Source organism: Pistacia vera, unplaced genomic scaffold, assembly GCF_008641045.1.
Source record: "Pistacia vera cultivar Batoury unplaced genomic scaffold, PisVer_v2 Contig217, whole genome shotgun sequence".
Classification (NCBI taxonomy): domain Eukaryota; kingdom Viridiplantae; phylum Streptophyta; class Magnoliopsida; order Sapindales; family Anacardiaceae; genus Pistacia; species Pistacia vera.
Window position 1 is genome coordinate 113814 of NW_022196021.1, and position 70218 is coordinate 184031.

Below are 70218 nucleotides of genomic sequence, written 5' to 3' on the forward strand. Positions count from 1 at the left end.
AGAAAATTTCCATTATCACTATAATTACAGGGAAATTTTTTATTATTTAATTGTTATTAACCTTTAAAAAGATAAAAGAAAAGAAACTTTAATAATACCTCTCTTCTCAAAATTTTAAAAAAAAAAAATGCAAAATTTTATTTGATTTTATTTTTAAAAAATGTTGAGCTAAATAATAATTTCTCAAAAACAATTTCGAAAGCAACACGACTCTTTCTCTTTGAATGAACTTCCCCAATATTTTTTTAAAGTCGTAATCTTTCATAATATTAAATTAGAGTAAACAATTTTTTCCCACCAAGGTTTGTCTTAATGACATTTTCCCAACTAAAGTTTCAAAATATCACTTTTTCATCCAAAGTTAATATTCCATTACTACCTAAAGCTGATTCTAGCGGCAAAATTTCTCTTTGTTACCACCATTTGAACCCCTAATCTCCTTTTTACAAATCCCTTCTCACTCCGACACCTGATTTCTCATTGATTGCCAATCACCACAAATCTAGGGTTTCCTGTTCTTAGTTGATTTACGGTTGATTCCAACAACGAATATTTAATCGGTCACCATCATTAGATCCACTGGCCTCCACTTACAAAACCTTTCTTATTCTAGCTCCTGGTAACTCGTCGAATACTAATGAAAAAAATGAAGTGTATTTTAGGTATTAACGAAATATAAACTTTAGTTGAGAAAATGATAATTTGAAACTTTTTGGGTGTGAAATGACGTGGCAAACCCTGGGTGGGAAAAACGTTTACTCTATTAAATTATGGTCCTCCACCACCTACCAGGTGTGGTCCGAGTCTACCCACCAAAGGACAAAGAAAAGTTTGGATTTTGATCAACATTTTATGAACAGGGAGGGTAGGTAAGCACTGCCCTTAATTTGTATAGGCGCAACTTACAAGTAACAATTCTCAACAACCATTAACACTAATCTCATACCACCAACCTCCCCTTTGAACTTCCAAAGAAATATATATAGAACACACAGATCACAACTCTTTCTTCTTCAACTTCCTTCTCGTTTTGATTTCAATGGCGGCTTCTTCCATTGCCTCAAAACAGTTCCTTGTAGCCCCCAGAACTGACGGGTCGTTGGGCTCTCGTCTGCCCTCAGGTCTTCGCCAACACCCATCTCCTACTGTCCAAATCTTATTTCGTTCTGCTACCCCAAAGAAGCTCGGTGAGTTTTTTTTTTTTTTTTTAATTTTTTTTTTCTGTATGCAATATGTGATTGATGTCTGAATCTTTAAAGTTTGTTGGTTTGTCTGGAAATTTGTTGTTTCATTTTATTTGAAGGATTCTTTGTATTAGTATGACAATAAGGAGCCCTTATATTGAGTTAGTTGGAATAGTTTGATCATGCCCATGAAGCAATTTTTAATGAAATGGAGAAAAAGTTCTGTTTTTGTAACTTCTTAAGAGTCCCACCTTGTGATTACCTTTAAGGGTCATCATTTAGGGTTCCGATACTTGATATTTCAACTGTTTTGTGTCTGTGTATTGCATATATGATGTTAGTGAAATTTATTTTTTTAAAAGATAAGCTTGTTTTAAAGTTAGTAATTGATGTTTGTGTTGTAGTTATAGAGTTGGATGGCATTTAAAAGCTTTTGAGTTCTGATATCTAGCTTTCTCTGTAACAGAAATAAAGGCGGCTGGGAGTACGTTTGGAACTTATTTTCGTGTTACCACATTTGGAGAATCACATGGAGGTGGTGTTGGTTGTACTATTGATGGATGCCCTCCCCGTATTTGTCTCTCGGAAGCTGATATGCAATTTGATCTTGACAGAAGGTAGCATTTCAGTTAACTCTACTGACACTTGTGATTTGTGTTTTTGTTGCATGTTGATCCTAAGAGCTGCGATTGGGGATTATGATATAGACAGAATAATGTTGTATTTTCTGTTAGTCATGGAGTCTGTCGTTTATTGATAATGGAGTCAATTTTTTTGTCCTGCAAAAGTTATTTAAGGGTTAACGGTTAGAGTTCCTGTGTCCAGGAGGCCAGGCCAGAGCCGAATTACTACCCCAAGAAAAGAGACCGATACATGCAAGATTCAGTCTGGTGTTTCTGAAGGTCTGATTTTTGTCTTTAAATATTATTATTCTATGTCTTTTCTTGTGTTCTCCTCAGCCAAAGAAATGGTGGTACCTTGTCATTTTTATTTTATAAATGGACTGAGTCATATCTGAATAATTGCAGGGGTAACCACTGGAACACCCATCCATGTATTTGTACCGAACACTGATCAGAGAGGACATGTGAGTATTCACTGCTAGAGGCTAACACGATATCTAGTTTGAAGTAGTTTAACTTAAATAGGTTATAACACTAAACCACTATGTTTCTTTTTATTTATTGTATTTCCTTTTTATTCTCCCCCTTTTTTTTTCCCCTTGGGGTTGAGGGGAGGTGGGGGAGTTGTCAAATACATGGGTTGTTTTTGGACTGTTTTTTTCTTTTTAGCATTTTCATTGTTGCTTATAGCTAGAAAATATCAAACAATTTCGAATGCTTGTTGATATTTCATGGAAACAACATAATTTTATTACAAAGCATTTAAAGTGATTGTGCTTAATGTTACCGTGGCATTGAGATTGGTCCACATTGTTTGCTCTGGAGGATCATTTTTAGGATTTATTTAGTTGATACCTTTTTATTGTTATGCATTTGTAAAGGTGTCTCATATATGGATGAATAATTCTAGGTTGCAAATTTGTTGATGACAAGAAATACTCTTGATGTCCTATGTTCCTTTAGAATGTACAGTTGTTCCCATAGTAGTTAAAGAGCCAACATAACTTTAAAGCAATTTAAAGGATGTGGAATTGCTTCAAATGATTGGGAGTCTGTTTGTGAATCTGATGGGTCATTTTAGTTATGGATGATATGATTTAATTGTAACATGTATAAGGATTATGAGACAAGCACCATATGCATGAGGAATATATTGCTTAGTTGACATTTTGAGCTTGTTCTGATGGTTTGTAGAAGGCTTCATTAAACATGTCTTTTATATTTCCAGGATTACAATGAAATGTCAGTGGCTTACAGGCCATCTCATGCAGATGCAACTTATGACATGAAATATGGTGTCAGATCAGTGCAGGTAATATCTTTTAGAACAATGATGAAGTGATACTGAAATTTTTGAAATTCTATTCATTGACCAGTTCATCTGATCTCAATGTATAATTCACAGGGAGGTGGTAGATCTTCAGCAAGAGAAACCATTGGAAGAGTTGCAGCTGGAGCTGTTGCAAAGAAAATTTTGAAGCAATTTGCTGGAACTGAGGTATGTTTGTTTCCTTGTGATCTGTGGTTGATTTTACTGTTTAGATGTGTGTACCCTTTTTGGTCTTGGTATATGCGTATACTTGTGGTTTGCTGCATGCATCTGACTATTGCAGAAGTTTTACAAGCTTCTGAGCTACCCAGTTATTATTGGATTTTTTTATTTTTATTTTTTTTACAAAATCTACAATGTTCCCATTGGAGAAGTTTGTATATTGGCAATGAGTTAATAAATGATTGTGGTAGTTTACCTCTCTGTTATGTTGGTATTTGAGTACTTAGATTTGGGAGTTCATATTTCTGTTTATATTATTAAATTCTGGAAGGAAAAAACCCAGAAACTGCTAGCAATTGAATTTGTCAACTATGTTTTTGGACAACAGACTAAAATAAAAAGAATGATCTCCTCTGTCATTGCTGCCTTTTTTGGACCCTTAATTTCCTGCTGAGTGTTTTCATTGTTGTTGTTGGCCACCAGATTCTTGCTTTTGTGTCTCAAGCCCACAAGGTTGTACTTCCAGAGGACTTGATTGATTATGAGGCTTTGACACTTGATCAGGTATAATTGATTTTAATTTTAAAATGTTAGTTTGGCACGTGGGAAGCTGACTTCCTTGAATGTTTATTGAATATATTTAAGTGCACGTAAACTATCATACCAGCCCAATCTCCATCTTCTTTCTATACTTGGTAGCTGGTCCCTTTGATTCTGAACTTACTGCATCTTTTTCGTTTTGTTGAATCATGCTATTGCCTTATGGTTTTTTAACATCTATAAACCTAATTATTTTCTGCATGGATATTATCAGGTAGAGAGTAACATTGCAAGGTGTCCAGATCCTGAATATGCTGAGAAGATGATTGCTGCTATTGATGCTGTTCGAGTGAGAGGGGATTCTGTTGGTGGTGTTGTCACATGCATTGTGAGAAATGCCCCTCGTGTAAGCTCTCTCTTTGATGTCTGAATCTTTAAAGTTTGTTGGTTTGTCTGGAAATTTGTTGTTTCATTTTATTTGAAGGATTCTTTGTATTAGTATGACAATAAGGAGCCCTTATATTGAGTTAGTTGGAATATTTTGATCATGCCCATGAAGCAATTTTTAATGAAATGGAGAAAAAGTTCTGTTTTTGTAACTTCTTAAGAGTCCCACCTTGTGATTACCTTTAAGGGTCATCATTTAGGGTTCCGATACTTGATATTTCAACTGCTTTGTGTCTGTGTATTGCATATATGATGTTAGTGAAATTTATTTTTTTAAAAGATAAGCTTGTTTTAAAGTTAGTAATTGATGTTTGTGTTGTAGTTATAGAGTTGGATGGCATTTAAAAGCTTTTGAGTTCTGATATCTAGCTTTCTATGTAACAGAAATAAAGGCGGCTGGGAGTACATTTGGAACTTATTTTCGTGTTACCACATTTGGAGAATCACATGGAGGTGGTGTTGGTTGTACTATTGATGGATGCCCTCCTCGTATTCGTCTCTCGGAAGCTGATATGCAATTTGATCTTGACAGAAGGTAGCATTTCAGTTAACTCTACTGACACTTGTGATTTGTGTTTTTGTTGCATGTTGATCCTAAGAGCTGCGATTGGGGATTATGATATAGACAGAATAATGTTGTATTTTCTGTTAGTCATGGAGTCTGTCATTTATTGATAATGGAGTCAATTTATTTGTCCTGCAAAAGTTATTTAAGGGTTAACGGTTAGAGTTCCTGTGTCCAGGAGGCCAGGCCAGAGCCGAATTACTACCCCAAGAAAAGAGACCGATACATGCAAGATTCAGTCTGGTGTTTCTGAAGGTCTGATTTTTGTCTTTAAATATTATTATTCCATGTCTTTTCTTGTGTTCTCCTCAGCCAAAGAAATGGTGGTACTTGTTATTTTTATTTTATAAATGGACTGAGTCATATCTGAATAATTGCAGGGGTAACCACTGGAACACCCATCCATGTATTTGTACCAAACACTGATCAGAGAGGAAATGTGAGTATTCACTGCTAGAGGCTAACATGATATCTAGTTTGAAGTAGTTTAACCTAAATAGGTTATAACACTAAACCACTATGTTTCTTTTTATTTATTGTATTTCCTTTTTATTCTCCCCCTTTTTTTTTCCCCTTGGGGTTGAGGGGAGGTGGGGGAGTTGTCAAATACATGGGTTGTTTTTGGACTGTTTTTTTCTTTTTAGCATTTTCATTGTTGCTTATAGCTAGAAAATATCAAACAATTTCGAATGCTTGTTGATATTTCATGGAAACAACATAATTTTATTACAAAGCATTTAAAGTGATTGTGCTTAATGTTACCGTGGCATTGAGATTGGTCCACATTGTTTGCTCTGGAGGATCATTTTTAGGATTTATTTAGTTGATACCTTTTTATTGTTATGCATTTGTAAAGGTGTCTCATATATGGATGAATAATTCTAGGTTGCAAATTTGTTGATGACAAGAAATACTCTTGATGTCCTATGTTCCTTTAGAATGTACAGTTGTTCCCATAGTAGTTAAAGAGCCAACATAACTTTAAAGCAATTTAAAGGATGTGGAATTGCTTCAAATGATTGGGAGTCTGTTTGTGAATCTGATGGGTCATTTTAGTTATGGATGATATGATTTAATTGTAACATGTATAAGGATTATGAGACAAGCACCATATGCATGAGGAATATATTGCTTAGTTGACATTTTGAGCTTGTTCTGATGGTTTGTAGAAGGCTTCATTAAACATGTCTTTTATATTTCCAGGATTACAATGAAATGTCAGTGGCTTACAGGCCATCTCATGCAGATGCAACTTATGACATGAAATATGGTGTCAGATCAGTGCAGGTAATATCTTTTAGAACAATGATGAAGTGATACTGAAATTTTTGAAATTCTATTCATTGACCAGTTCATCTGATCTCAATGTATAATTCACAGGGAGGTGGTAGATCTTCAGCAAGAGAAACCATTGGAAGAGTTGCAGCTGGAGCTGTTGCAAAGAAAATTTTGAAGCAATTTGCTGGAACTGAGGTATGTTTGTTTCCTTGTGATCTGTGGTTGATTTTACTGTTTAGATGTGTGTACCCTTTTTGGTCTTGGTATATGCGTATACTTGTGGTTTGCTGCATGCATCTGACTATTGCAGAAGTTTTACAAGCTTCTGAGCTACCCAGTTATTATTGGATTTTTTTATTTTTATTTTTTTTACAAAATCTACAATGTTCCCATTGGAGAAGTTTGTATATTGGCAATGAGTTAATAAATGATTGTGGTAGTTTACCTCTCTGTTATGTTGGTATTTGAGTACTTAGATTTGGGAGTTCATATTTCTGTTTATATTATTAAATTCTGGAAGGAAAAAACCCAGAAACTGCTAGCAATTGAATTTGTCAACTATGTTTTTGGACAACAGACTAAAATAAAAAGAATGATCTCCTCTGTCATTGCTGCCTTTTTTGGACCCTTAATTTCCTGCTGAGTGTTTTCATTGTTGTTGTTGGCCACCAGATTCTTGCTTTTGTGTCTCAAGCCCACAAGGTTGTACTTCCAGAGGACTTGATTGATTATGAGGCTTTGACACTTGATCAGGTATAATTGATTTTAATTTTAAAATGTTAGTTTGGCACGTGGGAAGCTGACTTCCTTGAATGTTTATTGAATATATTTAAGTGCACGTAAACTATCATACCAGCCCAATCTCCATCTTCTTTCTATACTTGGTAGCTGGTCCCTTTGATTCTGAACTTACTGCATCTTTTTCGTTTTGTTGAATCATGCTATTGCCTTATGGTTTTTTAACATCTATAAACCTAATTATTTTCTGCATGGATATTATCAGGTAGAGAGTAACATTGCAAGGTGTCCAGATCCTGAATATGCTGAGAAGATGATTGCTGCTATTGATGCTGTTCGAGTGAGAGGGGATTCTGTTGGTGGTGTTGTCACATGCATTGTGAGAAATGCCCCTCGTGTAAGCTCTCTCTCTCTCTCTCTCTCTCTCTCTCTCTCTCTCTCACACACACACACACACACACACACACACAATGCCCCACATGAGCGCTGTCTCTCAAATTTATTTATCAATGAGCAGGATAAACTTAAAAAATTCTTCATTTTATGATTTTTATGTCTTATATGAATATTTTACTATGGGCTAAAATACAAATTGTATATCAGGGGCTTGGTTCACCAGTTTTTGACAAACTTGAAGCTGAGTTGGCTAAAGCTGCAATGTCATTGCCTGCAACAAAGGGCTTTGAATTCGGCAGTGGATTTGCAGGTTGAGAAACTTGTCTCGTAGTTTGTAATTTATTTGCCTTTAATTTTAGTAGATTGAGTTGGAAAACAGGAAATTTCTTGAAATGCACTTACATGCATTGATATTTTCCTTTTTTCTTTTTCTTTTTAATTCTATGTACTGATGGATGGAAATTCTGGCAGGTACTTTTATGACTGGAAGTGAACACAATGACGAGTTCTATACAGATGAATATGGAAATATCAGGACAAGAACAAATCGCTCTGGTGGGATTCAGGTATTCATTTAATGTACCAATCAATTGCTTCTTACTGTAAGGTAGTAAATCACCAAGATGCCCTTTGTTTAGAACTAGTTGCTCACTTGGATTTCTATGTTGTCTTGTAGGGAGGAATATCTAATGGCGAAATTATAAACATGAGGGTAGCTTTCAAGCCAACATCTACAATTGGAGTATGTTTTATCTCTCTCTCTCTCTCTCAACACTGATACATATATTGGCATACAAAGAATTTGATTTTGCCTTGCCTAAGTCATGTAGATCATTTCATATCCTGATATTCAACCTTGAATGTTCTTCATTAGTGGAGATTTTCTTGGCAAGACTAGTAAAACTGTAGGTTAGGAATCTTGGCCATACCTTTTGGCTAGATTTTTGACACGAAATGAGTCAATGGTTTCTACTGCTCCTAGATTATTGGTTCAACATGTTGCATACAACCTTGTATATATTGCCATTTTTCCATTGTATCCTTGTATGTTTCGTATTCTTGTAGATTTTCTTGGTTAAAATAAAAAACAAAGGTACTGTCATTTTCTACCTTTTCCACATCTTCCTGCTATGTTGATAAATTTACCCCACAACTACTACTACTTTATAGGTTAATAAATTTTCTTTCTGAACTGGGTTTGAGATAGTTTTCTTGTTTCATTTTGGATATGCATATTTGAACAGGCTTTAGTAAATAATTGATTTTAGAATTGATACCAACTTGTGATGACTGCAGAGGAAGCAAAACACTGTGACTAGAGAGAAGAAAGAGACAGAACTTATAGCCCGTGGTCGTCATGATCCTTGTGTTGTCCCAAGAGGTATGTGTTTTGCTGATAGATCGACTCTATGTTCATCTCCTTATCCTCTCTTTCGTCCCCCAACAATTCTTGCTATTATCAATTTTAACCCACCACATCATGGTGATGACCTCTAATGCCAATGTCCTTGAGAACTTTTATGTGTGGTGGCGCTCTGCGAGATAGCAAAAATCGTTCAAATTATATGAAATTTGTGTTCTTCAACTTAATATCTTTACATAAACATATTATATACCTGATAATTTCGTTTGAAAGAAAAAAAAAAAAGTTACCTTCTAACATTTGTCTTGTTTATTTTTGGTCGTGGTGTTGATGCAGCGGTACCAATGGTTGAGGCAATGGTAGCCCTGGTACTTGTGGACCAATTGATGGCACAATACGCGCAGTGTTATCTTTTTCCCCCGAATTCAGATTTACAAGCACCCTTCAAATTGCCAAGCCTTGAGCCTGCTGAGATGCTTTGAAATGTGATGAAACACTAAAGAATCTTTCATCATTCTATCATAAGTTTCCTATTAATGTGAGGCACTTTATATTTTTGGGATTTCAAAATTTTAAGTTTAGTTTTACTTTTTTTTTTATATATATATATATTTTAATTTTTTTTTTTTTGCCCCTTTTCCTCAATCAGTTATGAGGGGCAATATGTCCTTGTAATCCATGAAAATTTAGGATTTTGTTTAAACTGTTGTTTTCCCCATGCTTTGTTGTATTGGAAAAATACGTAAACATGAATAATTATTTTGTAAAAGTTCCAAATCCTCAAACTGATTTGCTGGCAACTGTTCAGCCCTCAGCTTGAAAATAAATTGATGAGTGAAATCAGATAAGTTTACAATAAAGGTTGGTTTATAATTTAATTTTACAAATTTTCTCTCATAACGTTGACGTGATAGTTCATTATTGATTAGTTCGTAATTGAGCAAATAAGATTTATTGTTGAATAGATAAGATTTATTGTGAATTAATTAATTACAAATTGTCATATTAGAGTTATGAGATAAAATTTGTGAAATTAAATTATAAGTGTATTATCCAATAAGTTAAGAGGTAAGAATTCACAAAGCAAGAGAGAACCTCTTGGAAAAGGATATACACTCGGCTTTGGGCCGGGCTGGGCTGGGCTCAGAAAAAAGGGCTTCAGGCCTGGGTTTGATTGAAATGATAAGGGGTTTATTAGAAATCTCAATTAATAAGTGGGGTTTTGATTTATTTCTTAGGGGATTATACAATTTTACATTATTAAAGGTAGTCAGACGTTATTTGTAGGGGCTTTCTGAAACTTTTAGGGTTTTGTTTGTAATTTTTTAGTGCTTTTAATAATTTGATAAAGAGATTATTTATAAAACATCATATAATATATTCGAGGTTATTTATAATTTTGTAAACATCATATGATATATCCGGATCCCAGTGTAATTTATGCCCTGGCCGGGCCATCCCGGTTTTTAGACATCCCTAGAGAATTGCGAACCAATTAAGGCTTCAAAGAAAATGTTGGGTGGAAACCATTGCAAGATTTAGCCTACTGGGAAATATGGGCTTCGGCATAGGCTTGGACAGCTCCAATGGCAATTGGGTTAAAACTTGAAGCGTTTCAGTCCTGTAAGAATCTAAAGAAAATGTTGGGTGGAAACCATTACAAGATTTAGCCTACTGGGAAATATGGGCTTCGGCATAGGCTTGGACAGCTCCAATGGCAATTGGGTTAAAACTTGAAGCGTTTCAGTCCTGTAAGAATCTAAAGAAAATGTTGGGTGGAAACCATTACAAGATTTAGCCTACTGGGAAATATGGGCTTCGGCATAGGCTTGGACAGCTCCAATGGCAATTGGGTTAAAACTTGAAGCGTTTTCAGTCCTGTAAGAATCGGTTCTTAAATCTATGGTCCAATTTTTTTTTTTTTTTTTTTAATGATTGAAGGTGTTCAGGTCAGTTACGCGTACCATAACTAATCTTTGGACCTTAGAATTATCGATCAGGATAAACCTTCAATGGTTACCCCATTACAACCGAGAAGAGACTTAACTTAAACCTTTGAGTAATACACTAAGAGTCCATATTGACCACCGAACTCAATTAATTTAGATCCAAATTCTCATCTCTATGGTAAACAAAAGTCCTTTGTTCAAAAATAAATTAATTAAATGTACACAGGTTTGACATGTATCTAGGTTGACCAGAGCTCCAATTTGCTGATGGAATGGGGGCTGGCATCAGTTAATATCATCAATCAAGTATAGTATTTTCTCTTTAGAAATTTTCAACCCTTGAACAGTTTTGAACAAACTTTCAACACTAACTTTTCAGAATTTTCAAAACAAACAGAAACCCATCTCTGTCAATTCATTTGACTTCATTAAAACAAGAAAAACCAAAGGGTCAAATCAACTCTTCATCTTCCCTCTTTAACTCTTGACCTAATCTTAGAACACCTCAAACTATAACTCATCTAATTTTAACTTCTTGATGTTAACCCTAAATTTTGAACTAAAAAGGATTGATAACAGAAGCTTATCCTACAAGAAACATGTCATAATCCAACAGAATTATATTAACAAATAATTATCAGCCTTAAAAATCAGTTTATTGTCACCATTACCATTTTGTTTGAATAATTCAACTACTACTTTATGTTAAATTAATTATGATGTAACGTTGTTAATTAGGTGGTTTATAAGCTCAACTAACTTTAATTTAATTCATTATTTTTATATTCCTACTCAAAGATTCACTTACTTTATGTGGTTATTAATTAACTGCTCATTATGCCTTACGTGGGTGAGCCTAATTCTTTACTTCCATTTATGTTAATTCCAATAGTACCCACTTTGCTTGATTATTCTTAATTTTACCCCACATATAAGTTAAGTTCAAATTATAGGGTTTATAACAATAAGCCCCCTGAGGCATGATCAAATACAAAAATCTCCATATGGTTATAGTAATAACAGAAATAGTTTTTAATGTTAAAATAAACGGTAAAATGGGCAATATGATAAATATTTATTAACCCATTTTATTATAAATTCTAATAGTACATTAACAGCTCACTAATGATACAGGGAATTTCTGTTATTTCTGAAATTTTAAGGGGATTTTGTTTATTGATTAAACCTTTGGGGGTTGAGAAAAGTCTTATTATATATAATGTATAATTCTTTCTTGATATATATGCTTATTATTATTATTATTATTATTATTATTATTATTATTATTAAATTTTATGTTTTGGGTAACGTGATTAATACTAAAATAAGAACAAATTAATTTAAATCATAATTAATTATTAAATAAAGAAGAAAGAGAAAATAAAAATTAAGTAGAAGCTGGAGAATCAAACAAAGGGAGGAGACAGGACAGGAGTGATTATCAATAATAGTATAATGTTTATCACAAGTAGTTGTCTTGTCTACTAACTTTAAATTATCCTAATCTTAATAAGAAGAAAAGACATGTGTGGATAGGAATAGGAGAAGGAAATAATATTAAAGCCAACCCTTTTATTATTCATAAACACCAAAAGCAGATTCCAATATTATATTAGAGATCAAGTTAGGTCTTCTTCCATTGTACACAAACTATATATTTTATAATTTTAAACCTAATTTGTGGGTGCTTCATTTGCATCTTTATTTCACACACAAAAAAAATAATAATAATAATAAAAAAAAAAATCCAACAATCTCGTACTTGTTTCTCAAATATGAGTTTGAAACTATAGTCACCACCGAGCACTATAATTCACGTTTGAAACTGAATTTCCTATAAAACATTACAGTATTTGGAAACGAAAAATAATGACCTTTAGTCATGCAAGTGTTGGGAGGAGACTGCTAACCTAATTTTTTAGTTGAACGATTGTATACAACGTATAAAATGAACTATAAATTTGATAATATCATCAATTTATTTATTTATTTTTGGTTTTATAAAAATGTAATAGTTAGGGAGGTTCAAAGTTAGTGTAGTAAATAATAATAAATTAGATTACAAGGACTAGAACGGGCAAACAAACGTTATAAATGAAAAGAACAATTAATCAATTAAAATTGTAGGGTAGATGTCCCACAATTGCATATTAAAACAACAAGACAAAAAGGAACATACCTTATAATATGAGTTTTAATGTAGACTTAGCACCAGAAAAGATGACTTTTAGTAATAATAACTTAATAATAATAATATAAGCTCCTAATCTACAACAAACGGTTCATATTTGGTTCATAATTCTTATTTAATTTAATTTAAACCCTTTCTTTTTTGTTATCTTTGTTTAATGAATCTAATATTGGTTAAACAGTACTGTCATATAACCACCGGTTCTCGAATAAGGACACTTGTTTTCCATGTGGTGAGAATGATATTAGTCTAATTGGGCCCTTGGACATACTTGATGCTGGCTTCTGTCAAATTTAGTATTATTTTTTCTTTTCTTTTCTTTATTTATTTTTTATTACCTAAAATAGTTTGAAATAGACTCCTCTTCTGTGCGGAAATCCTAAAGTCTTTAACGGATCAAAGATGAGTAAAAGCTAATAACTGGTTGTTAATCACCACTGGGTAGTCTAGGATCTAATATTATCTTCCAAGTTTGAATCCCCTTGATTGTAAAAAAGCAAGACGATGATCTAACATAATATTTCAAGTTCGAGTCCCCTTGATGGTAAAAAAACAAAAGGAGGATCTAATATGGTCTTCTAAGTTCGAGTCTTCACAATTGCTAATAGGGTGACGATTGAAGCTCTTACTCGATTGATAGTTTTAAGATCTTGGAGAATTAGTTGAGGTGTGTGTAAACTGTCACATACACTCTCAGTCATTAAAAAATAAATAATAATAACGGGTGGTTTAAATTTAATTTGCATATTAAAGATTTCAGAACGTCCTCACCTGAGTATTTTCCCATATAATTCATATCAAATACGTAATTTTCACTTGGTAAATCAAATGAAGGAATATAAGTGGCCCCCAAATGGGAAAGATAAGGTAATTTTAATTTGACCATTGATTGGAGGTTAAAAGGTAATGGAAAAAAGAGATTAAAGTGGAAGGAAATTTTGGGTGCGAGAGGACAGAAAGCTAATAGGTAAAATAGGCAGCCAGTTGTGTGACACATGATTGCAATAAAAATGAAAAAGAAAGGGGCAAAATGGCTCACCAAAGTGATTCACGCTTAGGGATGGCTACACAAATTGATTGTAATGTGGTGGGTCGATAGTCAATTTATGAAAAAAGCCAATTGACACGGCGTAATTTGTCTCTAATTGAGATTCTGGTGAGGGTCTTTATTGAGTTGTTGGGGATTGGGCATGGTATTTAAGGCAAATTTAATAATTGATTGGACATCACCCGTGGGCTTTTCTTGATAATTGAGATTATAATTTTGTTAACACTAGGGATATACTATACACTATACATGTCTCGCCCTACCCACCGACTCCATTATGTTTTTCACCCGTAGACTATTTATGTGACATAAATTCTTTAATATAAAAAGTTTATTCATAAAAATATAAGTTTAATAGATTTTTTATCCTTTAAATATAAATTAAAGAGTGAGTTTGACTCTTTACTTATAGAGAATCAAATTTTACTATTTATTCTAAATTTAATTAATAAACTACAAGTTTTTATGTATTTTATTTATTAATCTTCTCTCCTATTAAGTCTATTTCTTGAAAATAAAGAGCATCTTCATTAAATTTAAAGAGTATTGAATTTGAATAAGAATTTGTTCTTTATATTTAGAAATCAATGAAGATACTTTTTATTTATATAAAAGATGCTCTTTAAAATAAAGAGCATAATTGGAGATGCTCTAACAACAGTTGGTGACACAATACATGAGTTCTTTGAGAAAAATATAGGCACCGTTAGGCAGATTATTTGAAAAATATTATTCTTAAAAACTATTTTAAATTGAGTTAAGTTAAATTAAATCGAATTGAATCATATTCTGAAAATGTGTTTGGTAAAATATCTGAAAAATACATTCAGAGTTTGATAAAATGTTAAATAATTTGAAATGACCAGATCTCTGGCCGTAGATATGGCCGTTCTATGGTGGATCTAGCTGGAAACGACAAGATCGACTTATAAACGGCCAGATTCGGTCGGTTGTGCGTTGTTTCGGCCACGGCGGTGGCCGGCGACCAGCGTTCGTTGCTGGTAGGCAATGGTGGTCTTGAGTGAATTAATTTTCAAATTGGAATGAGTGAAAAATAATTGATTTAGTTGAATTGAGTTGAAAAAATATTTTGAATTGAATAGAATAGGATAATAGAAAACAAGTCCCACCCACTTTTCATTTTGAGACCAAAAATCCTATTTGAATTATTAATTTTCTGAATGAATTGACCTAACACATATTTTGTTTTTTAATCCAAACAAGATACCAGAAAATTGTTCCAAATAGTGTAACAAACAGGGGCATAAAGTGCCTTTGGCAAAACATGTAGTTGTGGTGTTGGGAATTTCACTGTACAATCTGTAATTTTTCTTTTTTCCTCAAACCATGGTTGTCTGAATTGCGTATCATATCATATATCAAAAATCTAATTTTTTAAATCGTGTATCGCGTATCGTATCGTAATATAAAATAATAATAATAATAAAAATTTTCTAAAAATTAATATCATCTCCAAGATTAATTAACGAATTTTGTAGTATTATTCGCTTTAAATTATGGCATTATATAATCAAAATTAATCATAAAATTAAGAATCTATATTATTTTTTCTCAACCATTCATATCATTTTCAAGATTAATGTCAATATCTATATCTTCACTTGTGTTATTATTATCATACAAAATGGGCAACACATTTTCCTCTTTCACTTTCTCCATACAAAATGGGTAAATTTGGCTGGATTTTAGTGAATTGGGTTGGGTGACCCTGATCCTGCCCGATTTTTTTTTGGACATTCGACCCAAATTAATAAAGTCGTATCGATATTTTTAAGGATATGAACCGATACGTATCGTATCATAAGATACATATCAACGTATCGAAAGGTTCAAGATACGCCCTCTAATACGTATCGTTGGCGAGTCGTATCGAATCATATCGTAGAATACGTATTGCATTTCATAGGGTATTAATAACCATGTCAATGTTGTCAAATCACATATTGTATCGTGTATCGAAAACCTAATTTTTTGAATTGTGTATCGCGTATCATATCATACCGTAGAATACGTCTTTTTGAAAAAAATAATAAAATAATAAATTTTTCCTAAAAATTAATATCATCCCCAAGATTAATTAACGAATTTGTAGTATTATTGGCTTTAAATTATAACATTACATAATCAAAATTAATCACAAAATTAAAAATTGATATTTTTTTTTTCAACTATTCATATCATTTCTAAGATCAATGTCAATATCTATATCTGCACTCATGTTATTATTATTATGCAAAATGAGCAATATATTTTCCTCTTCACCTTCTCCATGCAAAATAAATAAATTTGGATGAGTTTTAGTAAACCGGGTTGAGTGACCCCGATTTGACCTGAAAACTTTTTTGAGCCTTTAACTCGAATTAATAAAGTCGTATCGATTTGTATCAATATTTTTAAGAATACGAACCGATACGTATTGTATTATAGGATACATATCGATGTATCGAAAGGTTTATGATACTTTCTGATACGTATAATTAATGATCCGTATCGAATCATATATATATATATCGCATATTGATTGATAAGAACAATCATGAACCATATCAAACACTAGTAGATTTTTATTTCTTTGTTTTTTTTATTTTTAATTGATTCTCTTGACTAGTGTGCAATTATGCACTAATTTTCAAGGTTGTGCATGTTTGTTTCACGCACCCAAAAAAAAAAAAAAAAAGGTATTGCTGCCAAATTAAGGTAAGAGCAATAAATTTGATTAAAAAGAGAGGCATTTATGCATGCGCAAAATATTGCTTTTGAAAACTCTAGCCACTGAGTCACGCCTATCATAAATTTTATTACCACAAAATCCTTTGAACTTCCACATTTTCCATAATAGTCAATAAAGACTCTGAAAAAGAAAACTCAACAGAGCCTCGTCCACCTACCACCCACTCCACTATCACTCCTTTTTAAACAAATATTCCAAAAGTTTCTGCAATTTTCTTGCTTTAAACAATCATAACATAAACAACATCATCGTCATGAAAATTTTTCAAATCATATACAGGGATTTCAACCCAATTACAAGGGGCTTCAATTTCAAGTTTCAACATACAAAATAGAATTTTTTTGTTTTTGTTTTTGTTTTTTCTACTTTTACACCACACCTCAATCTCCAATACTGGTCAGTTTGCATAAATTACTACTACATTTTCTAAATTCAAGGGAACAAAAGGAACCCTTCTTCCAAACAACTTTTGACTATATATTTTTTTCACCATCCACATGAAGAAACAGAAGACTAAATTAGGAAAGAAAAAAAAAGATAAATAAAAAAGGTAGGGAATGGGAAGTAATAGAAACAGTTTAATTTAATTATTTCCCACCACCCTAAAAATAATTCATTGTTGAAGTGAAATGATAAGAGTCACACCTGGGTGTTTGTTTGACCTTCAAAAAGCTGATTGATTAGCTTAAAAAACTTTGCTTTTGTTTCTTGTTTTCTTGCCATTGTCAAAAGGTGGAGTGGACACCACCACGCTTGTCCTATGGTAGGCAAAGTATCCCACTGAGATCTTCCACCCTTTTTACATTACTACTAGTCCTTTTCACTCAGGTTTTGGAACTCTTCTTTGTCTATCATCTCTTTCAATAGTAAAAGCCTGCTATTTTCTTCTTCATTTCTTTCTCTCTTTTTTTTTTTTTTTGACATCTTTTTTTTTTTTTACCCTGCAATTCAAAGATAGAATTTACTGTTAAACTTGTATAAAAACACTTGGGGAGATGTAAAATATTATATATATGCACAAAACTCTAAGAGAGAATATAAGTCAACAATTTATGTGAAATCTTTAGAATCTAGTCCTTGTTATCACTTTCTCTTCTTTTAGAACAAATGAACAGTAGTTATTACCTTTTGTTCTCTACTTTTTTTTCATTTAATTCTTGAGTATTTACAGTAAGTAAATGATAAATAATGAACATGAGATGAGATAATGACTTGTGAACTCAAGTGTCCTGGGTATGATTTGCAAAGAATGGTAAAACACATATTAATAAAAGATGCCATGTCAGGTGGTTTTTTTTTTATATGACAGGGAGTGTCTGAGTCAGCTTACACGTATTTCAATTAATCGTCCGAGACCTTGAAACTATCTGTCGGATAAAAACTTTAGTAGCTACTCTTACTAGCACTCGAGAAGAGATCGAACTCAGGATCTCTTGAGTACCCAAGAGTTCCTATCGAACCACTCGTCTAATGTTATCATTAATTAGGAAGCTGGGGAGAATGATTTGTACTAGCAACCAAAATATGTAATCAAACTTCATATTAAAAAATGGAAACTTAATCTTCTCTACAGATGATCTTGAACACCTTGGTCCCACTAAATAAGATCTAATGATTGGAATCTAATCTTCATAATTTGTATTTTGACATGGCAAAATATCAAGAGTTTGCTTCTCTGTATTAAAGAGAATTGAATAAAGGGGACCATTCCCTTCTAGCTTAAGCAAGAATACGGACTCTTAAGCAAGAAATGCATGGAGGAGCACAAGCGACGTGTATAAAATTAATTAATCAATCAAAATTATATAATAAATGTCTAAGGACCAAGGAAGAAACAGGAAGGGCACCTGCCAAATCATGATGGATGGATGCATTTAAGAACACAAGGACATTGAAGTAATTTGAGAAAAGAGAAATTTTCATTTGATAATTTTATTTTTGCAAAATTTACCCCATCACCTAGTGGTGTATGCAGAGCTTTGCGATTGAAAAAGGCCAAAGGGGGTCATTGGTGGAGACTTTATTCCGGACCACGGATGATTTGGTTCTATGTTGAATAACCAAAATACCCCCTTGAATGATTCTTGAAGGTTTACTATAATTTTCAGAAATGACCACAAAAGTGGTAAACCAGTGTCGGTAGGCCGACCACGATTGAAACAATGTTCCCCACATAAACTATTTCATGAATCACTTAACTTATTCTGTTAATTAAGAACAACTACTACATAGCATAAAGTTTTCTTTCTTGAATTAAAGAAGTGACATGACAAGCCCACGAGGGTTTACTATTACACAAGATGACAATTCTAATACTTGCTCGTGATAATTCATCTTCAACAGGAAATCAAACTCATGGTTTTTAACTCAAGTCTTGAAAATTCTAGTACTTATAATTTCAAAAAATCCCTTTTAGAGTTCATTTTATGTATAGACTTTAGCTGGTATATATATAGGCATCAAAATAAACAGTTAAAATTGTTATCGAAAGAAAAAAAGTTACCTTTTGCAATAAAGTCTAGGTGGGTTTGGGAGTGGCTTGCTTGAAAGCAACAGTGGGAGCTATTCTGCAACTCCTCCTCTGATGCTCAAGCACAAGTTCATTGGCGAACCAATCGAGTTTCTCGAAATTGCTTTGCTCAGCAATCCTTTTACCTCCAAACAGCACTGATTCAACGTTTTTCTGCTTCAGCATTTCCTCTGCTATTCCCACCAGCATCTTTACATTGCTGGGACTAGGGTCTGTATCAACATTAGGTCCGCACGGGGCCACACTGGACCCATTTGCCTGAGACACCAAAAATTAATAGGAAATGAGTCTTGCATACACACCAACCTATTGATTGAAAAACATTGTATCCACATTTCAAACAATTTGACTTTACAGTCTGATTGGTCCACACCAAGATTTAAGGACTCAGATTAAACATATTTTAAGTGTAATCAAAACCACATAATCTATCACTTAGGCAAAACAGTTCACGTGGACCATTGTTAGAGAAGCTGTAAAAACAGTAACAGGAGTAAATTTGCCACAAAAGGTGTGCCAATGGCAGTATTATCCACTTAGTTACAAAGAAAAGGAAAACTAGAAAAATAGCACTATCCGTTACAGCGTATTTCCAGATAGTTTTCCATATTAAGAGGCCAGAACACATCAGATTGAAGGGAAACTGCTCCTTCTTTCTTTAAATTTCAGGTTTCTAATATTAGGTGATACAAGAACGGCAAAATTAGAGATCATATTCTGGTACACTTGACAGCGCATAAAGTGTTCCATAAGCAGCTCTAACAATGAAGACTAAAGGATAATTATAGTAAGACTGTTCCCCTCAAAATATCAAGATCAATCATGGATGACATTGTATGACCACTCATCGCTTTCCCTTGTCCTAATTCCTAACAGCTCCAACCTCCAGCTATCCACCAATCCTACCCAACTTACTGCAAAGACCCCTAGCCAAAATATCTCCACAAATATTTTCTTTTAAACTAACCCTGCTAATATATTGGCACAAAAATACATTGTTGTATTTGCGTATTTTTTTTTTTTTCATACATTATCCTAACGTTGCAGCTGTAGCTGAGACTAAGGCTCTAAAATTGGAGTTTGCTAAACATTTGAGACAACAATTTTTTTCCCCCAGTCAATTATGGAAAATGAATATGGGATTAACTGTAAAGTTGGACTTTTCAAATTTGCCCGCATTGAGTGAAAATTCCTGGTCAGAAGACAAAAAGGGCGACAGAAAGAAATATTGACCAAAAATTGGAATTTAAAGGCTGAAGTGCCTTATTTACCTCTGATTAAGGCGTTAACTGACATTTTGACCAAAAGACACAGAATCCTTAAAGCGTGGAGCATGCTAAAATGCACCTGATGTTAACTTTGGTAAACTTAAACACAAAGGATCTCTCAATTCTCAAGTCTCGAGCCAACCAAGAAGAGAAAAAAAACCACAGGTTAGCAACAAAAGAAGCGCCATTAACCCCAAAAACCATTTCATGGTACCCAACACGACAGTCCACACAGACACAGGTCCCCCATTACTCTTAATGGCTTACTGTCTGCAGGGTTTTAGGTTTCTGGGTTTTGATAGTACGTGCCTGCTTAACATACGCCACAAAAAAGTGCCCACACTTGTACCAATGACCCCATTATACGAGGCCAACGTTAGGTTTTTTGTAGCATAGCTACATGCCTCATTCAATTCCATCTTGCTCAAAACCCGGGACATGTTAGCCACAACACCCCCCATCTCCTTTACATATCTTCAACCCACAAGCTAAGACAATTGCCATAAAAACCCCACCAGCCTGGCTCTTATTGTCACTTGCACAGTTGCACTAATGGTTAAACTAAAATCACTGTAACTCTATCCACTGACTGAGACCTTGTATAATATTTTCACTTCATGGGCCACAAAAATTAACCACAAAATACTCTTGAATTAAAACAACAAAAACTCAAATGGTATGATATTTGAAAAGGGAAAGAATATAAAACAATAATTTATCAAACTTCCATTATACAAAAGGAGATTTTTAGCTTTCTTTAATCAAAGTTGAAGACATTACATTTCAAAAACGTTTTCTAAATACTTATTGCTAAACATATTTTTGGTAGATTTTGGAATTCAAAAACAAAATAAATGGTTTAAAAACTGAGTATTAAAGTAGTACGAGATATTTATCGAGTACAATGTTAAAGTTAGTGAGCAATTATGCATGATTCCGATAGTAAAATATGTTTTGGTATGATAAAAATTTAAACTGTACCTGGATACGGACATAATTACTACTGCTTGTACACTGACCAAACGCCATGGCCACAGCCTGGTCCACCGAGTCCGCGGAGCCGTCACCAGAAATTCGAGCCATGGGTCGAGCCCAATCTTTGACTTTCCAATTCTTGACCTGGTCGTACTCGTAACTAACCTCAAGTAGCTGACCCGTTCCCAACGATAACACCAGCAAATCCTCAACGCCTCGCACAAATGGAAACTCTTGTTTGTTGTGTAAGACGTGCGTGATCGCCGCCGCCGTTGGGTTGCTCATGGCTAGACCGCCGTCAACCGCAACACACCTCGTCTGGCCATCAACGGACCTCATTAAAACCGGTTCGAATAAGCCCGGTTCAGCCGACGTGGCGCGACATACTTCCCAGAGTCTGAAATCAAAACTCTCAGTTTCAAGCGCGTCCGCTCTGGAAAATAAAAATGGCGCCGTACTGGAAAGATCATAACACGGGATGAGAACCGGTTTCAACGTATCCCTCAGAGTTAAGTTACGGCCGCTATCAGCGAACATCTCTTTCATGGCTTTCTCCAAACCGGCGGAAGCTGAAGCGGAACTTGAACCGTTTTTAAAAATTCGTTTGATAAAATTTCCTGAATTAGAATCAGAGGATGACCGGTAAATTCTCTTGCCCTGGTTGGCAAGAAAGTGCCACGTGTCTTCAGCTTTAAAAATCGGGCGACTGTTGTCGTTGGTGGCGAAAAGCATGGTCGTGAAGATACCGCCGACTCCGGTACCGGCCGCAACGTCGAAATAATCGGCGATTCGGGCGTTTGGATTGCCGGACTTGGACTTGAGCGCGTGTTCAAGATAAGCTAAAGCTTTACCGGGAAGAATGCCACGCATGCCGCCGCCGTCAATGCTGAGTATACAAATTTTGCCTCGCTGGTTCTTGATAGAAGACACGCCGTTTAATTCAGAACTTTGTTGCGCGTTTAAGCTCTCGGTTTTGGCTTCCAACGGCGCCGGAGAGATCTGTTTGGGAATCCAAAGCTTTTGATCGTCGTAACCAAACAGAAACTTGCTTTCCAAGATTGAAAATATCTCGTAGCTCAACTTATCCGTATCGATGCTCGGTTCTTGCATTTCTGATGATGGATTACTAGCCATTTCTCAAGATATTTCTCTGCAACTTTTATCGATAAAAAACCACCTCCTTCTCTGATTTCTTTTTCATACAAAATTACAGGCTCATTTCCAACAATACAAATTCAAGAACAGAGAGTTGTCCATCCATTTGAGAAACTAGAGGCTCAGGGGATTCAGTTGAGTTGAAGCAATAAAAAGCGAAAGATTATATACAAGAAAAGAAGCGAAAAACACTTGTTTTAACACACAAGTAGTCTTTTTCTTTTTTTTCTGCTTATCTTTTGCTGAAACAAACCTTCCTTTTAGAAGAGCACGCCAAAACGACCTATATTATTCATCAAAACAAACCAAACCCTGCAGTAAAAAACAAACCTTCAAAAGAATCCAAAAAAAAGAACCACAGAAAGGAGGCAAAGAACTCAGTAGTTTTGCCAGAGGATGTCTGTTTCTATATAACCATTGCTAATAAACCTTTATTGTTGTTATTACTAGTATTATAATTATTATTATAAAAAATTAAAAATAAAATTACGGCGCTTTATTTTTAACAGTAGGTTACGTTAAAATTAACAGTGGCCAATCTGTCACCGACCATTGTGTATCAGAGGGTTAGGATTGAATAAAAACAGTATTGGTCCGTGATGGACGGTCCAATTGGGCAATCGAACCAGAATGATGGTTTGATCTCGCGGGGTTGTCGTTACGCGTGGACCCCGTAAGAGACACCGTCGGCAGATGACTGGAGACGCACTAATTGTGTTGATTTAGTGATATTGTCGATTAGATAGAACTTAGAGTGTAGGTGGGGTCTTCTCTACTCTTATGTTTTTTTTGTACGTGGTAACGGGTATAGTCGGTCAATGTTATGTCATTTCTAATTCTAAACAATTAAAATACAAAAAATATTCCCTTTTTTATACGCAATAATATAAAATTGCTAAATTATAAGGAGGAGTGTGGTACTGTGGTGGGCCGTGGGGGACAGGCGGAGTGGTGGGTAACAGTAACAGGGGAAAAAAAAAAAAATGGTAAAAAGAGTGGATAAGAGAAATGGTGTTGACACTGAAGTCGATGTGTTTTTACTGAAGTCGATGTGTTTTTGACAATACGTACGTATGTTTTGGGTAAGAACAAATGAAAAGAAATTTCAATTGACCGTTTTGTTGGTAATTTACAGGGAGAAAACAGAACAAAAATCAAAATGAAATCGTCAACATTGTAGAATTTTCTGAACGTCTCTGGTCGAGAATTGAGAATGAGAAGGACTACTCATGATGAGAAGTCTTCTTCAAAGACCTTAATTTTGAAAAAATACTTTGACATACTCTAACCCTTCTTTCCTCCCATTTTACATGTTTTTTTTTTTCTTAAACCAAAGAGTTCCGATCAGTTTATTTACACTTCAACTAATTTTTAGAGTCTATTAAACATCATACAAGCCCAAAAAACTAGATAAATCACAATATTTGTTATGGTAGATAACCCCAATGTTTAAACCCAAAAAACTCAAGGAATAAAGCAAACATCTTTAACCACTTGGCCAATCCCTTAGGGTTAATTTTTTTATATTTGCCTTTTTCTTTTTTCTCAGAAGAACAATACAATAATTACAATATACAGCTTCTTGTAATTTTATAGATTCCCAAATTAACCAATCACATAAAGAGTGTATGAAATAAACTATTGTTAGAGCATTTTCAATGACGCTCTTTATTTCATAGAGCATCTTTCAGATAAATAAAGAACATCTTCATTAATTTCTAAATATAAAGAACAAATTTTTTACTCAAATCCAATAAACTCTTTAAATTTAATGAAGATACTCTTTATTTTCAAGAAATAGATTTAATATGAGAGAAAATTAATAAATAAAATGCATAGAAACTTGTAATTATTTATTAAAATTAGAATAGATAGTGAAATTTGACGCTCTAGATGTTGAGAGTTAAACTTACTGTTTAATTTATATTTAAATAATAAATAATATGTTGGATTATTATTTTTATGAATAAACTCTTTATAATAAAGAGTTTAGGTCATATAAAGAGTTATTTGAAGATGCTTTTAACAACCAAAGCACCTATTTAACGTTGTGCTGCTAATTTTGTATAAAATTAATTAAATGTTTATATGAAAAATGGAATCTAAACCTTGCTTTATATAGTGGATGCTATTTAGATTCTAAACCTAAATCATGAAATTATTAGAATTTTACACATGAATTGATTGAAAGATCCGTTAATGACATTGATCCTCTTCGTCTCAATGTTGATAAATGATAAGCCAGTTTCCATTAAGGTTTTAATATTTAAATTTCATTTTCAAAGTTAAATTTGTGGACTTAATCTGGGTTTTAATGATGGATGAGTTTACTATTTTAACCTTGGTCTCTCCAAATTCACTTACTCGTTATCTTGTTTCACACATAAAACAGTGGGTGGTTAAGACAACTCCAAATGCTTAGTCTTGTCATTTCCCATTTAGTTGTGCTCTTGAAGTCCTAAAATGAATCAAGTGCTTCTAATTAAACGTGTTTGTTAGTGGAAAATTAAGTATCTACGTGTAAAGTTCTTTCTAAAATGGGTTGTTATTTTTTATTATTTTTATTTTTTTTATGACAGGGTGTTTAAATTAACTTATGCACATTTCAACTAATTTTTTAGAATCTTGAAACTGTCAGTTAGATAAAAGTTCAATTGATCACCTTTTTTAGTAATCAAGAAAGAACTTGAACTCAAAACCTCTTGAGTAATACACTTAAGAGTCATTGTCGAACCACTCGACCATCTAAAAATAGTTAAATAAGTTGTTTTAACTATACATTATAATATATAAATTTTAAACTGTTGATTTGTTCTGACCTTGGTTTTTCAAAAAACTTTAATCAATTGTAACTGAATTAAAACAGAGTTGCTCAAATCGTGGGATTGGATTAACTGCAAAGGGGAGTTTGAGTCTCGGATGGAGCTTTGATACTTGCAAAATGAGCAAACAAGCATATTAACAAGGGGTAGTAAGGGTGATCATTATTAGCATGTTCCTTCCGATGCTTAAGTCAGGTATCGTATCTCATTAGAGTATATTTATTTTAGGGAGTAAACCACTATTTCCATTAACAAACTTCCTACACTGGGGTTACCCTTCAAGTGTATGCACGTTTTTCATTTGTATTTGTCGTATAAGAGGTACACGTATTGCTATTGAGTTGTGACTTTCAATTTTATTTTTCCCAATGACAGTAATAACCATTGATTTGTCTTTTTCAAGTTCATGGACTAGCAGTTTTGTTAAAGACTCTTTGAAATTTAGTGTAAGACTCTTCCGCTGTTGTTTGAGGAATTGTTTTGATAAATCTTTTAAGAAATTGCATTATATCGATAATTCAAAAATTATGTTGTAATTTTGTATTGAAGATTTGTGTTATAATAAATGAAATTTTATAAAAATTATAATTATAAAACCACTAAAGAGGTGTACACATTTATATATGTAATTCCATAAATAGTTTCTTGGCAAAACGAAAAAGAGGAGAAAAGAGCATTAAGAGAAACCAATTCCACGTTGTATAAACAATTTTTGTTATAAATTTTGTCCTCCAATTTCTTTTTTCCTCTTTCTGGCAATTATTGATGTGGGATGGCAGTAAGAAAGTTGAAACCATTGTTGTTTCAGCTTGTCACGTTACACTTATAGCATTGACATTTTATAAATTAATATTTTAACAGTTAAACAGGGACCCCAAGTTTGGTTAAATCACTTAACCTTTAATAAAAGACAATTATACAACAATAAAAATAAACCGGTAAACCTTTGTCATTAACTTTCTCTTATAAACGCAATGTGATAGCTCGTAATTGATCAGACATGACGCATTATTGGACAGACAAAACCCATTGATCTAACCAATTACGAGCTATCATGTCGCGTCTGTGGGATAAAGTTAGTAAGAAATGTTTGTAAGCATAGTATTACCCATTATATAAACATTTATTAACTCATAATGGTATAATTTCTTATGAATTACTAAACAGAGAGATTTTCTGTTGTTTTAGAAACTTCAGGGGGTGTCTTGTCAGTCAACCAAACCTCCGGGGAGACTTTTAAGTTTTAATTAACCTATTATATGTGAAGGGTAATGTCATCTTTTGTATGGCCTTTACTAACATATTTTCAGGAGGAAATCTAAAGCTTATAAAACAGGAGTAGATCCTGGTCAGTTTTACTTTAGAAAATTCAATAATGTGATCCGATAATTAATAAAAGTAGTATATATAAAATTGTAAAACAGAGTTGAAGAATCCTTTTAGAAATCGTTCACGTTTGTGAAATTAATAATTTATAAACAAAAACAAAGTACAAGATTTTGTGTTAAAAAGAGGTTTTTTTAGTAAAATGAAGAGAAAGAAAGAGAAGAAGAGAAGAGAAAAAACAAAGATCTAGTGAAACAGCTGTGAGATGCAAACAAGTGTTAATGGTGATTTGGAAGATAGTGAGGGGGCAGCTGGGCATGGGGAGGTAAACAGAGTGAGAAGAGTGAAAGGAGACATCAAGACAACCAATTGAATTTTTAAGGCCTGCTGTTCTGTGGTTTCTCTTCAATAATAATAACTCTCATTGCCATTGCCTCATGTTGTTTGTCACAGTCCTCTTCAAATTGTTTTGGCATTTGCCTTCCTTTCATCTTCCCTCCATAACTCCCATGTCCCCTTCACATTTATCTCTAATACTTACCCTTTTTACCTTTTGGTTCCAGAAAAAGACGACCATTATTCATGTTTTTACATCCATTGATGCAGCACAGCGGCTCAGAAAAGAGACGGGAAAAAAATAAAAATGTTTGGGATGGGCTTGTCATTTTTGGTCCATAATGGGCTGGTTGGGTCCATTTTCGACCCTTCAACTGAGACTTAAATTTCCACTAAACAACAGGAATGGTTCGGCTCTTTTAATGGTTAAATGTTCAATCATAAATTCTCTATGATTCAAAATTTTTACTATGAGAATCCTGATAAAAAAGGTATAATATTCTATTTCATTCACTCATCTTTTACAGAATACAAGAGTACGCTTATAAAGTCTGTACAGAGGAAACTATTCTAGGAAGGTAGTTACTACCATTCATAAATCTCGGCTAGAATTACTGTTAGTCCATAATCAGTGGACACCGAATAACAAATGGAAAGAATCCCTGTAATCTCTCCACAAGATCCTCTGTTAACAACTCACGCCAACAAATCCCAGTAAAAAGACATTACAGAGAGCTCATTCATATAAAACAGATTAACCGACGCTTAAATTTACAGAAATACAAATGTTTCAACTATTTTAAGCTCAGGTCTTCTTCATAAAACTCCGAATATTTCAGAATATTTACTATGTAAATCCCAGTACAGAGCCATTACAAAAAGCTCATTGATTTCCAGTAATACAGCATAAACGGTTCATTACAGAAAGCCCACTGATATATAAATAGGAAAAAAAAGAAAAAAGAAAAAAGAGTTGGAAGTCTGTCAGACAACCGTGTGACCACCCCAGCCAGCGAGACTGGCTGAGAACGATCCTCTACTGCCTCAGTGATCCGAAGATCAAGGAGGCTGTTAATCACGCTCTGATCACACGGTCATGATTCATCCACCAGACTTGATATCCTGTCTCCTTAGAACTCAAGGACACAGAGGTACGAGCCTATAGAACAGATCCTGTTCAAGTAAGGTCGTGACAACAGGATCTCACATCAGTTTATATAAACTCTTCATTTTGCCTTTAAGTTTGCGATGTGGGATTTTGTTTCTCATCAGGACTGTCAGTCTCTGACATTTGGAACCATGATACTGTGCTCACCTGCCTGAATTGTGTTGAAACTGTCCCCAGCTTTCTCTACTCAAGGATTTTCAAGTTTTCTTAATTCACATCTTGGAAAAATTGAGTTGCATTTTGTATTTACAAAAAATAAAAAATGGTAAGTTCAGTTTCAAGTTTACAAACACTGCTAAATTGTTTGATGCATAACTGACAATCTGACATGATAAATAAAATATCTTGTGTCGTGGTCCCAACAGAGACTGTGTCCAACAATATTTAATTCTTTCAGCGTCCATTTCCAAGATATTTGCTGAACTTGAATTTACAGTCCATTCATTTGCATATCTCTTAATGGATTTACAGTGCATTCTTTCTTCCTCCTTGCATACAAAAACTCAAAGAAATATAAAGATCACTACACCATGGACAAAACCTCATCAAAAGTGTACCACAAATTGCTTCAAACTCAGATTGTATGATGTAACTTTCATATTCTCTTGTTCTCTCAAGCAATTAACTTCTCATAATTCTAATGATGTAACTATGCATTAGTTCCTTTTCTTCTTAGCAGAAAATGCTATTCTTGTGGATGCCAATGGAATAAACAAGAACATAAGTTGTTGATATCTAGAAAATCTTATGCAACAAAGGCTATAAAATTGGAACAAGAAGAAGAGCCCCTCAAAGCTGTTGAGAATAAGAAGAAGGGAACTGTTGCAGGCGCGGTCGCTCTTGTTATTGGTACTAGCATTGGTTCAGGGATTCTTGCTCTCCCACAGAAAGCTTCTCCTGCTGTAAATGATACCCTCTCTTTCACACACACAAATTGGTCTCATTGACACATTGTCTAAGGATGCTTAGTTCTGCTTTACACTGCAGGGAATTGTTCCAAGTTCGATATCGTTGATAGTATGCTGGGGATTTCTCCTAATCGAAGCACTTCTACTTGTCGAAATCAATGTGAATTTGCGGAGAAAGATGAGGAAAAATGAGCAAGAGAATGAATTAGAGATCATCTCTATAAGGACTATGGCTCAAGAGACACTAGGAGACTGGGGTGGAATTTTAGCCACCATTACCTATGTTTTCTTGGGTTACACTTCCATGATTGCATATTGTTCCAAGTCTGGTGAGATCCTTTTTCATCTCATCAATCTTCCTGAATCAGTATCAGGCTTCTTGTTCACTGCACTCTTTACTCTGCTCATCTCCATTGGTGGGACGCGGACAACTGATCGAGTTAATCAGTGGCTCACTGCTTCAATGATAGGTGGATTTCTTGCAATGTTCATATATTTTGTTGGTAGTATAAAAAATTAATTTAATGTGAAGAAATTGATGCACAGGTTTGTTATTAGCAATTGAGGTGGTGGCAGTTGTGCTTGGAGGATGGTCAGGATTGGATGGAAGTGGGAACTGGGGAAAAGTTCCAGCGACAATTCCCGTGATAATTTTTTCTCTGGTATATCATGATCTAGCACCCGGTAAGGACCACTATTCTTGTTAATTGTAATTTCAAGTTTCGAAAAATGGAATGTGTCTCCTGGTCCTGGTCCTGGTCCTGGTTGATGTTTTTATTTTTATTTTTTCTTTTTGGACAGTTCTTTGTGCTTATTTGGGTGGTGACCTTGCACGATTAAGGGTTTCAGTTTTGCTTGGTAGCCTAGTTCCGTTGCTAGCGTTGCTTATTTGGGATGCGATTGCTCTCGGCCTCTCAGCTCAGACTAACCAAGTTGTTGATCCTGTTGAATTGCTCATGAGGTAAAAATATTGATAGCAGATTCTGTCAATGAATTTCAAGTAGTTTATAATGTTCTCATATTTTTTATTTTTTTTTGTGTATATGGGTGAGAAGAGAGCATAGTAAGCAGCCAGTGAATGTGGAAATAAAAGAAAATTCAGCCACTCAAGATGGTTAGTGGTTACTGGTTAGGAATATTTTTATAATGGATTTTACTAAAATACTGGGAAAATTCCCACTTCAGTGCCTGGGAATTCTCTAAAAAGGTTAAATAATACCAGATGCAAAAGAAAGTGTCTCTTGAAGGAAAACTGCTGAACAAATTCAACCCAGTAGCTGCAAGTGGGAAAAAAAGAATATAGTTCTCTGTCCCACATCGCTGACATACGAAGCAAAGTTCATCTTCTTATAGACTGATCTGCAGACTTTGAGGTACGACCTTACTTGAACAGGATCTGTTCTATAGGCTCGTACCTCTGTGTCCTTGAGTTCTAAGGAGACAGGATATCAAGTCTGGTGGATGAACCATGACCGTGTGATCAGAGCGTGATTAACAGCCTCTTTGATCCTGGGATCACTGAGGCAGTAGAGGATCGTTCTCCAGCCAGTGTTCATTGGCTGGGGTGGTCACACGGTTGTCTGACAGACCCCAAAATCTTTTTATGAGCTTGAATTTTGCTTAAGTGCTTCTGTTTTTCAGTTAATTTTGGCATCAGATAACTCAAAAGTCTCAAATACTAGAACAACTTTGGTTCAGGCAGAAATGGAGTGGTATTTCATTTATGGTAGAAGCCTTTTCACTTCTGGCAGTAGGAACATCAATAATAGGGACACTCCTGGCTTTCTCAGAGTTCTTCAAGGAGCAATTACAGAAACTCTCATGGGATTCTCCCTCTACACAAATGTCAGAGGTAGTTTTAATACCATTTTCCTCTTATGTCTACGGTTTTTTTTTTATCGGTCTTCGCATTTGGTTCCTTGTCTAATATCATTTCATGTTATGTTTAACTCTACCAGGAGTCAGAGGAGTTCTCTGGGCTGAGTAACTGGTGGGGAAGGAATAAAATCAGCTTCACGGCAATGGCAATTGTTATTGCTCCAACTCTCTTCGTCTCAACAACCGTTCCAGATGTATTCTCAGCTGCCACAGACATTGCTGTAAGTCTTTAAAGGTGCATTCAACAAGAAACATCATTCTAATTGTTTTGCTTAATGCTATCACCAGTAGTTTCTAAATTTGGTTCCAGGATTGAATTCAGCCATAGCCTTTCTCATAATTTACACTTTAATATAGGGGGGCTACTGTATGACAATGCTATTTGGAGTCCTGCCGCCAGCAATGGCGTGGGCGGTGCATCGTCAGCAACCGGAGGGTGCTGATAGAGAGGCATTATCAAGTGTAAAGCCTGTAGTTTTTGGGGCAGGGCTACTAGCATGTTGTATTGTGGTGGAGCAAATCTTGCTGGATTTTTCTGTATTTCATCCCTGAAAGGATAAAGTAAACTATTGCACATAGTGTGTTCTCCTATATCTAAATGTAAAGTAAATAATATTTTCACCGTATATAAGTTAACAGTTTGATAACGTAAGTTTTGCATATGAAATATAAACAGACGCAACAAGTTAACGTAAAAACAAGGCTAGCACACTACTATATGTCCACACCTTTAGGGTTGATTAACAAGTCTCAATCATAGAAACTTAATTCGTAAAGTTATGAAGGAAAATCTAAAAAAAAATTCATTATATATCTTCAAAAAAAATGAACAATATGTTCATGTAAGGTGGTGATAACCAATCCTAACAAGACTCCCAATTAAATAAGAAAATAAAATCCTAATTAAATACGAAAATTAATTAAAAGAAGAAATTTTATTGTTGACTAATTATAAAATAAGAAAGAACTTTAAATAAAATAAGAAAAACACGCAGAAAACTTAAACGACCTTGAAACACATCGAAAAAGTGGATTTGGCTTCGAAAACGATGCCCAACCAAGATGTTATAACCATACACACACAAGGATCAACCAAACAAAGACCACAATCAAGAATCATAACCAAACACGCACAAGACAACCAGAATTTTACCGTGGTTCACTTGCTCTATTTTGAGCAAGCTACGTCCACGTTGAGCTCGGGAAGCACACAAGCTTGCTGCACTAAAACCACTGTCAAGATTACAGATTACACACAGTAACACAAAACCCTCTAAATCTCTTCTTCAACCTGTAACTCACCCTAGAGATTATACCCTTTCAATCCCTACTGATTGCGTATACAAATACACCCAGAATGACTTGACCCAGTCACTCAATCACCAAGTTACAAGATTCAAACAACCCAAATCGAAAACCCTAACAGACTCAAGTTTCTGTCAATGAAGAAGAGAGAGTTCACGCAAAATCGTTGTGTTACATTATGCCAAAACAGTTCTGCTTTTATATATGGTTGATTGAAGGGTTAATTTCAGCCTTTGGATCTTCTCTTTATCAACGCTCAGGATTGCTTCTTCAGTTCTGCTCAAAACGAGGTTGTCTCATTTAAGTTCTAACACGACAGCGTTTCAAGCCATCACACCAACAATCTCCAGCTTGATAGATTGAAAACCCCCTGTATCAGTGTAGCTTGCCTTTAGTGAATCCTTCATGGCTCTTTTGTTACCCTTGCTTACTTAATGGACAGCAGGTTCAAGCAATGCTTGAACTTAGCAAGTGTAACAATCTTCGTCTCCATGTCTGTTGGGTTGTGCTCAGTAGGAATCTTATTAAGAGCTATCCCTTCCCTGGTGACCAGATCTCTCACAAAGTGGTAACGAACATCTATGTGTTTGGTTCGCTCATGGTACACCGGATTTTTACTTAGGTGTATTGCACTTTGACTGTCTGAAAAAATGGTTAGCTTCTGTTCAGTCAGGTTTGCTTCACGTAGGATTCCTTTGAGCCAAATTACCTCCTTAAATACATCAGCTACAGCCACATTTTCAGCTTCAGTTGATGACAATGCAACTATAGGCTGTAATTGTGACTTCCAGCTGATGCAATTACCCCCCTAGGTGAAGTAATATGTTGTAGTTGACTTCCTAGTGTCCCTGTCACCTGCAAAATCTGAATCTACAAAGCCAGCTAGCTCAAGTAAGGTAGTCCTTTTACAATATTCCAATCCAACGTTCAATGCGCCATTAACATATTTGAGCACCCATTTCAGGGCTGTCCAGTGTTCCATACCAGGATTAGACATGTATCTACTCAACAATGATATCACAAATGATAAATCAGGCCTAGTACTAATCATAGCATACATCAAGGACCCAATTACATTTGCATAGGGTATGGTCTCCATTTTAATTAACTCAGTATCAGTATTAGGGCATTGGGCCTTACTTAAGGTGAAATGGTTAGCTAAAGGCATTGAAATAGTTTTGGTCCCTGCCATTCCAAATTTTTCTACTAACTTATGCAGGTATGAGCATTGGTGTATTCTCAGTTTGCATTTGCTCCTGTTCCTATCAATTTGCATGCCTAAGATCTTCCTAGCATCCCCTAGGTCTTTCATTTCAAATTCAGCATTGAGTTTATTCTTTAACTCACAAATTAAAGGCTTTGATTTGCTTATCAGTAATATGTCATCTACGTACAACAGTAAGTAAATAGGTATATCATCCACAACAGCAAAGTAGAAACAGTTGTCATACCTGCTCCTAGTGAATCCTATACCTACAATAAAGGTGTCAAATCTCTTATACCATTGCCTAAGGGATTGCTTTAGACCATATAGAGATTTCAACAGTAAACAGACATGGTTGGGGGCCTTTAGATCTATGAAACCTAAGGGTTGACTCATGTAGATCTCTATGTAGGAATGCAGTTGTGACATCCAATTGTTCAAGTTCTAGATCGAGGTGGGCTACTATGGACAACATTAGCCTTATGGTTTTGTACTTAACTATCGGGGAAAAGACTTCATTGAAGTTTATTCTCTCTCTTTGGGTAAAACCCTTGGCTACTAATCTAGCCTTGTACCTGAGGGGATCCTTTGCAGTGTACCTTCCTTTAATTTGAACAGCCACTTGCATTGTACTAATTTTTGATCCTTAGGTTTTGGTACAAGCTTCCAGGTTTTGTTCACCTCCAAGGACTTCATTTCTACTTCCATGGCAGCCTTCCAGTGATCCATTTCCCTTGACTGCATGGCTTCCTCATAGGTTTCAGGCTCTGATCTTTGTATTTCGGTACCTACAAGAAGAGCAGTATATATTAGATCAGCATATGAATACCTTGTGGGTGCCCTTACCTGTCTTCTGGTTCTGTCTCTTGCAAGCTGGTAGTCTTGCAAGTTTTCAGGCTGAATCTCAGTGTCATCTGCTGTTTCTGTCTCATCCTCATGTTCTGGATCAGTTTGTCGAGTTTCTCCTCCAAGTTTAGTAACAGCTTCAATTTCTTGGATGGCTTCAGTTCCTTAAGGTAGTTGGGTTTGAGCAAGAAGCTCCACCTCAATTGGTGTAACTTCAGGATGACTAAAGGAATCCTCTGAGCTTGAAGTAGAGTCAGATTTTGTTCTAGTTTCCTTATAGGGAAAGACTCCCTCATTGAATATCACATCTCTACTCACAATAATTTTAACTCCTGGAGATTCTTTATCCCAAAGTCTATAACCCTTTGTCCCTTCTTGATACCCTAAAAATATGCACTTAATTGATCTTGGTTCCAATTTTCCTCCCGTGGTGTGTGCATAGGCTGCACAACTAAAGACTCTTAGGTGGCTTAGGGCTGGGGTTCTACCAGTCCATATTTCTTCAGGACTCTTTAGGTTTATTGTAGTAGATGGGCTCCTATTGACCAGGTATGCTACTGTGGTAAGGGCTTCTCCCCAAAAGGAGGTGGGGAGTTTGGAGGTTACTAATAGGCACCTAACTTTATCAAGGAGGGTTCTATTCATTCGTTCTCCCATTTCATTCTGTTGTGGGGTGTAGGTTTCTGTCCTATGTCTTAAGACCCCTTGATCACTACAGAACTTGTCAAATTCTTGGTTGCAGAATTCCAACCCATTGTCTGTTCTAAGAACCTTCACCCTTTTGCCAATTTGGTTCTCTACTAGGGTTCTCTAGTCCCTAAACCTAGCTAGAGCCTGATCTTTGGATTTCAGTAGGTACACCCACACCTTGCGGCAGTAATCATCTATCACAGACATAAAGTAGTTATTCCCCCCATAAGATTTCACTTTTCCAGGTCCCCAAAGGTCAAAGTGTATGTATTCTAATTGGCTAGTGGCTAGGTGTGTTCCCTTAGTGAAACTGTTCCTATGCTGTTGGCCTAAAATACAATTCTCACAGAATTCAAGGGATGTAATCTTGTCCTTACCAAACTGCCCTTTATGCTTCAGGATGTCCATACCTCTTTGACTTATGTGGCCTAATCTAAGGTGCCACTTTTCTGTATTGGATAGGTTAGTAGAAATAAACACAAAATTAAAGCAGTTTTGGGAATGGTTCCCATAGAGTATGTAAAGCCCATTTCTTTTCTCTCCTTTCAGTATCAGATTGTTATCTCTATATAAGTTCAAACATCCATTTTCTGCTTTATAATAGCATCCTGATTCATCTAAGGCAAGGGATATCAAATTTCTTTTAAGTTCAGGAATATACCTAACCCTAGTTAGTTTTACCATTTTCCTAGTGTTAACTCTTAGTGTCATTGTGCCTATTCCTCTAACCCTACATGCATTATTGTTTCCCATGTAGACTGTTTCATTGTTAACATTTTCAAATTCCTGGAACCAGTCTCTTCTAAGACTCATGTGAAAAGAACAACCTGAGTCCAACACCCACTCTTCACCAGTGTCATTCATTGACACAGTGAGGACTTCAGGTTCCTCTAATAGGTTTTTGATGGTGGCTAGGTTATTCTCTGTATTCCCCTATTTTTGTTTTTTAATCCATTCGAAACAATTCTTTTTAATGTGCCCAGTTTTATTTCAAAAGAAGCATTTTCTAGGCTCTACTCTATGCTTGTTGCTACCCTTCCATTTTTTCTTATTTCTAGCCCCCTGATTATTCTGATTTCCTTTACCAGTTTGACTAGGTTCTAGTCTGCTCTTAACAATCAGGTTTGTGCCATTTCGTTTATGGGTTTTTAATTTTAGTTCTTTGGCCCTAAGTCCTACTGTTATTAGGTCAAGATTTGGTATAGTACTTGAGTACTGTAGGGCATTCTTGACTACCTAGTAGTCATCAGTCAGGGAGTTCAATAGGATCATGGCTAGACTCGTTTCTCTTAATGCTTGTTCTGTCCCTTTCAAGATCAAAGTCATTTTCAAAAATTCGTCTAGGTTTTCATCTATACTCTTAGCACTGTCCATTTTATACGAAAATAAAGCCCCGTTTAAAAAAGCTAAGTTGGGGGCAGATTGCAAAGTATACAAGGTATTGAGTTTACCCCAAAGTTCAATTGGTGATTCGATTCCGTCTACCTTCCTGAGAACGTTGTCGGACAGGTTCATGACTATCAAGTTGTATGCCTCCTCGTCGATCTCCTCTTTCTTCTTCAGCTTCTCCTCTGGCCACTTCTTGGAGTCCTCTTCCAGTGTGATGACCACCTTGTTGTGAGAAAGCAATGCTTTCATTTTTTTTCTTCCAACTCCCGAAGTCAATCTTCCCATCATATTGGGAGATTTCCATTCGGGTGGTGGTGTTTGTCATGGTGAAGTGTTTGGTTAGGTTTGTGAGAAAGAAAGATCAAGAACTAGACTCTGTTCTTGAATCTTCAAAAACGGGAATACCCTAGGTTTATACTGCTAGTGAGATCTGTGCCAATTCGTTCCGAATAGGCGAATAACACTCCTCTAGTCTCCAATTTGATTTCTAAACCCTAAAATTGAGAAAGCCCCAATTTAACGACAGCCCCAAAAAACCCTAGAAATCTCATATTGGAATTTAACCTGATATCTGCCTAATTTCTTGTAACCTAATGCTCTGATACCACTGTTATAACCACACACACACAAGGATCAACCAAACAAAGACCACAATCAAGATCACAACCAAACACGCACAAGAACAACCAAAATTTTACCGTGGTTCACTTGCTCTATTTTGAACAAGTTACGTCCACGTTGAGCTCGGAAAACATACAAGCTTGCTGCACTAAAACCACTGTCAAGATTACAAATTGCACACAGTAACACAAAACCCTCTAAATCTCTTCTTCAACCTGTAACTCACCTTAGAGATTATACCATTTCAATCCCTACTGATTGTGTATACAAATACACCCAGAATGACTTGACCCAGTCACTCAATCACCAAGTTACAAGATTCAAACAACCCAAATCGAAAACCCTAACAGACTCAAGTTTTTGTCAATGAAGAAGAGAGAGTTCACGCAAAATCACTGTGTTACAATATGCCAAAACAATTCTGCTTTTATATATGGTTGACTGGGATCTTCTCTTCATCAACGCTCAGGATTGCTTCTCCAGTTCTGCTCAAAACGACGTCGTCTCATTTAAGTTCTAACACGACAAAGTTTCAAGCCATCACACCAACACAAGATACTGGGTTGGCCATGACGTCAAACTTAAAACGAGATTTCTATTGATATCTTACGAGTCTCGTAACTCATTCCGGGTAAAAAGTTATAACTGTTTTAAATTGACATGCTTGTTTTGGATTTAAGACTTTTAGGCCGCGTATTTGAGTTTTTGACACTTAGTCCTCTCCAGAAATTCATTGACCAGATGGTATACGTTTTAAACTTTTGGCAAATGTGAAGTTGTTAGTTCTGATTTTGATAACAAAATCCAGAAAACAAATACTATGCTGTATGATAAATTTGCAAAGGGATTCTTATGAACTGAAAAGAGCTAATTCAACAGTTTACCGTAAATTTATGAATTGAAAAAAGCAGTAGTTAAGAATATTATTCTTAATAATAAAATACCTTTCTCAGACTCCAATACTAGGGAGTAGGGACCACCCTCCATTAGTGCCCTGGAATGTTGAGGGAAATCGAAATTCAACTCAAAAGAGGCAAGTGGCAACAGCTGACACGTGTCCTGGTATAAGAAATAGTCCTCAAGAGGAGAGAAACGGAGTCCCACATCCTTTGCTTACAAGTTACAAGAGCAAACAAGAATACATATAAGATGAAGTTATAAATGTAAATACAATGTTCAGTTAGGGAAGAATGCGCACTAAAAAGATTCATCAAATGATATGATGTAATCTTAATTTTTTAAAAAAGAAATTTATAATTAATCGATGATGTCTTATCATTCGGTTCATAAATTTCGTACGTATTTTATCATTCGGTTCATAAATTTTGTACGTATTTTTTAATAACCGTATTATTTCTTTAAATGTAAAGCACGACTTTACTTGAACAAAATCTGTTCTATAGGCTCGTAACTGTGTCCTTGAGTTCTAGAGACAGGATATCAAGTCTGGTGGATGAATCATGACCGTGTGATCAGAGTGTGATTAACAACTTTCTTGATCTTCGGATCACTGAGGCAGTAGAGGATTCGTTCTCAGCCAGTCTCACTGTCTGGGGTGGTCACACAGTTGTCTGACAGACTTCCAACTCTTTTTTTTTTTTGTTTTTTGTGGATCTTCAGACGATTTGATTGACTGCAGTCCTTACAGGGACTTAAAAAATAGCTGTATATAAATCAAAATTTGATACACATCCAACAGAACCACAAATCAGGATGAACATAACATGTAGCTCCAACTCTGAATACCTGCAGTCTTTGGTCATAGATGATGGATGCTATTTACTATTTCGATAAAAGTTATGTCATTGTTGAGATTGGTATCAAGAAGCAAGGGTCACTAAATTTATTTCATAAAAGATAGAAATGCAACCAACCAAATTTACCTCATAAATACAATAATGAAAAGAGACAAAACAACATTAAGTTATCGCCGATCTGGAAAGGAAAATTGAATGAAAAAATGCAGACGCGATGAAGCATTTATGTTGCTTCATCCATCAAAGCTTAGACAAGATCCTACTTCTTCACGGTTGTCACATACTTCAGCAGCAGCTGCATTACATCCTGGGATATTCTATCAGCTTCTGTCTTCAGGTTTTGGATCTTCGTATCTGTTTCTTGCTCGAGCCGCTTCACATTAGCACCTGAGTCCCCACTACTCTGTTCAACAACGCATGTGTTAGCATTTGTATGATATAAGAATACAGATCAAATAGTCATACATGATTATTACAGAACTTATACAGTAAAACATCAAAAGCAATAAGCCAGGGATTAAGAATTTATGGTAATAAATACAAAACCTAGCGAAATTTTTGAATTATCTGAAAGTTTAAGACAAACTTAAACTTAAGAGATACATGTTTGAATAGAAGTATACAAATCATTATGAAAACACATGAACTCAAGAAACTAACTCAGAAACCAAGATTTTGTATAATAATAACCAAGCAAACTCTTAGCGAAAAGATGGGTCCCAAACAATTCCATCATTTCCCAAATCCTAAAATTTCAGCTGGAAATCAATTAATAATTTGGAGTTTGTAGTCAGCATTTGATATTTGTCGGAACACATTCTCATTTACAAGGTTTAGAATCACCTTTCTTTTCTTTTCCAATTCATACCTCTGAAAGCTTTGTCTTAAAGTCGACTTCCATTTGAGCACGAAATTGAGCAACCTCCTTCTCTGCCTCATCCTTTGCCTGTTTTAATCTAGCCAATTTTGCTGAAAAATAAACATATGTGAGCATTGAGGCATACACTGAAACAGTGCTTCAATTACCTATAGATTATGTTGTTAACTCAACTTCGTGATTTATCTTTCATGGAGATTATGCATACTTATCTCTTAACAAAATATATCCTTTAAGGAGCTAACATGGTTCCTGCTTTGTGTAATCTATTCCCACTTAAAGCTCAGCCTGTATGATTACCTGCCTCATATACCTACTATCTTCTAGCATCCTACGGCCAGGAATCATAATAACAAACGGCTAGCATGATTGTGAGAGAAGATATATCACAAAATATATTAAAAGTTATTCATTTTGTTGCTAATCTAAGAAACTGATTTTTTTTATAGCTGTAGTAAAGTGAATTCTATTCTATATGTTTTATTAATTTTTTCTTGATATGCTTTATTATTGTGGACGTTTCTAAAGCAACCATGTTAATTTCGCAAAGGTAATTGGAATAACATTATGTTTGACAAGTATTGAGTGTCTTAAAACAATATGTAAAACTTTCTAGAAATATTACATTTTCCAGAGACATTATAAACAAGGAAACAAGAGAAGGCTTACTGTTCCTGGACGTATTAACAATGTGCTGAGCTTCTTGTTCTGCAGCTAGAAGGAGTTGGATTCCATTCTGTCCCCTCCCGGATTCCATGCTTGCTACAGTTTCTGATACACTTACACTGAAATAGAAAATACCATCAACACAAATACATTAGAATTTAAGAATATTAATAAAAATAAAATTTCTTCGTCTAACACAGTAAATAGCTATGAAGACCATTTCAATCATTGGTTTGCAAATAAAATCAATTGCATAAACTAAAAAGAATGATATCCCATTCAAAAACAATTTCTTACGGTTGTTATATTTACAAAATAATCAAAGCCAAAAATAAATAAATAAAGAAAGATCGTGGGGTCATATCAGAACCAATTAAAGGCAAACACAAAAACCAAGAATTTTCCAAAACATTGGTCATAAATCATAATGCCACAATGCCACTTGATATCAAACCGCACAAATGACACAATGTATTGATCAAGAACAAACCAAACCAGATCGCTGCATATTACAAAATCGCATCCGATTTATCAATCATTACCCATAATTACAAAAAAAAAAAAAAAAAAATCTCAAAAATTAAATGAACCCCCATAAGCATATCCATCATTTTGAAAAGCTAAATCACGGTATAAACAGCAGAACCCAGATAAGATTCTTCAATCAAGAAATGAAAATCAATACATTTCCTCTTAATTTAAACAATGCCAGACAATAAAAAAAGCATGAATTAAGACACTTAACAGAAGATCTAAGCAACTGAATTGAAAAGTAAAACAAAAAACTACTGTTCTGGGATTGCGGATTCTGTGAAAACAAACAAAGACAAGAACTTTAACGAAGCAGAGAGACGTACCTGAGGAATAGGCGTTCGTTTGTAGTCAAAATTTAACGAGAAATGAGGTGAGTTTGAGTTTGGGCACCTGCAATGTATGACCAGTCATCTGAAACTGGGCTGTTATATGTTTCAGTTTGATTGGTAAGTATTTTTTACCCCCCTAAACTTTGAAATAATGAAACATACTCTTTTTTATTTTACAATTATCATAAATTCCAGTTTTATCATAATTATTGACCTTAAGTTTTATTTATTTATTTATTTAAATTTTCATACTCTTTAGTTAGTTTTGAAAAGATGCAATCTTATTAGATAAACCTTTTAGTAAAAATACATTAATCTTCAAAACATAAATTTTATACTCCTAAAACATAAATGATCAAATACCTCCCTGATAAGGGATTACTGATCTTTTATGTTGTTTCTATTTTTATTTTTTATATATATACATTTATAGGAAATTTTTGATATTTATAAAGAGTTTTATGTTATTTTTGGTAAGTTTAGTGGGAATTTAATACTGTTCGGAAAATCTTTGGATCGTTTTCGAGTAAAGTAATAAAAATAAATCCCATTTCGAAAACTAATGATGATTTATGCAGAAGTTAACATAATCTGTTAAAATAAACAATAGAGAGATAAAATGGCCAATTTCAACAGTTTGACAGTTTGTTTGAAATTCTTGAGTGTATTACTTAAGAGGTTTTGAATTTGATTTTTTATAACTAATAGTAATGGGTAGACACTACAGGCTTATCTGACCGTTAACTTTAGAACCCTGAAAGACTAATTCAGGTGCATACAAACTGCCCGAACACCCTTGGATACTAAAACCAAACATAACAAAATATTAAAAAAAAAAAAAAAAAAAAAATTGTTTTTCATCCTTAAAGCTCTCTTTCACACTCTCTAGGTAGTAGTTCTTAGTTGTTTTCTGATAAATTTTCTAAAATTCTAAATTCACTAGTAAAAAATTGGAACTGTCACTTAGGAGTTCTAAGAGAGTTTGTACGTCAGTCTTTATTGTTTGCTAAACGTTGTGGCTTAACAATAGTACGATGTTTCATGCAAACCACTCCACAACACCTAATATAGCAGCTCTTGCCAGCACTCCAATGGCGATTCCAGCCTTCTGTCCCCCATTGAGGCCACCTGAAGACTCTTTGTAAAACCCCATTTCTAATTTAGTAATAGCATGAATTTTGTTTAGTTATTTACTTCCCTTCCTATTTGATTGTATGGTATTGTTGTAAGAAAGGGGTATTTTTATCAATTTTTAAAGTTTGCATTAAGGGGTGAAAACAAAAGAAATAAATTTTAATGGGTTTGCATGTATCAAGAGGGAAAAATCTGGATACTTTTGCCAGCAAAAGCTGATGTGGCGGGGTTAGACTAAAATTAAGAGCATGTATAATGTAATTCATTACTCCTTGATATATATATGCTTTGACTATATTATGTCATCAAATTAGAGTTTCACATGTTATATGTAGTGTTAATTGATGGACATAGGACTTGGGTTTTGGATTTAGTTAAATTGGTGTTTGGGATTTAGTGGAAGAAATTGGGCCTAATGGTGTTGAGTTTAAGTAAATAGGCTTAAAGGTGTTTGGTTTATTGAAATAGTTGGGCTGTTGGGTTTTTATTTCTTAATTGTGGGCTTATTTGAATTAATGGATTGATTATGTTGGTGGGTTTACTTAGTTGGTGGACATTATTTTTTTAAAAAAAAGGGTTGAACGGTCAGTTTTAAAACATGTTTAGAAAATTATAGTTTCACCCTTGTATGTGATTTTTGAATATTATGTCAACATGCAGAATTTATAAGCCAATATGTGACATGTTCATGAGTGATATGTCAGTTAAAAATATGCATGAGATTTTTTTGTAGTTCTATAGCCACCCTACGAAGTACCCATCCCCCAGTGATACATACTTTGGCTTTACACATGCGTATGACAGTTATCAGTGCTCTGCCTAGGCCTTGAGTGGTCCGCCAGGTATGACAATTTTCAGGCTCTGCCCGCGCAGTGATAGACCTTGTTGGGTATGACAGGTACGTCCCTCGCTCTCCCTGCGTATGGGTGCCCACTAGGTATGACAGATTTTTCCTAGGGTACTAGTTGTGGTGAGAGTTTCTAATACTAAATGTTGATGTTTTATTCAGAACCTGATACAGTTAAAGGAAGTAAGTCAGAGTACAGTTTACTGAGTGCAGGGTGGTTAGAAATAAATCACATATTGCAAATGTGAATGGGGTGTTTGCTTCCATTGCATATTCATAAAATTATATTCTCGTCAGGATTTGCTTAAGAATTGTTGTATGTTATCATTATTTCTTTTTTTTTTAAGAACTTTTATAAACCTCCCTTTTCCCCCAATCATTGAGTATTTCAGCTCACCCCCTTTTTAAATATTTTTCCCCCTCACCAGGACCTCTCGGAGATCGTGCCGAGTAGTGAGCCTCCGCTCAGGGTTGTGCTGAAAGATTCAGCATGCATGAAGAGTGGTGGAGATGGAGAATGAAAGCATGGATTAAAAAAAACGGTTTACATGCAAAGCTTGGATATGAGATTATACCTACTCCTTTGCTTTGGATTGATGAAGATTAGCTTCAAAAGGATGAAACCTCCACACTTTAACACCACCTTGAGAGGATTAGAGAGTGGCCTTGGCTAGGGAGAGAGAGCTTTTAGTTTGTGTTTGAGTGAACAAGTGAATAATGAACAAAAATGCAACCTTTTGCACTTATATATACTTGGGCTATTTTGCAATTATTTATTTTTCACTTCCAAGCCCAATAAAATCTTATTTTATAAAGGGACCCCACGAATTTAATATGCTACCCTTTGAATAATCAATATTATTCAAGGGCCCATGTAAACTAAACTAGTTTACATTAACAACCCATAAATTTACCCTTTTTACCCTTTAACTATTAAAAGGTTATTTTTGTTCATCTCATTAATCTTAACACTTTAAGATATAATAATTAAATATAATTAATTATTGCTTGACCATTTTAACCCTTAAAATGTCACAAATTGTTTTCTATGTAACTATTACTATAGAAATCCCGTTATTACCCTCGGAAGGTGCTAGCCCTCTTCGGATAATCATTTCTCTCTCTCATCATTCTCTAACTTCTCAAGGCTATGGTGTGACCATAGGTCCACCGGGATTAGCCTGTGATCTGTTCTGGATGAATCCGAAAACCCTCCGAGGCCCAACGACTATGGTAAACATCTAGCATGTGCCATAGTCCCTAAACCCGATGAAGAAATACTTCATCGAACCCATTTCAGATCATACGTGCCATGCAGGTAAAGTCCCTCCATTGGATTCCTAATCGGTATGGATTATGGAACGTCAAAATCCTAAACTCGATCTTCTACCGAATCGTCGATCAATATGTTCGGAACTCGTCATCACAAACTTGCTTTTGTATGACTAATAATAGACTCTGGCCAGAGATTCAATTTTCCAACATTTATCGATGTTCGTCTAGGAACTCGAATCCGGATGGAGTCAGCAGTACTCCCGATCCTATATTTTCGAGTCAATGGATCCCCTCTTGACCATCGTTCGTTTCCGCATATGAACAACGCATGACCAAATAGCTTTATTGTACGAACCATGATTAGTCTCGTACTTATACATCGTATGAACCATACGCATCCATATCGGATCCGACTACAATGTCTCAGGTCAAAGGACTACATTGTGCACTGATAACCAAACGAAATCATTGACTACATGCTTTTCCAAGTGATTTGTCGTTATTCGGTCACATTCGAAAAACAGTTCACCAACCGTTAATCCATACAATGCCCCAGTGACATGACCATCATCGTCATTCGTACTTATATCAACTCATGATATCTTTCGGAAGCATCCGGTATGCCTACTGTGCATATAGTTGCCCAAATTTAATTGCTTCCGTAGGAACCCTTTTCGATAATCATTTACCTATTAAATGAATCATCTGGACAATTCATATACGTACTTTATTTTAAATGCATGACTGAATAAAGGAAGCAATTTACATATATGAATTGAAGAACTCTTTCTTCTATTATTTATGATATATATAGATCCAAGACAAAATGCTCTGAAACCGACAACACGAATGGTTTCTAGGGCATACACTAATACCCTAACATGTGCCACGTGTCGACATCTTTTATGTATTTTATATTTATGTCGTATTGTATTTTGGACTTCTGCTTCAAACTCATGTTTCCATCACGTATTTCATTTTGTTTATGTTTTTGGAAAGTATGTATAAGTGAAACCTGACACCACAAGTTTCCAATCTTTCTTTTGTAAACGAAAGACGGTTTTACGTTTTTTTTTTTGAGATGCTGGAATGAAAATACTATGATGTTATTCAGAAAAAGTAAGTCCTTTAACAGGTTTCACATTTTTCTACATGGCACGTCTCAGGTATCCGAGTCTTGTGGGAGCGCTCGGATCCTACGGGATGAGGAAATTCAGGACGGGTCGTGTCACTCTTTATATGTTCTGTCATGTCCGCTTGGAGTAGCTAGACTGGCTGGTGAAGCTGGCAAACCTGGTACTTATGGCGATCCTGGATCTGGTACTTATGGCGATCCTGGTGAAGCTGGACTGGAGGGTGGTGAAGCTGGCGAAATACTTGTGGTGAACCTAAATAAAGAGAGAGACAGAGAAGTACGAAGCAAAATTTAAAATACATTGCCAAGATGAAAGGAAATTTAAAATTCAGTTTCAGTTCAAAGATCTGAGAAGGGTCTGACAGCAAGAAAGACAAAAGAGAGATTGCAAATTTTTCTTGCAAAGCTTACTGAATATTGTTGAGTGGAAAGAAAGGATTTAGTAAATTTAAACGAAAGGATCCAAAAAGACAACGAAGTAAAGTGCGTTAAGTTAGAGGAGCTCTTTCAGCTCTTTATCAATTGGATTTTTTCAGGGCAAAGTAATATCCCCCTATTAGAAACTTCCAAGCAAAAGAAAGGATTTTGTAGATTTAACGAAGAGTCCAGAGAAGACAACGAAGTAAAGTGCGTTAAGTTAGTTCTTTCGGCCCTTTATCAATTTGTTATGCCTGGAAAAGTAGGGTTGATGTAAAGCCCATTCAGCACGAGTGGTCAGGTCTGGACAGATCCTGCAGCCATTCAGGTGCACCACGTCGCATGCTGGCTTGAGCAGCATGTTCCTGCCAGTGCAGTGGTTGGCGCACCAGACTGACGAAAGGCTGGAGGTCTCCACATGTCTAATCCCTGCGTAAAGCGAGGAGATCACGCGAGTAGGTGAATAACGGGACGAAAGAAGTTTGCACGGAACCTGACCCCTTTTTACAGATTCTAATGATTACCTCGATGTATCCCACTATAACTAGAGAGTTTGTCTCCCATTATTCGCTCTTTTTTACTTTTGATTAACCATCTTCTCTCTGTAATAGCTCTCTCTCTCATTTGTATTCTCTTAGCTCGCTAAGCCGCGGCCTGATTCTTTAAATTAAATACATATCAGTGGATGTGATTCTCTTGTTTAAGTATCCAACCACTTTAAACATCGTCTGCCACCATTTACATTCTCAATCTCTCATTTACGTGTGTTTTTTTGGGCCAGTTCAGCATTTCACACGTGCGTTTAGTTTGTCAAATCACGCATCAACACAATTGAATTTTTCAAGGCAACGCTTCAGGATTATTTTCCAGGCAATTACTCTCCTTTCACTGATTTTCTGAAATTTAAGAAGCTAAAGAACATGTCAACACGTTTTTTTTTTTTTTTTTTTTTTTTTTTTTTTTTTTTTTTTTTTTAAATTCTAACCCAATTCCATTTTAAGGAGGCCGGATTGAATTTGGATGATAGAAAAGTTCATGTCACACAAAACCACATGACAGTTAGGTTTTCTTAATGCAACATTTCTAAGTGGAATTTACTCAATGGGTTGTAAATGTGCTGAAAAGCACAATGTATCGACTAACTTTTGTTTTAAACTTTAATTGAAGTTATTATTAACTAAAACTCTCATACTTCACAATGAGTTCGTAAAAGATACTTATTTTAGGACCCTGAAACCTTACAAATATATTTTCACTTCGAAAAGAACAATGAAAAGCCATAACTACACCGAGGATTGAGATACAATCATAAATTGTGAATACTTTGTATAGGGACACTTCCGAGTCATTTGAGCTAATAAGCATGTGGAAAGCCAAGTTGAGAGGAGGCACCAAACGATGGAAGTTTAAGAACTGGCTCTGAAAGAATACCGACTGGCTCAAAAGCTTGCCTTCAAGAAAATCCTCCCCAAAGGACTGAAGATGAAACAAGTCTTACAACCAGGTTTATTAGCAAAGAAGACAAAAACTAAAACGATATATGTTAAGAGAAACAAGATGCAACCTTAATACTGCTTATGGTCATTTCACCATTCAATTCAGGCTTCTCGGCATCATGTTCTGTGTAAGCTATAATCTGCATTTGAACATGGACGCCGTTAAGACTTCATTTTTGCATTGTTTTATTAGTCCTCATTGCACAGGATTTTATCTGATGCATAAATTTCATCGGAAAATTGAACTTACTCTTGGAAAATCTCCGGTAATGCCAAATTCATGAGCAATTATTCTCACTCCTTCCAAGTGCATCTCCACATGGACAAAGAGAACTGCAAGGATTTTAAAATCATTTAATAACAGATTATTTTCAGAATAATGTTTCACCCCTCCTTCCAAGTGCTTATGATCTTAAAGGATAATTTCAAATTCACCTTTCCTCTGAAAGCTACTGCAGCTTCTTCAACGCAGATAGACATTCTCTAACCGTATTTGGGGGCAAAAAGCCATAACTGAGAAGATTTACAGACATGTTAAACCAAAACTTTCAAATTTCATTATTTTAACAAGAGGTTCGACAAAAGGGCTAACCTGTTTCTGGGATTCTGGAAATCTGTCCTGCAGTTTCTGTTGTGAAAGTGATCACTGGAGATCTTGATTTTAGATACAAATTCACTATTGCCAATCTTGTGAATTGACCATCTAAAGAAATGAAGAGCAAAATGGTAAGTAGAGCTCTCTCGAATCATAAAATACTGAATGAAATTTGAAGCATTGAGATGTTGAAAACTAACTAAATATAGCAAATTTTTTGGCACTGTTTGTAGCAGTATCAAAGCAGGGCGTTTGATATTTGGGTTGATGTGGAATAACTCTGCAACATCAGCTCTAGCAGTTGGATAGAAATCAATATCACTATGCAGTTTTGAGACAGCGGCAAGTTCTTCACTTTCCGAACCCTTTCAATTACATAAATAGAGTTAGATCAACGACTAAATAATCAAACAGCAAATTGATTATAGAATATGTATTTGATTGATTTTTCTAGGCAAAGCAACTACACTAATCAACAAGTTTTATTGGAAGAAGATCAAACTCGACTTGATTTAGATTTATAATTGATTAACAACTGAAGATTCCTACTGTTATCAACTAAAGGAATTGATCATAAGAGTACCCCTCAGCTCAACTCAAGCAATTAATTGAGTCTTGAAAGATTGTGGTCAGTAAAAAGAAATTGGTGCATGTCAGTGATGGAATCTAACAAGATTGGTGCCTGTCCTTATTTTGAACTCAATGGAGATTATAAAGTACCTCTAGAGTCAAGGATCCCAAAACCAATTCCGATTCACATTCATGTATAAATTGCCTTATCCATTTTTGTTATGTTGTGAACATCAACGGCCATCTTCCTTTTCACCCAAGTCGCTATACATCACTGCATTTTGAATCACCATGGATAAGAATAACTGAAAAAAAAAATTCCACCACCCAAATTTACTAGACAAAAAATAAGTTACCTTGTTCTTTCCAACTCATATCATATAAATTCTGCCTGACCTCATTAACAAGAAATACATAGTGGGATAACCCGAATTTCGTTCTTCCTTGCAAACTCTGTCTCTACATCACAATCCACCATTGCAAGCGCGCCTCACCCTTGAGCATTTTGGCAGCCGCCACGTATTCGGAGCCAGTTTCTTGCTCCAGTAGCACCAAGGCGCATAGAACAACACCATCACATACTTATTCTTGGCCATGAGTCACTAAAATTCTTCTCGGTCAACGCCGCCACATCTTCATCATAAAGAAGCGGCCACGGCCGTGACGGCCACGTGTTTGTCAAGATGATTAAAAATGCTACCTGGATTCGCTGGAGGAAGGTTATGTCGGTATCTTCATCAGAAGGTCTGAATCTTTTTCATTGATTTGAAGATTGAAAAAGCCTCAAGGAGATCGTTAAAGAGCAAAGTTGGTGAGTTTATTGTGATGAGAGAAGGTGCGAATCTGGAGATGAAGAGGAGGAGAACTGAAACGAAGAGATTGAGTAGAATTTTGTTGCAGTTGACGCCTGGATCATTAGCAAATCCAGAACAATGGGAGAAAGACACAACTCAGAAAAGTATTAAGTTGACTGAAGGCAACTAAACTATAATATCCAAACATTAACTGCACGTTGACTTGGAAATTCATGTTCGTAGTTCTAATGGAATCTGTGAGGAAGTTTCGCCCTTTCATAGTGTAAATTATTCAGAAGGCAATAAACAATGCACTTCTGACATTTTGATATAGATTCTTTTTCTTTTTATACAAAATAGATTTCTCATTAATTTTGTTTCATTTTAAGTCAATCACATCAATAAAAACCATCTTTTTTGCATTTTATTTTTCTATAAATTTTTTACCCCTTGTCTCAATTCTGATGTGCGTCAACTTTAAGTAAAAAAAAAAAAAAAAAACGATAAAACACTTCAATAGAGCCATGATTTAGACAAAAACACGGCACTCGAGCTTTTCACAATTCCCAGTTAGTGCATAATATGACAATGACACAAAAAACCACCATTTCTCTTGCCGTAATAACCAAGGAGATTGAGAACAATCTCAACTGTGAATACAATACATAGTGAATCCTTTGTCTCTGCCGTGTTTTTTCCGGCAAGGTTTCCACGTAAATCCTGTATCAAATATTTTATATCTCTGGAGCTTTACGTTTTGGCATTTTTCACTACAATTTGTATGATTTCCGTCGGGCTATTAGGATGTCGATGCCAAAATTCGAAGTTGAGAAGTTTGATGGCACAAACGACTTCAGTATCTGGGCATTAAATGCGGCGGTTACTAACGCATCAAGGGTTACTGGGGGCGTTGGAGGGAAAGCTACCCGAAGATTTGTCTGAGCAGAGCAAGAGATAAGATAAACGGTCCTGACTTCGATACAATTATCCTGGCAGATGAGTGCTATGGGAAGTCAGTGAAGAAGATTCTGCATAAAACATATGTCAGCTTTGGTAAGTAGATACTGACAAAGTCGCTCACAAGTCTTAATCTCAATCTTATACACTCTCGGATGAGGAGGTATGTCCATTAAAGATCATTTATATTATTTCAAAAAAGTTATAAGTGATCTGAAGAACGTTATTAAAAGTTAAAGATGAAGATCAAGCCCTTATTTGTTGTGCCGTTGCCGCTCTCGTATGAGCATTTCTTGATACAAGTTGTATGACGAGAGTCTATTTTTGTTTCTGACATGAGTAGCTTTGCAACGAGGGACAAAAAAGCACATACCGGAGAGCATGAGGAGAATCATGCTGAAGGTCTGGTAGTAAGGGGCAGGACTACACAACATAAGAGTTCCAGTAACAGGACCGGATGAATCGAAATCAAAATGCCGAAAGCTTAAATGCTTTACATGTCATAAGGAAGGGCACTTTCGGAAGGCCCTCCAGAAAGGAAGAATAAGAAAAGACTCAAGAGGGATGCCAGCGTAGTTCAGAGAGTTCAAAGAGGCGACTTTGACAAGTGCTTGCTGTTAGTCATTGACACTGGTAATGATGGATTATTGTTTTTGGTTGTTCGTTTCACGGACACCAAATAAGAACTGGTTTTTAATTACAAGCTAGAGATGAAAGGTTCTGTTAGGTGACAACAAGGCTTTGAAGGTATTCGCAGTAACAATTCAGATAAAGACGTTTGACTGTGCAGTAGAGTTTTGGATGCATGCATGTTCCTGGTTTGAGGAAGACTTCCTTAGTATCATTTGATTCTAAGGGGTACAAATTTTATGCCGATAATGGAGAGATCAAAGTTTCGAAAGGTGTTGTGGTTGTGATGAAAGGTAGGAGGCATAACGATCTCTACTATTTACATGGAAGTACTGTTTCTGGTTCTGTAGCGGTATCTTCATCAGAACAGTCAAATTCAGACTCTACTCAACTGTGGCATATGAGGTTGGGGCATATAAGTGAGAAAGGGTTGCAGGTTCTGTGTAAAAAGGGCTTGCTTGACGGAATAAAGACAGGAAAACTGGAGTTCTGTGAGCACTGTGTGTATGGTAAGCAGTGCCAAGATTCACAATACAAAAGGTACTTTGATTATGTCCATTCTGACTTTGGGGGCAGTGCCGAGTGAAGTTCAGTGCCGGGATTCACAATACAAAAGGTACTTTGGATTATGTCTATTATGACTTTGGGGGCCTTCTCCACATGCATCTCATAGTGGCCATCGTTATTACATGACGTTGATTGATGAATTTTCTCGTAAAGTCTGGACGTATTTCTTGAAAATGAAAGATGAAGCTTTCGACAAGTTCAAGCAGTGGAAGACCATGATTGGAAAGAAGACTGGGAAGCATATCAAGACTCTTTGAACTGATAATGGGCTAGAATTCTGTAATAATGGGCTAGAATTCTGTAATAACTTGTTTAATCAGTCTTGCAACAGGGAAGGTATAGTAAGGCATTGTACTGTACCGAAGACTCCACAACAGAATGGTGCTACAGAACAGATGAATAGAACACTTCTGGAAGAGCACGTTGTATTTTGTCAAATGTTGAACTTAGAGGCAAGTTTTGGGCCAAAGCAGTTAATATGTTGACATACTTGATTAATCGGTCTCCATCTATTGCTATTGGATTGAAGACTCCACAAGAGGTATGGTATGGAAAACCTTTAGATTATACTGATCTTAGAATATTTGGTTATCCTGCCTATAAACTTGAGCCTAAAGCTAAGAAGTGCATTTTTCTAGGATATGTTAGTGGGGTGAAAGTATATAGATTATGGTGTATAGAAAATCCGAAGTCACCGAAACTCTTAATTAGCAGAGATGTTAAATTTGATGAGTCTGCTATGTTAGATCAGAAAGGAAGTCCATTGAAAATTCAGATACCAGTTTAGGTGCTAATTCCAGGAAGAAGGTGGAGCTCGCTCTTGATACTACAGATTCTTAGTATTTTGAGAAGTCTGATAATATAGAAGTGCAGGAGGAGTCTGGTTCTGAGAGTCCACCATATAGTATTGCTACGGGCAAAACAAGAAGGCAGATAGTACCTCCAGGTAGATATGCAGATATAGTTGCCTAGCTTTGGCAACTACAGAGAGCTTAGAGGGAGGAGAACCTTCAACTTATGCAGAAGCTGTAGCAAGTAAAGAAGCTTCAAATTGGTCGATTGCTATGCAAGACGATATTCAGTCTCTTGAGAAGAATTAGACTTGGAAGTTGGTCAAGTTGCCAGAGGGAAAAAAGGTTATAGGCTATAAATGGGTTTACAAGAAGGCATTCAAGGTACTAAAGAACCTCAGTTTAAAGCACAATTAGTAGCCAAGGGTTTTACGTAGAAGGAGGGTGTAGATTATCATGAGGTATTCTCTCTTGTTGTAAAATATAGTTCTATTCGTGTTTTACTTGGCATGGTAACTACAGGTGACTTAGAGTTTGAACAACTCGATGTTAAGACAACATTCTTACATGGTGAGCTAGAGGAGCGGATTTATATGTCTCAACCACTTGATCTTATGGTTCCGGGCAAGGAGAATAATGTCTGTTTTCTTAAGAAATTGTTATATGGATTGAAAAAATCCCCAAGGCAGTGATATAAGTGATTCGATACTTTTATGATTACAAATGGTTATACTAGAAGTAATTATGATAGTTATGTTTATTTTAAAACACTTACTGATGATTCGTTTTTATACTTCTTATTATATGTTGATGATATGTTGATTGCAGCTAAGAACAATCATGAGATCAACAGATTAAAGGCTCAATTGAGTAAAGAATTTGATATGAAAGATTCGGTACTAGCAAAGAAGATACTGGGAATGGAAATCTGAAGAGATAGACGTGTAGGAAGGTTATATTTGTCACAAGCAAATTACATATAGAAGGTGCTTGAATGTTTTGGTATGGATAAGTCCAAATCAGTAGGTACTCCGTTGGCGTCTCATTTCAAATTATCATCATCTTTATCACCTCAAACCGAGGAAGAGGTGTAACACATGTCACATGTTCCATATGCTAGTATAGTTGGCAGTTTGATGTATGTTATGATTTGTACTAGGCCTGATATTTCACATGTAGTTAGTGTTGTTAGCAGGGACATGGGAAATCCAGGAAGATAACACTGGAATGCTGTGAAATGGATCATGAGATACTTGAGAGGCTCTGTAGATGTGTGTTTGGTCTATGGGTGGAGTTGTTGTAGGTTATGCAGATTCTAACTATGCAGGAGATCTTGATAAGAGACGTTCTCTGACTGGGTATGTTTTCACTCTTTTTGGGTGTGCTGTCAGTTCGAAGGCAACACTTCAGCCTACAGTTGCACTATCAACAACAAAGGCAGAATATATGACAATAACAGAGGCAGTAAAAGAAGCCTTGTGGTTGTGTGGTTTAGTTGGCAATCTGGGATTAATATAGAAGAAGATTGTTGTATATTGCGATAATCAGAGTGCCATGCACTTGACCAAAAATCAAATGTTTCATGAAAGGGCAAAGCATGTTGACGTTAAATATCATTTTGTGCAAGAGATTATTGAAGAGGGAAAGATCGCAGTTGAAAAGATACATACAGCAGAGAATTCTGCAGATATGATGACCAAACCAATTCCAATAGCTAAGTTCAAGCTTTACTTGGACACTATTGGATGTTGCAGATAAACTACAGTATTGAGGAGAGGCAAGGGAGAAAGATAATATGTAATGTTTGGAGGAATTTAAGCTATGGTGGAGAATTGTCAAGGTGTCTAGAATTCTCCGTTAAGAAGACACCTGGAGGCTTCAAGCGGTGACCAAACTTCTTAATGGCAGCTAGACTCTTGGATGATTGCTGGCTCGGTTTAGTAGAACAATTGTGGAAGACACCTGGAAGCAACTTCTTGCTGGTAGCTTGAGAGAAAAACGTTTGGAGCTGCTGAAGGCAGCTGGATGTCACGACCAGCCTGCTTGCCGACCCAAGTATGCTGCATGTTGCTTACTGATTAAGTATACTTCAGGGTGGAGCAAACTTAAGGGCTAAGTTAACTTCATAGCCAAGTTAACGACTAACCAACTTCGTTCCCAAGGTTGCACCAATGCTTGCCACCTAGGGTTTTTTAATGCTTAAGCGTGTAGATTAGTCACATTACTTTGAGGAGCTTGAGCCTATAAATAGGCAACTCCACTGTGTAAAGTTTCATAACTTGAATTCCATCAATACAGAGTTTATGTTTTCTCTACACTTCTCTCTCATTTGTATACTTTTAGCCTGTGAGTTTGTGTGAGCGTTAGGCTGCTTAACTCATTTCCGAAGGGTTAAGGCCGCGCAAACTTAGCAAAGAAGTTAAGTGCATGACAAGTGGTATCAGAGCCTCGGTTAGCAGAACCTCGGTTTTCATGTAACGCCCCATTTGAGGTGCGTAGCTAATTTATGTTGCATTGTTTGAATGTTTATTGTTTTGCTCTCAATTGAGTTTGTATGTTGTTATTTTTGGTTGGTTGGCCCTTGGTTGAATGAATGTATTGGTTAGGTTGAGTGGTTGCCCTGAAAATTATGAAGACTTGGTGAAACTTTGTCTTACAGGCTTTGCCGGGGCAAAGAAGAAGCTTCGCCGCAGCGAAGAGGTGCTGCAGCCACGGAGTAGCTGCTGGAGTGTTTCGTTGCGGCGACGTAATTGTCTTCGTCGCGGCGGCGGGTTGGCTGAAAAGTTTTATTAAGTTTTAGATTTTTTTCCCCTAAGGACAATTTGACAATTCTACCCCTAATTAGCAGGAAAAGTGGGGACTAAAATGTAAGAAAATTTCATGGAGAATATGTTACTATAGGGGTGTGATTGTAAGGAATCAAAGGATATGGATAGAATTTTCAAGAAAGAGTAAGGGCACTATGGGAATGCTTGTGTATAAGTTGAGCTAAAAAGGGTTAAGTGTAGAGAACCCTTCATTTCATCCATTTCCACCGCCTCTTCCATTCTCTATTTCCTCTCAAATTTCCTTCAATCTTCCAAGGATTTCTAAGGTCTTTTTGGGTAGTTTTTAGTAGAGTTTTAATCTAAAGCATCCTAAGGTAAGGATTCTTGCTTTAGATGAGAGTTTTATTATGTTTTGGTTAAAGTCTTATGTTGTGGTTGTTATTTGAAGTTGTAGAGAGAAATCAAGCTACCAAAGGAAAGGAGAAGTGTTAAAGAAGCTATTTCCTCATAAGGTAAGTAAATCCTACCCAAGTTGAGATTTAAGAACTCCTTTGAGTGGAGATTTATGTATGAATGTGTAATTATTATGCTTGTTGAGATGAGATGGATGTTAGTTATACTTGTTGTAGTATACATTTAAATATGAGAAGTGTTGAGATTGTATGATGTTGGGTTGAGTTTGGTTGGAGTTGAAGGAAGTTTTGAGCAAACTTTATAGAAGTGTTTTCCTTTGACAGGGATTTAGAGTGTATGAGGGAGTTTTTCTCCCATTTTGGATGATTGAAAAGAAAAGAGAAGTTATTATTAAAGTAGAGTTTTATATGCACATAAGTTGTATGATGAAATGCTCAAGAGAAGCATGAGTAAGAGTAAAAAGCCTTAATTTTTGCTACATGGCATAATTGCATCTCATAAGTGCATTAATGAGTATGAGTCAACCATATGTATTAAATATGCATTAATTATGCATTAGAGAAAGAGAGTAGAGAAAGAGTAGAGAAATTGAGTTTGAGCTACTCTAAGAGTAAAGAGAAAGAGAGAATGAGCACTAGAGAATAAAGAGAGAGTAGTGCTAGACAAGAGAATAGAGTAGGTTGTGCGATGGGGAACCTGTGAGTATGGGTAGAGTATTCCCGCATGTACGCCGTATTGAGAGAGCAGCATGTGCATAAGAGAGAGAAGTGGTGTAGCCCATGAGAGTGTATGCGGATGAGGGCTATACCTGAGTTTACCCAAGAGAGAAAATTTATACACTCACATGGCCAAGGGTTCCGAATCCATGCATAACCAAGTCCGATCGGCTAGAATGAGTAAAACTCACGGAGAGTGGGAGTGAGCCCAGCCGTGCCTCCGGTCAGATAAGGTCGTGACTTACTAGAGAGAGTTAGTAGAAAAGAGATTTAAGAAAGAGAAATAGAGAGAAAGAAACCGAAAGAGAAAGCAAAGAGAGTAACGAGAATTGTAAGGAAAGAATTGAGTAGAAAGAGTTACGGGGATAGATGAGTAGAGAATTTACTTACTGAGCATTGTTTTGTGCTCACCCGTTTGTTTCCTATGTTTTTGCAGGAACTAGATGAGGACACAGTCGGATGGACGTCGGCACGCGAGGGGAAATGGCTACACTGTCCATCTTATTTTTGATAGTTTTGTACATGAGACGAGTTTTGTATACAGAATGTATATATTTAATAAAAGAAAAAAAATTTGGGCCCAATGTTTTATGTTACTTTACATGTATTTTTACTATGCATATTTTATGAGTATTTGAGTAGAATGGAGTCATTACATTTCATTCAATGGCAAAAGACATTGTCGCTTCAACAAAGGGAACCAAGACGGCAGAGATGGAGACTTCCCAAGAACGTGGTCGTTCGGAGAAAGTTGACCCCAACCCCAACCCCTCAAGGCAGAGAGGTAAGTCCAAAGATTTTATTTTCAGTTTTGACTCACGCCTATCTCGTGTAAAAGAAAAGGTGAGCACGCAGTCGGAGGATCTAGATTATCGAGTGGATGATCTAGAGACGGAGGTTACCGAAATCCACACTGTCGTGAAAGCCATGTTGCTTCAAATGGAAGAGTCGCTAAGGACTGAAATGGGGAGAATCCGTGAGGAGTTTGTAGGGGAGCTTGCCAAGACCCGCCATGTGTTCCAAACTGAAATCAACAGCACACTTGTTCGTTTAGACGAGGTGCAAGCTGATTTAGCGCGATGCAAGCGCGCTATGGTTGCAAGGATCGGCATCAACGTCATTGAAAGCCAAAGGATTGACGTCCCAAGGCCTAAAAGCTTTGGTGGCTCACGCAAGGCACAAAAGGTTGACAACTTCTTGTAGGGGCTAGACAAGTACTTCGGGGCCGTACGCGTCACAGAGGAAAGCTCGAGGATTGAAACTGCAGTTTTCTATCTCACAGACACCGCAAGGTTGTGGTGAAGGAGAAGAGAAGGAGACATCAAAAAAGGTATTTGCACTATCTCTACTTTTGATGATTTTAAGAGAGAGCTTAAACGACAGTTTTACCCGGAGAATGCCGAGGATGAGGCAAGAGCTCGCTTGCGAATGATCAAGCAAACAGGGACAATCCGTGATTATATCAAGGACTTCACCGACTTGATACTGGAGATCCCGGAGATGTCCGACAAGGACTTGCTCTTCAATTTCATAGATGGGTTGCAATCATGGGTGAAAACAGAGCTAAGGCGTCAGGGAGTGCAAGATCTTGCCATGGCCATAGCAGTTGCTGAAAGTTTGATTGATTATAGCAACCAAAAAGAATACACCGGCAAATCCAAAGATAAGAAGGGCGGCTTTGTTAAAGGTGCGAGAGACAATGGGCAATCTAAAGAGAGCAACCGAGACACCTGCCAAGACTACTCCTCATCCAAAGGTAAGGACAAGGGCAAACGTTGGGACAAACCCCGCAACAATTGCTTCATTTGCAATGAGCCTCATTGGGTGAAAGACTGTCCGGAGAAGAAAGCTATTACTTCCCTCATAGCCAAGCATCAGGAGGGCAAGCAAGTCGAAAGCAGTAGTGATGGGGCACATATGGGATCAATGCAACTACTCAACGGGATTCAGTCCGCACCAAAAACCTAAGCCAAAGGGTTGCTCTATGTTGATATGGCCATCAATGGGAAGGCTACCAAAGCCATGTAGATACGGGAGCTTCGCACAACTTTGTTTCAGTAAGTGAAGTATGCCGGCTAGACCTCAAGGCTTCAGGAGGTGGAGGCACCATCAAGGCAGTCAACTCAGCAGCCCAACCGATACATGGAGTGGCTCAACATATCAAAACCACAATGAGAACTTGATCCAGCTACATAGATTTCTCAGTTGCACCGATGGATGACTACCAAGTTGTCCTCGGCTTAGAGTTCATGGAACAAGTCAAGGCATTTCCCTTGCCTTCAACCAACACCATGTGTATCATGGACGGGGAGCAAACTTGTGTGTTGCCCACTAGCCGCTCTACCAAGCCGGAGACAGCGACACTCTCGACTATGCAGTTCAAGAAAAGCATCAAGAAGAAAGAGAAAAGCTACTTGGGCATCCTTAAGCAATATGACGACGAGAAGCCAATCCCGCCAGAGGCAGTGCCCCGGGAGGTAGCACAAGTACTCGAGGAGTTTGTTGATGTCTCACCAAACAAGCTGCCAAAGGAACTACCACTTAGAAGGGAGGTAGACCATCAGATTGAACTGGAACCAGGCGCCAAGCCACCTGCCAAGAGTCCTTACCGTATGGCACCACCAGAGCTAGCGGAACTAAAGAGGCAGTTACGGGAACTACTAGATGCAGGGTTCATCAAGCCCTCCAAAGCTCCCTATGGCGCACCAGTTTTGTTTCAAAGGAAGAAGGATGGTTCCTTGCGCATGTGCATAGACTACCGAGCACTCAACAAGGTATCTGTGAAAAATAGCTATCCCATTCCTTTGATTGCCGATCTTTTCGATCAGCTGGGGCATGCCCGCTACTTTACCAAACTGGATCTGCGGTCAAGTTACTATCAAGTGCGCATAGCCGAAGACGACGAGCCAAAGACCACTTGTGTTACAAGGTATGGGTCTTATGAATTTTTGGTTATGCCATTTGGTCTAACAAATGCACCAGCCACTTTTTGCACTTTGATGAATAAGATATTTCATCCTTACCTCGACCGGTTCGTGGTCGTCTATCTAGACGACATAGTGGTGTATAGCAAAACCTGGGAAGAGCACATGCAGCACCTCAGGGAAGTGTTCCAAGTCTTGTGGGACAACAAGCTGTATATCAAGAAAGAGAAATGCTCTTTCGCCAAGCCGGAGGTAATGTTCTTGGGTCACAAGATCAAGGATAGGCAGCTTATGATGGAGGATAACAAAGTGCAGGCCATTCAAGAGTAGGAAACACCCACCAAAGTGTCGAAGTTACGATCCTTCCTTGGATTAGTAAACTACTACCGCCGGTTTATCAAAGGCTACTCGGCAAAGACAGCCCCATTGACAGACTTACTCAAGAAGAGCAAGCCGTGGGATTGGTCTAATGAGTGTCAAGCCGCCTTTGAGGAGTTAAAAGCTGCAATCAGCAAGGAACCTGTGCTTGCCTTGCCAGACCATAGTCAGCCATATGAAGTGCACACCGACTCATCCGACTTTGCCATCGGGGGAGTACTCATGCAGAATGGGCATCCGATTGCTTACGAGAGTCGAAAGCTCAATGAGACCGAGCGGCGTTACTCCGTACAAGAAAAGGAGATGACAGCCATCATCCATTGCCTTAGAGTATGGCGACACTACTTGCTTGGGTCTAAGTTTGTTACTTTGACAGATAACGTCGCGACGAGCTACTTTCAGACCCAAAAGAAGTTGAGTCCGAAGCAGACACGATGGCAGGACTTTCTTGCCGAGTTTGATTATGTCTTGGAGTACAAGCCGAGCAAGACCAATGTGGTGGTAGATGCACTAAGCCGCAAGGCCGAGTTGGCGAGCATCAGTCAAGTCACAAGCGCATTGGCTGACCGAATCAAGTAGGGACTCCAGCATGAGCCATTGGCTCGAAACATCATTGCCTTGGTAGAAGAGGGGAAAACCCGGAGGTTTTGGCTGAATGACGACTTACTCTACACCAAAGGCAATCGCCTCTACATCCCAAGATGGGACAACCTGAGGAAAGAATTGATCAAGGAGTGTCATGACTCCTGTAGGCAGGCCATCCAGGTATGAGACGCACCCTTGCTCTCTTAAAATCTGCCTACTATTGGCCTGGGATGCAGGATAACATTGAGGGGTATATGCGTGCGTGCCTTGTTTGCCAGCAAGACAAGGTAGTGCAACAACAACCAGCAGGCTTGCTACAACCATTACCCGTGCCCGAGAGACCATGGGAGAGCATCTCAATGGACTTCATCACATGTTTGCCAAAGTCCGAAGGGTCCGGGAGTATCATTGTCATTGTGGACATGTTTAGCAAGTATGCCACCTTCATCCCCGCATCCACCGATTGCACAGTAGAGGAAACAACCGACCTTTTCTTTCGCAACATCATCAAGTTATGGGGCATTCTAACAAGCATAGTCAGTGGTCGAGATCCTCGGTTCACCAGGAGATTTTGGACAGAGTTATTCAAGATGCTAGGATCAAACCTAGACTTCTCAACCAACTTTCATCCCCAAACTGATGGCCAAACCGAGCGCGTCAATGCACTGTTAGAGCTATATTTGCGGCACTATGTGAGCGCTAGCCAGCGAGATTGGGCAAAATTCCTTGACACAGCCCAATTCTCATTTAACTTGCAGCAGAGCGAGGCAACCAAAAAGAGTCATTTTGAGATCATCATGGGACGACAACCGAACACATCTCTTTCCTTAGCCACACGCTATGATGGGAAGAGCCCCGCAGCCTTCAGGTTAGCCAAGTCATGGCACGAACAAACTGAGCTTGCTCGTGTAGCCCTACATAAGGCAGCGAAGAGAATGAAAAAGTGGGCTGACAAAAAAAGAAGGCACGTTGAGTTCCAAGAAAGTGATCTTGTTCTCGTAAAGCTACTGCCCCAACAATTCAAGACATTAAGGAAGGTGCACAAAGGCCTCGTGCGCAAATATGAAGGGCCTTTTCAAGTGATACAACGCATCGGCAAAGTTTCGTATCAACTCCAACTTCCTCCGAAACTGAAGATACACCCGGTCTTTCATGTAAGCTTGTTGAAGCCATTTCATGAAGACCCGGAGGAGCCGTCCCGAGGAGTCTCTAAACGAGCGCCAACAGCCGTTGTAACATCCTTTGACAAAGAGGTTGAATAAATACTTGCTGATAGAGTCATTCGCCGACGTGGTGTGCCAAATTATCAGGCATACTTCATCAAATGGAAGGGACTTCCCGATGCCGAAGCCAGTTGGGAGACCGAAGACTCATTGTGGCAATTCCAAGACTCAATCATGCGCTACAAGGATAATGCGACGAGGGCGTTGCAGCATTAGGTGCGGGAGAATGTCATGACCAGCCTGCTTGCCGACTCAAGCATGCTGCATGTTGCTTACTGATTAAGTATACTTCAGGGTGGAGCAAACTTAAGGGCTAAGTTAACTTCATAGCTAAGTTAACGACTCAACAGCTAGGTTAACGACTAACCAACTTCGTTTCCAAGGTTGCACCAATGCTTGCCACCTAGGGTTTTTTAATGCTTAAGCATGTAGATTAGTCACATTACTTTGAGGAGCTTGAGCCTATAAATAGGCAACTCCACCATGTAAAGTTTCATAACTTGAATTCCATCAATACAGAGTTTATATTTTCTCTACACTTCTCTCTCATTTGTATACTTTTAGCTTGTGAGTTTGTGTGAGCGTTAGGCTGCTTAACTCATTTTCGAAGGGTTAAGGCCGCACGAACTTAGCAAAGAAGTTAAGTGCGTGACATGGAGCTATCTTAAGTGATGACTAGGTTTGAGAGGAAGATAGCTGGAGAGGTGGCCGACTGAAATACTTCTATATAAGGGCAGCATAAGTAGTGGAGAAGAGATGTGGAAATATGAGAGAGTTAAAAGTGATTTTGAGAGGAAAAATCAAATCACAAAGTCTCATATTTGTATCCGTAGGAGAGTGTTGCGAGAGAGAAGAAAATTGTATTATCCAAATTATATAGTGAATCCTTTGTCTCTACCGTGGTTTTTTCCTGCAAGGGTTTCCACATAAATCCTGTGTCAAATATTTTATATCTCTGGAGCTTTACGTTTTGGCATTTTCCACTACACTTACAAATGCATTTTCCACTACACTTACAAATGCATTTCCACTTCGAAAAGAACAATGAGAAACCATAACTAACCGAGGAGATTGAGATACAATCATACAATTGTGAACACTTTTATACAAATGGCACATTTAAGCTACTCTTGCAAATTTATCAGTTTCAGATACATATATAATCATCCGGGAACTCACACATTTGATGTATAATAGATTTATTCATGAGTAAAATGTTAGTACACAAGGAACATTTCCTAGTCATTTGAGCTAATAGACATGTGGAAAGCCAAGTTGAGAGGAGGCACCAAACGATGGAAGTTTAAGAACTGGCTCTGAAATATGAACCGTCTGGCTCAAAAGCTTGCCTTCAAGAAAATCCTCCCCAAAGGACTAGAAGATGTAAACAAAGTCTTAGAAATCTTCCAGGTTTATTAGCAAAGAAGAAAAAAACTAAACATGAATATATTAAGAGAAAACATGATGCAAACCTTAATACTGCTTATGGTCATTTCACCATTCAATTCAGGCTTCTCGGCATCATGTTTTGTGTAAGCTATAATCTGCATTTGAACATGGACGCCGTGAAGACATTCATTTTTGCATTATTTTAATAGTCCTCATTGCACAGGATTTCATCTTATGCATAAATTTACAATCTGAAAAATGAACTTACTCTTGGAAAATCTCCGGTAATGCCAAATTCATGAGCAATATGATTCTCAACTCCTTCCAAGTGCATCTCCACATGGACAAAGAGAAGCTGCCAAGGAATTTTAAAAATCATATTAATAACAGATTATTTTCAGAATATAATGCTTCACCAATCTTATAGCACAACTAGATTTTCATAATGCAGTGCTCATGATCTGTAAAGGATAATTTCTAAATTCACCTTTTCTCTGAAAGCTACTGCAGCTTCTTCAAACGCTGAAATAACATTCTCCGAACCATACTTGGGGGCAAAAAGCCATAACTGAGAAGAAATTTACAGACATGTTAAACCAAAACTTTCAAATTTCATTATTAGAACAAGAGGTACGACATAAGGTCTAACCTGTTTCATTGGATTCTGGAAAATCTGTCCTGCAGTTTCTGTTGTGAAAGTGATCACTGGAGGATGATTGATTTTAGATACAAATTCAACTATTGCCAATCTTGTGAATTGACCATCTAAAGAAATGAAGAGCAAAATGTGTAAGTAGATGCTCTCTGAATCATAAAATACTGAAATTGAAATTATGAAGCATTGAGATGTTGAAAACTAACTAAATATAGCAAATTTTTTGGACACTGTTTGTAGCAGTATCAAAGCAGGGCGTTTGATATTTGGGTTGATGTGGAATAACTCTGCAACATCAGCTCTAGCAGTTTGATAGAATTCAATATCACTATGCAGTTTTGAGACAGCAGCAAGTTCTTCACTTTCTGGACCCTTTCAATTACAAATAAATAGAGTTAGATCAACGACTAAATAATCAAACAGCAAATTGATTATAGAATATGTATTTGATTGATTTTTCTAGGCAAAGCAACTACAACTATAATCAACAAGTTTTATTGGAAGAAGATCAAACTCGACTTGATTTAGAGTTTATAATTGATTAAACAACTGAAGATTCCTACTGTTATCAACTAAAGGAATTGATCATAAGAGTAACCCTCAGCTCAACTCAAGCAATTAATTGAGTCTTGAAAGATTGTGGTCAGTAAAAAAGAAATTGGTGCATGTCAGTGATGGAATCTAACAAGATTGGCGTATGTCCTTATTTTGAACTCTAATGGAGATTATAAAGTACCTCTAAAGAGTCAAGGAATCCCAAAACCAATTCCGCTTCAACAGTCAATGTATAAATCGCCTCATCCATTGTTGTTATGTTGTGAACACCAACGGCCATCTTCCTTTTCACCCAAGTCGTTATAGCATCCCTGCATTTTGAATCACCCTGGATAAAAATGAACTAAAAAAAAAAAAATCTAACCAAATTTACTAGACAAAAAATAAGTTACCTTGTTCTTGTCAACTTATATGAATTGTGCCTGATCCCATTAACAAAGAGATACATAGTGGGATAACCGTGAATTTTGTTCTTCCTTGCCAAACCTTTGTCTACAACAGAATCCACCATTGCAAGCGCAGCCTCACCCTTGAGCATGTTGGCAGCCGCCGCGTATTCGGGAGCCAGTTTCTTGCTCCAGTAGCACCAAGGCGCATAGAACATCACCATCACATACTTATTCTTGGCCATGAAGTCACTAAAATTTGTCTCGGTCAACGCTGCCACATCTTCATCATAACGAAGCGGCCACGTGCTATGGTCAAGATGTTTGACAACGCTATCTGCATTCGCTGGAAGGAGGTACATGGCGGTATCTTCATTAGAAGGTCTGAGATCTTTTTCACTGATTTTGAAGATTGAAAAAGCGTCAAGGAGATCGTTAAAGACTGGAAAAGTTGGTGAAGGGTTATTGTGATGAAAGAGAGGTGCGAATCAGTAGAGAATGAAGAGGAGGAGAACTGAAATGAAGAGATTGAGTAGAAATCTTGTTGCAATTGAAGCCATGGATCATGAAGCTAATTCAGAACAATTGGGAGAAAGACACAACTCAGAGAAAAGTACGAAGTTAACTGAAGTCTTCTAAACTATATAATATCCAAACATTATCTGCCCGTTGACTTGGAAATTCATGTTCAGTGGTTCCAAACAAGGCTTTAAAACCCGATCCGGCGGCGAACCCAGTCAAGCCACCGTGACGTCAACATGATAACGTCATCATGATGACGTCATCATGATGACGTCATGCTAACGTCAACATACCAACGTCAGCATGATGACATCATGATGTCAGCAATTTTTTTTTTAAAAAAAAAAAATTTGCAGATTTTAATTTTTAACATTGATAATCAAAATATATTCAAATCTGAGATGAAATTAAAACAAGTCTACAACATACCAAGTTATAAAAAATAAACTATGGTGTGCCAAAGAGAGGAGGCAATCAATTTTTTGACCCTATACATGGACATAATCATCACGTATCTTTTTGTATAAAGCTCGCTGCTGCTGCTTCAAGCAAAATTTAAGATTCTCAATTCTCAATCTCGACCCCCTTTGTACATCAATCATCAAATGGGGTTATAATGTTTCCACTCACATTTTTTTTTTTTTTTTTTTTTTTTNAGCCATGATTTAGACAAATACACGGATCACTCGAGCTTTTCACAAATTCCCAGTTGAGTAGCATATATATGACAATGACACAAAAAACCACCATTTCTCTTGCCGTAATTAACCAAGGAGATTGAGAGACAATCATTCAAACTGTGAATACAAATTACATAGTGAATCCTTTGTCTCTGCCGTGATTTTTTCCGGCAAGGGTTTCCACGTAAATCCTGTATCAAATATTTTATATCTCTGGAGCTTTACGTTTTGGCATTTTTCACTACAATTGGTATTGATTTCCGTCGGGCTATTAGGATGTCGATGCCAAAATTCGAAGTTGAGAAGTTTGATGGCACAAACGACTTCAGTATCTGGTGCATTAAAATGCGGGCGTTACTAACGCATCAAGGGTTACTGGGGGCGTTGGAGGGAAAGCTACCCGAAGATTTGTCTGAAGCAGAGCAAGAGGATAAGAATAAACGGGTCCTGACTTCGATACAATTATGCCTGGCAGATGAGCTGCTATGGGAAGTCAGTGAAGAAGATTCTGCATTAAAACTATGGTCAGCTTTGGTAAGTAGATGCATGACAAAGTCGCTCACAAGTCGGTTAAATCTCTATACACTCTTCGGATGAAGGAAGGTATGTCCATTAAAGATCATTTATATTATTTCAAAAAAGTTATAAGTGATCTGAAGAACGTTAGTATAAAAGTTGAAGATGAAGATCAAGCCCTTATTTTGTTGTGCTCGTTGCCGCTCTCGTATGAGCATTTCATTGATACAACGTTGTATGGACGAGAGTCTATTTTTGTTTCTGACATGAAGTAGGCTTTGCAATCGAGGGAACTAAAAAAGCACATCACCGAAGAGCATGAGGAGAATCATGCTGAAGGTCTGGTAGTAAGGGGCAGGACTACACAACATAAGAGTTCCAGTAACAGAGACCGGATGAGATCGAAATCAAAATGCCGAAAGCTTAAATGCTTTACATGTCATAAGGAAGGGCACTTTCGGAAGGACCGTCCAGAAAGGAAGAATAAGAATAAGACTCAAGAGGGGAATGCCAGCGTAGTTCAAGAGAGTTCAGAAGAAGGCGACTTTGACAAGGTGCTTGCTGTTAGAGTCATTGACACTGGTAATGAATGGATTATTGATTATGGTTGTTCGTTTCACATGACACCAAATAAGAACTGGTTTTTTAATTACAAAGNTATAACAGACTTGATAGCATGGGCAAGCGTGCCTCACTCATTCCGGATGGAGTAATATTTGTCCCATAGCATTGGAGATTTTGAGATTTCACTCATAAGGCTCTTGAATTTAAGGTTGCAATCTCCTCCACTGTAAAAACAAGAAACATACAGAAAAAATATATGTTAATGTAGATCGAGTCAGCTTAAAGGAGTCCAGTTAACTTGTCGACAGTCGTACTACTTTTGGTTAAGATCACTGTAATAGACTGATATTTAGCCATGCAATGCAATATACAATCTTATTGGCAAGTTTATGTTGACTTATTGGGAGGATAGAATATGCGCTTACTTCACGGACATGAAAGCTAACCTTATTCGATTCAAGGATGCAATTGCTCGAAGGGCACTGCGAATCATGTCTTCATTATGATCTACTTCTTGCTTGACAGCATCTTGCTTTGGCTTAAAATTGACAGTCTTTTGGGGAGGTTCCACCAATGAGTCCAACACTGAAATGGAAGAGTAATACACGAGATTGAAAATACTTTGGTACATTTGAGTCTCCGAAAATTAAAACCAAATTCAGAAAGTACTATTAGTTACATCAATAACCTGCTAATACAGCAGATGGACATTTATCTGCAAGCTTAGAAAGAATAAGATGACAAGGCATTTTAACATCATAATGATCTGGAGTCAGAGCAAAAATCAGTGTGAAAATGCACACTGCAGTGTGCATTTGCACACCCAGTTTTGCACACTGCAGTGTGAAAATGCACACCCAATTTTGCACACTGCAGTGTGCAATTCAGAGTGTCAAAATGCACACTGCAGTCCCTTTTTGCACACTGCACACAACCAATCAAACCAGCCATTTTTACACACTTCAATTTTCAAACACAACCAATCTTACACCAAACAATCACCTCTTTAATATCAAGTTTCAAACCCACTTCTTTAATATCAAACAATCTCTATGACTCTATCTCAAACAATCTCACAGCAAAAAAAAAATCAAAGTTACAAAGAACAATAACAATAACAAGTTAACAACAATGAAATACACATACCTTGTGGGAGCTGCCGAAGATCGAAGAAGTTATGAAAACCGAATCTGGAAAATTAGAGATTTAGAAGTTGTCCAAGGCCCGAAGATTGAAGATTAGTTGAAGATTTTGATGATTGAAATCGGAATCAAAGAAGCCCAAGATCGTGGAAGCTGATTTTGCTTTTGGTAATGGATTTTTTATTTTTCTTCTCTCTGGTGTTGGGTTTTGTCGAATAAAATTGGGGAAGGCAAGAGACTGAAGAGAGAAAAGCTGAAAGTGAAAAGAGTTACTGTTAAGTTTTAATTTTATTATTTTATTGTAGCTGACCCGGTTTATACTGGTTGGATCGGTAATTCGTCGCAAAAAACCAGTTCAACCGCGGGTGAACACGGGTCAATTATTATTTTTAGTTTTTTATATGAACCAATCCGGCCTAGCCACTGGTTCCCGATCGAACCGGTTCAACCGGCCGGGTTGGGCTGGGTTTTAAAACCATGGTTCCAAATTTGAGGCAACAAGTTAGCGTGATAAACAAGGTTAGCACACGACCACCTTTTTAGAATTGATAACACATCTCAATCCTGAAACTTAAACTGTAAAATCTGAAGTAAAAACTGAATAATTTATTGAATATTCTATACCTACAAAAGAAACGAATAATATGTTTATATAGGGTGGTTACAACCAACCCTAACAAAACTCTAATTAAACAAGGAAATAAAATCATACTTAAACACCAAAACTAATTAAAATAAGACATCTCAACTATTGACTAATTATAAAATAACAAAAGTAAAATTTAACTAAATTAAAACTTCCTAAATCAACTAAACTCCTAATTAAAATAGAAAACTACTTAAATTCCTAATATAAAACCTTAAATAAATAAGAAAATCAAACGAAAAAAGGGAAACAAAATTAAATTCTAATTAAATCCTAATTGAACACTATTTTCCCTACTTCATACTCCCTCTCTTAAAAATAAAATCGTCCTTGAGTTTCAATCTGGTGGGTGATACTTGAAGTAGAGTAATAAGTCTTCCTTTGGAGCAAATAAATATCTTTTGTCATTGATCTTCCTAGGAGCGTTGTCATGTACTATAGTCTTCAAGTTGCAATCGAATGTCACTAATGTTTCATCATTTTGATCCTTAACTTGAATGTGTTATTCTTACTCAAGCTTCTCCTTTAGGATAGTTTGCTTTTGCTCTTGTTCAATCTTCGCTTCTTGGAGAACTCGTTTAGCTTCAACGTCTACTTCATGCTCAATCTCCTTTGATGTGTGATCCTCAATTTGTGACATCTGATGGTCTTCATTGGCTTTAAGAATTTCTTTAGGAAGTGCTTTATGCTTCTTGTCTTCTTCCATAACTGGTGAGGCATGTATTCTCTGAAGAAGAATTCTTTTTTTTTTTTAATTCTTAACTGTGATTCTACATCAAAGGCTAATTGAAGAACATCAAACAATGCACGGTCATGTCGTAAATCAATTTGAGCTTGTATGTTTACATTCAACCCATTAAAGAATCTTAAAGTTACTCTATATGGATGTTCATTATAGGCAACGTGAAATAACAACCGTCGATATTCAACAATATATTTTTGAACAGATCTCTGACCTTGATGGCATCTCTGGTACTGTTGGAACAAGATCCGCTCATAATGAGGAGTAAGAAAATCTCTTTGTAACAACTGTTTCATCCTGTACCAGGTTCAAACTAGTGCTCTCCCCTCACGAAATCTTCTGGCTTGTAATCTTTCCCACCATGCAGAAGGTCCTCCCTTCAATCTACATGCAACCAGTTTCACCCTTCTCCCCTCTGGAATCTCCATATATTCGAAAAACCTGTCTATTTTCGCAATCCAATCTAGAAAGTCTTCGGCTCCGTTTGGCACATTATTTCTACCCATATTCCCAATCTTATTCCCAAAATATTGTTTGTTTTGTTATTTGAGAAATATTAGTATATATTTTTAATTACTTTTAGACCCCTTAAGTTTATTAATTTCAAAATACCCCTAGAAAAAAGTTTAAAAATTAACAAAAACACCCCCACCTACCCATACTTGCCAGATTCCGGCAACCACCGTTGGTGGTAGCCGGAATCTGTCACAACGACCTACAAACGATCGGAGCTGGCCGGTAATTCACCAATCTGGCCTTTTCCGTGGATCTGGCTGAAAAAGGCCATATCTTTGGCCATCGCTGACGGCCAGATCTGGACTTTTTTGGCCGTTGACGGCCAGATCTGGCTGTAAATCTGGCCTTTTCCAGCCAGATCCATGGTGGATCTGGCTAGAAAAGACCATATCAACGCCCTACCTGCCAGATCCGACCGGTCTGCGTCGTAACGTCATTTTCCAGCCAGATTCCAGCGGTGGTGGCCGAAATCTGCCACTGTGGGTGGGTGGGGGTGTTTTTTTCATTTTACAAATTTTTTATATATTGGGGTGTTTAGT

The 70218-nt window shown here is 36.6% G+C and overlaps 6 protein-coding genes, 1 long non-coding RNA gene and 3 other non-coding genes across 11 annotated transcripts; 4 read left to right on the plus strand and 6 right to left on the minus strand.

Annotated features, from left to right (window-relative positions):
* The first annotated feature begins 875 nt into the window (after positions 1–875).
* On the plus strand, positions 876–9486 carry LOC116130070 (chorismate synthase, chloroplastic). Of its 2 annotated transcripts, none has more exons than XM_031415818.1 (13): positions 876–1187; positions 1651–1801; positions 2010–2086; positions 2213–2271; positions 3036–3119; positions 3213–3305; positions 3783–3863; positions 4114–4245; positions 7471–7573; positions 7735–7829; positions 7940–8005; positions 8560–8644; positions 8963–9486. In XM_031415818.1, exons 1-13 carry the CDS (start codon positions 1040–1042, stop codon positions 9106–9108), a joined length of 1320 nt encoding a protein of 439 aa, XP_031271678.1. In that variant the 5' UTR covers positions 876–1039; the 3' UTR covers positions 9109–9486. The 2 variants fall into 2 exon arrangements, with proteins under 2 accessions (XP_031271678.1, XP_031271679.1); XM_031415819.1 differs by lacking the exons at positions 1651–1801; positions 2010–2086; positions 2213–2271; ... (2 more) ...; positions 3783–3863; positions 4114–4245 and adding exons at positions 4671–4821; positions 5030–5106; positions 5232–5290; ... (2 more) ...; positions 6802–6882; positions 7133–7264.
* Positions 9487–16946: 7460 nt separating this feature from the next.
* LOC116130073 (patatin-like protein 6) lies at positions 16947–22909 on the minus strand. The gene is made up of 3 exons (XM_031415821.1): positions 21346–22909; positions 19070–19354; positions 16947–17507 (listed from the first exon to the last, which is right to left on the minus strand). Exons 1-2 carry the CDS (start codon positions 22471–22473, stop codon positions 19085–19087), a joined length of 1398 nt encoding a protein of 465 aa, XP_031271681.1. The 5' UTR covers positions 22474–22909; the 3' UTR covers positions 16947–17507; positions 19070–19084.
* A 5047-nt stretch (positions 22910–27956) lies between these two features.
* On the minus strand, positions 27957–28169 carry LOC116130136. Its single transcript, XR_004128005.1, has one exon. It is a non-coding gene; the product is annotated as a small nucleolar RNA U3 (small nucleolar RNA).
* Positions 28170–28790: 621 nt separating this feature from the next.
* Positions 28791–31548, plus strand: LOC116130114 (tyrosine-specific transport protein-like; the record flags this gene model as incomplete). The annotated part of the gene is made up of 7 exons (XM_031415871.1): positions 28791–29048; positions 29134–29524; positions 29601–29738; positions 29856–30015; positions 30753–30906; positions 31013–31153; positions 31290–31548. Coding segments are annotated over 7 exons (1437 nt in total), but the record flags the coding sequence as incomplete, so codon positions are not given.
* On the plus strand, positions 30430–30644 carry LOC116130135. Its single transcript, XR_004128004.1, has one exon. It is a non-coding gene; the product is annotated as a small nucleolar RNA U3 (small nucleolar RNA).
* A 6810-nt stretch (positions 31549–38358) lies between the features above and the next one.
* On the plus strand, positions 38359–38568 carry LOC116130138. Its single transcript, XR_004128006.1, has one exon. It is a non-coding gene; the product is annotated as a small nucleolar RNA U3 (small nucleolar RNA).
* Positions 38569–38823: 255 nt separating this feature from the next.
* Positions 38824–40409, minus strand: LOC116130131 (V-type proton ATPase subunit G 1-like). Its single transcript, XM_031415893.1, has 3 exons — positions 40291–40409; positions 39613–39713; positions 38824–39147 (listed from the first exon to the last, which is right to left on the minus strand). The coding sequence occupies exons 1-3, from the start codon at positions 40376–40378 to the stop codon at positions 39004–39006; spliced, it is 333 nt and encodes a 110-aa protein (XP_031271753.1). The 5' UTR covers positions 40379–40409; the 3' UTR covers positions 38824–39003.
* Positions 40410–47387: 6978 nt separating this feature from the next.
* Positions 47388–47743, minus strand: LOC116130005. Its single transcript, XR_004127990.1, has 3 exons — positions 47705–47743; positions 47523–47594; positions 47388–47434 (listed from the first exon to the last, which is right to left on the minus strand). It is a non-coding gene; the product is annotated as an uncharacterized LOC116130005 (long non-coding RNA).
* A 14682-nt stretch (positions 47744–62425) lies between these two features.
* LOC116130004 (protein disulfide isomerase-like 1-3) lies at positions 62426–64973 on the minus strand. Its single transcript, XM_031415750.1, has 8 exons — positions 64358–64973; positions 64147–64276; positions 63617–63782; positions 63405–63520; positions 63243–63323; positions 63024–63110; positions 62839–62910; positions 62426–62740 (listed from the first exon to the last, which is right to left on the minus strand). The coding sequence occupies exons 1-8, from the start codon at positions 64711–64713 to the stop codon at positions 62618–62620; spliced, it is 1131 nt and encodes a 376-aa protein (XP_031271610.1). The 5' UTR covers positions 64714–64973; the 3' UTR covers positions 62426–62617.
* A 1761-nt stretch (positions 64974–66734) lies between these two features.
* Positions 66735–67397, minus strand: LOC116130016 (cullin-associated NEDD8-dissociated protein 1-like). The gene is made up of 3 exons (XM_031415767.1): positions 67322–67397; positions 67080–67218; positions 66735–66857 (listed from the first exon to the last, which is right to left on the minus strand). The coding sequence occupies exons 1-3, from the start codon at positions 67380–67382 to the stop codon at positions 66761–66763; spliced, it is 297 nt and encodes a 98-aa protein (XP_031271627.1). The 5' UTR covers positions 67383–67397; the 3' UTR covers positions 66735–66760.
* Positions 67398–70218: the final 2821 nt, after the last annotated feature.

What these genes read in the sequence shown, in the direction of transcription:
- LOC116130070 (XM_031415818.1), top strand. Translation starts at nt 1,040, where the DNA reads ATGGCGGCTTCTTCCATTGCCTCAAAACAGTTCCTTGTAGCCCCCAGA. An exon ending in ATGGTGTCAGATCAGTGCAG is followed by an intron (nt 3,120 to 3,212) that starts GTAATATCTTTT and finishes TATAATTCACAG; the next exon opens with GGAGGTGGTAGATCTTCAGC. An exon ending in AGCCAACATCTACAATTGGA is followed by an intron (nt 8,006 to 8,559) that starts GTATGTTTTATC and finishes TGATGACTGCAG; the next exon opens with AGGAAGCAAAACACTGTGAC.
- LOC116130004 (XM_031415750.1), bottom strand. Translation starts at nt 64,713, where the DNA reads ATGTACCTCCTTCCAGCGAATGCAGATAGCGTTGTCAAACATCTTGAC. An exon ending in CAGTAGCTTTCAGAGAAAAG is followed by an intron (nt 63,111 to 63,242) that starts GTGAATTTAGAA and finishes ATTCCTTGGCAG; the next exon opens with CTTCTCTTTGTCCATGTGGA. An exon ending in TGACCATAAGCAGTATTAAG is followed by an intron (nt 62,741 to 62,838) that starts GTTTGCATCATG and finishes TACATCTTCTAG; the next exon opens with TCCTTTGGGGAGGATTTTCT.
- LOC116130073 (XM_031415821.1), bottom strand. Translation starts at nt 22,473, where the DNA reads ATGGCTAGTAATCCATCATCAGAAATGCAAGAACCGAGCATCGATACG. An exon ending in GTAATTATGTCCGTATCCAG is followed by an intron (nt 19,355 to 21,345) that starts GTACAGTTTAAA and finishes TTGGTGTCTCAG; the next exon opens with GCAAATGGGTCCAGTGTGGC.
- LOC116130016 (XM_031415767.1), bottom strand. Translation starts at nt 67,382, where the DNA reads ATGCCTTGTCATCTTATTCTTTCTAAGCTTGCAGATAAATGTCCATCT. An exon ending in TCCATCTGCTGTATTAGCAG is followed by an intron (nt 67,219 to 67,321) that starts GTTATTGATGTA and finishes CTTCCATTTCAG; the next exon opens with TGTTGGACTCATTGGTGGAA. An exon ending in GCATCCTTGAATCGAATAAG is followed by an intron (nt 66,858 to 67,079) that starts GTTAGCTTTCAT and finishes TTGTTTTTACAG; the next exon opens with TGGAGGAGATTGCAACCTTA.
- LOC116130131 (XM_031415893.1), bottom strand. Translation starts at nt 40,378, where the DNA reads ATGGAATCCGGGAGGGGACAGAATGGAATCCAACTCCTTCTAGCTGCA. An exon ending in TGTTAATACGTCCAGGAACA is followed by an intron (nt 39,714 to 40,290) that starts GTAAGCCTTCTC and finishes TTTATTTTTCAG; the next exon opens with CAAAATTGGCTAGATTAAAA. An exon ending in TTAAGACAAAGCTTTCAGAG is followed by an intron (nt 39,148 to 39,612) that starts GTATGAATTGGA and finishes GTTGTTGAACAG; the next exon opens with AGTAGTGGGGACTCAGGTGC.